We start from the raw sequence: 72089 nt of genomic DNA on the forward strand, positions 1-72089 counted from the left end.
CTAACAGAAGATGAAAAGGAAACAAGAATGAAAGGGAGACTTTCTATTTGAAGTTACGAGAAACAAAGGATAGCAGATATGAAGCAGAGGGCAAAACTCAAATGGGCAAAACTGGGAGATGAAAACTCGGGTTTCTTCCATAAGATCGTAAACTGTCGTAAAGCAAGGAATCGGATAAACAAAATCTCTATAAATGGTAAAGTGTTTTGTGAGCCGAAAGAAGTAAAGATGGGCATTAAAGAGGTTTTTAGGAAGTTGTATGAAGAACCAATGAAGAAAAGACCTGAGATGGACAGAAGGGGTTTTAGCAAATTAACAAAGGATCAAGCTAATCAATTGGTGAGGGTTTTCACGAATAAAGAAGTAAGAGATGCAGTATGGGCATGTGGAGAAGAAAAGGCCCCGGGGCCGGACGGAATGACGTTTGAATTTTTGAAGAAATACTGGGAGCACATACCGTTGATTATGAAGGTGATGAAACAATTTCATGACAGGCCGAATATCCCGGTAGGTTATAATGCATCTTTCATTGCGTTAATCCCAAAGGTACGTGATCCAACTTTAATAAAGCAGTTTAGACCCATTTCACTTATTGGCATAATTTATAAAATTATCGCCAAAGTATTGACACAAAGAATAAAGCCGGTAATACCAAAGCTAGTGAGTAACATCCAAACTGGGTTTATTGAGGGTAGATCTATTTTGGAGGGGCCACTAATAGTGAATGAAATTATATCATGGGCAAAAGGCAATAAAAACAAATCTTCATTTTGAAAATCGATTTTGAAAAGGCATATGACTCGATAAATTGGAAGTTCTTGCTAGCAAATCTAAATGAAATGAACTTTCCACTTTTATGGAGGAAATGGGTAGGGGCGAGCCTTAAATCCAGTAGGGCGTCGGTTTTGGTGAATGGATCACCAACGAAGGAATTTGGTATGACTCGTGGGTTAAGACAGGGAGACCCGTTATCACCATTCCTTTTTATTTTAGCAATGGAAGCCTTAGATGTTATAATGAAACAGGCAATTAAGGAAGGCCTCTTTAAGGGGGTAAGTCTACCAGGGGGGGACCTATGATTTCACACTTGTTTTATGCGGATGATGCAGTTTTTATAGGAGAATGGTCGGATGAAAACATCAAGATTTTGAATAGAATTCTTCGATGTTTTTATATCTGTTCGGGGCTAAAAATAAATTTAGGAAAATGCAATCTTTTCGGGGTAGGGATAAAAGAAGAAGAAGTTGTAAATATGGCAAAAAGTTTAAATTGCAAAATAGGAAGAATGCCATTCATATTTTTGGGTATACCGATTGGGGCGAATATGAAAAAAACAAAAAACTGGAAACCAATTGTTGATAAGTTTAATTCCAAACTATCATCATGAAGGCGAGATGTCTATCGATGGCCGGAAGGATTGTCTTAACAAAAGCGGTATTAGGTGCACTTCCAAATTTTTTCTTTTCAATATTCATAGCACCAAAAAAAGTGACAAAAGAATTAGAAGCAATTAGGAGAGACTTTGTTTGGGGAAAAAAGAATGGTAAAAGAAAAATGAGATGGGTGGCGTGGGATAAAATTGTCAAGGCAAAAGGGTTTGGGGGGTTAGGGGTTGGGGACATAAGAATCACAAATTTAGCATTGTTAACAGAATGGTGGTGGAAGTATAAAGAAAACTCTCAAGCATTATGGGTGAGAGTAATCAATAGTATTCATTATAACAGTCATTCGACTTCACTAATCCCTACAAAAAACAACCTAAGTGGCATGTGGAAAGATATCGGCGGTATAGAGAAGGAATTTCGAGAAATGAATTTGTCTTTGAATAAAAATCTGGTAGCAATAGTTGGGAACGTGGGTAAAACAAAATTCTGGAAAGACATTTGGGAGGGTGACTTAGCGTTAAAGGATCGATACCCGGAAGTATACAAACTAGCAAGGAACAAAAACAGCTTGATAAGTGAATGTGTTAAAAGAGCAGGGGACTCCGTTTTGTGGGAATGGGCTGGGTTGGGTTGGGTTGCGGGTAGCAAGGAACGAGCAAGAGAAAGAACAGTATGCGGATTTAATGAAAGTTCTGAATGAATTTAGCTTAAGTGAAAAGGAGGATAGCTGGAAATGGAAAACAAAGTTGAATGAGGACCTATCTGTGGCCCTGGTAAGAAATGAAATTACAAAGGCATCCTCAACAGGTAACGATACAGCATGGAAATATTGGAATACGTGGGTACCACCAAAAGTGAATTTATTTGTATGGAGAGCAGTAAATAAACAGATAGCAGCAAAAGTGGAACTAAAACGGAGAGGGATAATGATCGATGACTTGACATGTTCAAGGTGCGGGAATGAAGACGAAACCACGGACCACTTACTGGTGGATTGCTTGATGGCGAGGGCTACTTGGTGGAACATTATGTTGTGGCTAAAACTACCGTTTTGCGAAGCTATTACGTCATGCGAAGGAATGTTACAAAAAATACAAGATTTTAATGGATCAAAAGAATGGAAGAAGCTAATCATGGCAATCGTGATGACAACTTTATGGCAAATTTGGAAATCAAGGAACGATTGGATCTTTAACGGACATAAAGGGTCGACGAGAAAAACAGTGGATGAAGTCAAAGAAATATCGTTTATGTGGATAAAAGAAAGATCGAAGACAAAAAATCTGGTTTGGGAACGGTGGAAATACTTTAATATAAGAGACGTTATCAAGTAAAGCTTTGTACTTTAATTTTCTGTTTTATTTTTTCTGTTTGTAAATGTACTTTTGGGTTTTACAGCTTGCTGGCCCGTGTTCTATAATCATAGAATTTCCGCCGTTTCAAAAAAAAAAAAAAAACAATACTATACTAAACTTAGTTTTTTAAAACTCGAGCATTCAATATCTTTCAAAAATCATTAAAAGTTTTGGGGCCACCTCTTGACAAGAGCGTTGTTACATCAAATTCTTCATCGATTATCATTATTGTTTTAACCAAATCAGAGACAGTTTATAAAAGATATTTCATCTTTTAGTATAGATTTTCTTTTATTCAAAACTAGGTTAGTTCCCCGTGTGTTACACGGGTTGAACAATCTAAACTATATCATAAATATTTCTTGTAAATGCAAACAAAAAATGTAGACGTTTATACACCAAATTGACATAAATGAGTTAATATAAAGATGATGCATGTTACTATTATAAAATTCATCAAATAAACATGTAATCATTGAAAATGATACAAAAATAAATATATTATATTATATAATATAACATTATATTTAATGAGAAATAAAAGGTTACAATTATAATTCGCACATTACCGAAAATAATTTGAATCCAAAAAAATATTTAAATAATTATTAGATTTTTTAGCTTGATTTTAGCGACGTATTGCAACATTTTGATTTATACATATATATTTAAAGTTAGATAATAATAAATTATGAAAATAATATGTTGAGTAAAGTATATGGATGATCCATGTGATTTATCAAAATTTTGAATTTAATCTCTAATTTTGCAAAAATAAAGAACACGTGGTTAGTAATAACAATCAAGTTATATATTTAGTTATAATAATATGACAAACAAATTAAGGATCTAAGTACGAACAATCAAGTAATATATTTAATTTATTTAATAATAATAATATGACAAAACAAATATTGAACCTAACTATGTATAAATTTCTTGGAATAAACTAATAGACAATTGTAACAACTGTCACTAAAATCAATAATTAGGACGATAATTAGTCAATAAGAAAACCCTAATTGAGACACCCAAGTAATTCTGCATTAGCCCTAAAATTTTCAGAACAATCGGAATCAGGATCAGGGCCCCTAAAACTCAAGGGGGGCAAACCCTAGTTGAATAATTATCTAAATTTAAACGTTGCTATGTTCTGATTGGCCAATTTATTGAATCACCAAAGCTAGTCCCGAGCCTAGGCAGCCTATGAATTAGACTGCTTAGCTTACGGACCGCACGGGAAAGGGCTTACGGTCCGTAAGCAGGTCCCAAAAATTACTATAAATAGCAGACATTGGGACATGAACAGAGAAGTTGAAACGACGCACAAATCTTCTGTGTACGTCGAGATAAGGCTGTTATATCACAATTAAACACACACGATCACGAGGTGCTGCTGCAATCAGGGTAATAACTCAATCGCTATTACGATTCAACGTCCGATCGATTATAACTATCCAACGATTGTCTGAGTGCTGCTCAAATTGAGCTGATACTTTGATTATTCATTGTGATTTCGACTTGAATGTTTGAGTGTTGTTCGAATTCGGACTATGCTCTGTCATTCGTTGTGAATCCATTGAATTATTAAGTATTGCACTTATTAATTGTTGTGAGGGTTTAATCTCGTGAATTGACGTAACTGCTGAATTAGTTACTAACCCGTTTGTGTGTGCATTGTTAATTAAATTAGGTTAATCACAGGCAAATCAGTAAGGCTTAAACTTTGCTCGTAAAATCTTCAATGTCAGTCATTCTCTTTTTATCAGCTGTTTTACAAAACTTCAAGTTATTTTCAAAGTTATAATTACAGGGATTAAGTCTTTGTAATCACCAAGTTACAGCCGGTATGTGGGGTTTTGTATACATTACTTGATAATCTTCAACATTGGGGCAGCCAATGGGTGATATGACCATAATCACAAACACCACTGGACAGGTGGGCCAGTGGGTCGAGTGGTAAAGTACCGTGGGTAGTTGGTTTGATAATCAGAAACATTGAAATCTCTCTTAATTCTGTGAATTATAACTAATGTGTCGTTTTAGTAAAATGAATGATTCACTCAGTATTTCCCCGCTGACAAAACCTTTTTCAAACATGTTTCAGGTGATATGTTGTGAGCAAAGAAAGAGAAGTGCCGTGACGCACTCCCAGCTTAGAAAAGTGGCTCAGTGTAAATAAACAAAAGAAACATGTTTTGAAAAATAAAGATTTCCCTGGGAAATCACATTATTGTAAATTACGGGAATTTATCCCTAAAGTTATAAAACGGGCAGTTTAAATTATTGAAAGATCTTGTTTTACAAGACTTCCGCTGTCGCCTAAAATTTAAATACCGCAGGATTTCTGTCCCGCGGCTCCTGAAACGGGTCAAACCGGGTCGGGGGCCGTGACAGAAATAAGGTGGTATCAGAGCCACTGTTTTAAGCTTACTGATTAAGCTCACTGTTCTAATTAATTTAAGCCTATTGAAAAACAATTAGGAAAATTTTATTTGTCATTCTGTGACTATATGTGCATTAACTTATTAAATGTTGAAATTACAGTATGGGTAAACAAAAGATTTCTGCTATCTACCGCAAATTAGATAGTACACCTAAAGAAAATGGAACTTCTTCTTCCAAATATTCCTCAGATATAGAAGAAGGAATCTTTGTCCGTAAGGCAAATTATGAAAACCCACTTACCCCGGAGAAAAGGAATTTGATTATTAGGAAGGGTCAAGAGAAAAAGAAACCCCAAACCAAGAGAGTGAGGTTTAACCCAGAGATTCAGGAAATTAGCAATAATCCACCAGGGGAAAATAACCTAGATGAAAAATGGGCAAATCTGTATCTGCTCGCTACCGTAGCAGAAAATGCAAATCTTTAAACTCTAAATCTAGAAATAAGTACTTCCCAGTAGATAAATAAGTAAATCTGAGTGTGTTCTGTTTGCTGTTATGTTGTACAAATTGGTGTGCAATAAAAATGTTTATTTGTTAAACTTTGTTCCAAAGTTTTAACTTAACATTTTGTGCATTTTTGCATATATATGCTACACAGCATGAGTGACTATCCGAGGCGTTTCAGAACCTCAACCTCTATCCTGTGCCAATTGAAGTCTCCCACAACTTCACTGGTTACATTGCTGACATAGAGGAACCTCTGGAATTCCAAGCTCCCCCGCTGGAAAAAGCAAAACCTAAAAAGAGGAGAAGATACGTAGGGTGGAGAAAAGTGCGTAGAAGGAAACCCGCAACTAGGAGACTCCCTAAAATAGAAAATCCTGTAAGTATGAGCAAGGGAAAGGAAATAGAAACCGGAGAAAGTTCCAAAACAGCTGGAACAGAATTAGGGATAGACCTAAAGCAAAAGGGAATAGAGATCGGAGAAAGCTCTAAACAGCCGGAGGAGATCACATTCCAGGACGAAATAGACTGTCTACTGGCCAATTGTGATGTCATAGAGCCTGTCAACAATAATCTCTTCTCTTATCCTGCCACAGCCCAATTCCCAATAAACCTAGAACCCGTGATTCCAGACCCACTAGTCCACACACGACCCTTCGGCCAAATGGAAGAATGGTGGACCAATGACTGGCAATTTCAGAATATAGTCAATAGTCCCTATAGTTTTCTCCCACAGTTTGATCCAGAACCTGTCCCCAATCCGCCAATGAGCTATGAAAACCTGGCCGAGATTCATCAGTTTGGTGAAGAACTGATAGGCATTGGGAATAGGATCAGGGAAATTGGGGAGCAGATTTCCTGGAAGTATGACGAAAGGGAACGTCACTACTGAACTGTCAGTTGATCCAAGAATAGTGGGAAGGGTTTGGAAAAGTTTGTTTGTATTATAACTAATACAGTAAAACTAACGCTGTAAAATGGGCAATAAAACAATGTAAGATAAACAGTGTGTATTGAAGCAGGTATAATATATAAAACAAAACAGAAGTCGAGGCATCGACAATTTTGGTTATATTTGTATGTTATAATAATTTATGTGTTTATCTGTGCTGATTTTGTTACCAATAATTAGATATTAATAATTCCTATCAATATAAATTAGCAGATGGAAAACGCTAGTAATGAACCAGTTAATGAAGAGAATCAATCTGAGCAAAATCAGGAAAACCAATACATGACTAGACAAGATATTGAAAATATTATTACACAAGGGATAGCCAATGCTATTCCAGAAATTATGGCTGCTGCTAGGAAACCTGTTGAATCACAACAAATCATTCCTAGTAAACGCATTCCGGAAGATAACGGCAGTAATAGCATAAATGGAGGCGGCAATCATGACACTCATGATCCGAAACAGGCCCCACTCCCTAAGAAAAGGAAAGCTGCAACGCCTGGTTGCACTTACAAAGAATTTCTTGCCTGTAAACCAGCAGATTTTGCAGGTAATGAAGGGGCAACTGCAACACTGCGTTGGATAGAGAAAACCGAAGCAGTAATTGCAATAAGTAAATGTGCTGAAGAAGATCAAGTGATGTATGCGTCAAATTTATTCAAAGAAGGGGCGCTAGAATGGTAGAACACAGTGCTACAAGCAAAAGGAAGAAGAATGGCCTATGCGATGAATTGGGACGAATTTAAGAGTCTTGTCGAAAGAAAATTCTGTCCCGAATACGAAAAGGAACAAATGGCAAACAAGTTCCTGAGTCATCGTATGATAGGCATCGATTGTCGAGGATATACTTCGACATTCTTCGAATATGCGAGAGTGGTACCTAACCTGGCTTCGCCAAAACCAGTACTCATTTCCCGATATATTTGGGGATTAATCGGAGAAATCCGTAACATCGTTAAAGCTGCAAGACCACACACTATTGACGATGCTGTAGAATTAGCTAATACCTTAACCGATGAACTGGTACGCACAAGAGAAGAAGATCGAAAGAAGGAATTGGCTCAGAAGATTACCCAGGGATTTCGTACGGGTAATAATAACCGTTTTAAAAGAAGAGGAACAGGGCAATCCTCAACCCCGCCATTCTGCAGAAATTGCAAGAGAAAGCATTTTGGAAGATGCAATATAACCTGCAATTTTTGCAAATCAGTAGAACATAGTGAAGATAACTGCAGAAAGAAAGCCATAGTCTGCTATAACTGTGGAGAAACTGGACATTACAAAACAGAATGCCCTAAATTGATTAAAGCCACAGATAATAAAGGCAAGCAAGCTGAAGGGGCAACTAAGAAGAATGCTCGTGCATTCCAACTGACCACTCAAGAAGCCGAACTCATTCTAGACGTGATAGCGGGTACGTTCTTAGTACATAACGTCTATGCAAAAGTATTATTTGACTCTGGTGCAAACCAAAGTTTCATCAATACTTCATTCTGCCAAGCTCTTAACTTACCCTTAACTACCCTTAGGCAAATTTTTACAGTCGAAACGGCAGATGGAAATTCTGTCAACATAGACAAAGTATTGCAAGAAGGAAAGATAGAACTATTAGGCCATAAGTTTTCTGCAAACCTATTACCTATGAATCTAGCCGAATTTGATGTAGTATTAGGAATGGATTGGTTAGTCGCCAACCATGCTCGAATCCTGTGTGATAAGAATTCCGTAGAAATCCGTACCCCCACAGGAGAAGTAATCTTAATTACAGGAGATAGACCTCGAAAGCCACTGAAGTTCATTTCAGTAATGAAATTGGCTAGTTATTCAAGGAAACAAGAAATGGTGTATATGATTTCTGTAATCATTAACACTAAAAGTAAGGAAATTCATGACATCCCTATAGTTTCAGAATACCCAGATGTCTTTCTAGAAGAATTACCTGGGTTACCACCGGATAGGGAAGTAGAATTTAGAATTCATCTAATTCCAGGTACTACACCAATAGCTAAGGCACCTTATCGATTAGCACCTACTGAAATGCTAGAATTGAAAAAGCAGCTAGATGAATTACTAAGCAAAGGATTTATACAACCTAGTTCATCCCCTTGGGGTGCACCAGTGTTGTTTGTGAAAAAGAAAGATGGGTCGATGAGAATGTGTATCGATTATAGGGAATTGAATAAGGTTACAATTAAGAATAGATACCCACTACCTAGGATTGATGATCTTTTTGATCAATTACAAGGAGCTAGGTATTTCTCTAAGATAGACTTAAGATCCGGATACCACCAGTTAAAAGTACAAGAGGAGGACATACCTAAAACTGCTTTCAGAACTAGGTATGGGCATTATGAGTTTACAGTCATGCCCTTTGGATTAACAAATGCTCCAGCAGCATTTATGGACATGATGAATAGGATCTATAAACCATACTTGGATAAATTCGTAATCGTGTTCATTGACGATATACTCATTTATTCCAAAAGTCAGGAAGAACATTGTGAGCACCTGCATGCACTCTTAACCTTGTTAAGAAAAGAAAGCTTTATGCCAAATTCTCGAAGTGTGAATTCTGGCTGCAGGAAGTACAATTTTTAGGTCATATGGTGAATCACGAAGGAATTCACGTAGATCCTGCTAAAATAGAAGCAATCACCAATTGGAAGGTTCCACGAACGGCTATCGAAGTTAGAAGTTTTCTAGGATTAGCTGGATACTATAGACGATTTATTAAAGATTTCTCTAAAATAGCTATACCTTTGACCAAGCTAACCTGTAAGGCAGTTAAGTTCGAATGGGGACCTAGACAAGAGGAAGCTTTTAAGATTCTAAAGCACAAATTGACGAATGCTCCAATCTTAGCATTACCCGAAGGAACAGAAGACTTTGAAGTATACTGTGATGCTTCAAAATTAGGATACGGGTGTGTATTGATGCAACGCAAAAAGGTAATTGCGTATGCCTCTAGGCAATTGAAAAAGCACGAAGAAAATTATACAACTCATGACCTAGAGTTAGGAGCCATAATTTTTGCTCTTAAAATTTGGAGACATTATCTGTACGGAAGTAAGTTTACTATCTATACAGATCATAAAAGTTTAAGGTATATATTTGGGCAAAAAGAGTTAAATATGAGGCAAAGAAGGTGGATGGAAATCCTAAGCGATTACGAATGTGATATTCAATATCACGAAGGAAAGGCAAACGTAGTCGCAGATGCCTTAAGTCGTAAGTATCATGAAAAGCAAAAGCGAGTCCGTGCTCTTAGGTTAAATCTACAATTAGATTTAATGGAACAATTGAAGAACATTCAGGAAACAGCAATCAAGGAGGATGCCGAAGGAATGAAAGGTTACCTAAAGGAACTAGAACAAGGAAAGGATGGAATATGGAGATTCCACAAGAAACGAATTTGGGTACCTAAACAGGGAGAATTAAGAAATAAAATTTTAGAAGAAGCTCATAAATCTAGATATACTGTACATCCAGGAAACAATAAGATATACCAAGATTTAAGAAATAATTTCTGGTGGATAGGAATGAAAAAGGACATAGCTGAATATGTAACCAAGTGTCTTACTTGTTCACAAGTTAAGGCAGAACACCAGAAACCTTCAGGACTACTACAACAATTAGAAATGCCTGTATGGAAATGGGAACTCATAACAATGGACTTTGTTACTAAGTTACCCAAAACCAGAAAAGGTAATGATGCTATTTGGGTAATTGTGGATCGATTAACCAAATCAGCTCATTTCTACCAATGAAGGAAACCTTTAGCATGGAAAGGTTAGCCAAGTTGTATGTAGATGAAGTAGTATCCTTACATGGAGTCCCACTCTCCATTTTATCGGATAGAGATAGTCGTTTCACTTCCCGTTTCTGGACAAGTTTCCAGGAGGCAATGGGAACTCGACTCAATTTAAGTACTGCATATCATCCTCAAACGGACGGACAAAGTAAAAGGACGATACAAACAATGGAAGACATGCTCCGAGCATGTGTAATTGATTTTGGTGGTAATTGGGATAGCCATTTACCATTAATTGAATTCTCCTATAACAATAGTTATCATTCGAGCATCGAAGCTGCTCCATTCGAAGCACTATATGGACGCAAGTGCAGAACTCCCGTTTGTTGGGCAGAAATAGGAGAAAGTCAATTATCAGGTCCCGAAATCGTACAAGAAACCACTGACAAAATAACATAAACTAAGGAAAGATTGAAGACAGCTAGAGATCGTCAGAAGAGCTATGCAGACAATCGGCGCAAGCCACTAGAATTTCAGGTAGGAGACAAAGTACTTTTGAAAGTTTCTCCTTGGAAAGGAGTAGTACGATTTGGTAAGAAAGGAAAACTGAGTCCAAGATATGTTGGACCATTCCCAGTGATCCAACGAATAGGACCAGTAGCTTATCGTTTACAACTACCAGAAGAATTAGCAGGAGTACATGATGTGTTTCATGTATCCAATCTCAAGAAATGTCTATCAGACGAATCCCTGGTAGTACCTCTTCAAGATATAGAGGTAAATGAAAAACTGAAATTCGTAGAGAAACCCCTACAAATAGAAGACCGGAAGATCATGTTTCTCAAACACAAGCGACTCGTACTAGTGAAAGTCAAATGGGAATCCAGGAGAGGACCAGAATATACTTGGGAACTGGAATCAGAAATGAAGAGAAAATACCCTCATCTATTTCAGTAAATCTCGAGGACGAGATTTTTCTCAAGGTGGGGAGGATGTAACAACTGTCACTAAAATCAATAATTAGGACGATAATTAGTCAATAAGAAAACCCTAATTGAGACACCCAAGTAATTCTGCATTAGCCCTAAAATTTTCAGAACAATCGGAATCAGGATCAGGGCCCCTAAAACTCAAGGGGGGCAAACCCTAGTTGAATAATTATCTAAATTTAAACGTTGCTATGTTCTGATTGGCCAATTTATTGAATCACCAAAGCTAGTCCCGAGCCTAGGCAGCCTATGAATTAGACTGCTTAGCTTACGGACCGCAAGGGAAAGGGCTTACGGTCCGTAAGCAGGTCCCAAAAATTACTATAAATAGCAGACATTGGGACATGAACAGAGAAGTTGAAACGACGCACAAATCTTCTGTGTACGTCGAGATAAGGCTGTTATATCACAATTAAACACACACGATCACGAGGTGCTGCTGCAATCAGGGTAATAACTCAATCGCTATTACGATTCAACGTCCGATCGATTATAACTATCCAACGATTGTCTGAGTGTTGCTCAAATTGAGCTGATACTTTGATTATTCATTGTGATTTCGACTTGAATGTTTGAGTGCTGTTCGAATTCGGACTATGCTCTGTCATTCGTTGTGAATCCATTGAATTATTAAGTATTGCACTTATTAATTGCTGTGAGGGTTTAATCTCGTGAATTGACGTAACTGCTGAATTAGTTACTAACTCGTTTGTGTGTGCATTGTTAATTAAATTAGGTTAATCACAGGCAAATCAGTAAGGCTTAAACTCTGCTCGTAAAATCTTCAATGTGAGTCATTCTCTTTTTATCAGCTGTTTTACAAAACTTCAAGTTATTTTCAAAGTTATAATTACAGGGATTAAGTCTTTGTAATCACCAAGTTACAGCCGGTATGTGGGGTTTTGTATACATTACTTGATAATCTTCAACATTGGGGCAGCCAATGGGTGATATGACCATAATCACAAACACCACTGGACAGGTGGGCCAGTGGGTCGAGTGGTAAAGTACCGTGGGTAGTTGGTTTGATAATCAGAAACATTGAAATCTCTCTTAATTCTGTGAATTATAACTAATGTGTCGTTTTAGTAAAATGAATGATTCACTCAGTATTTCCCCGCTGACAAAACCTTTTTCAAACATGTTTCAGGTGATATGTTGTGAGCGAAGAAAGAGAAGTGCCGTGACGCACTCCCAGCTTAGAAAAGTGGCTCAGTGTAAATAAACAAAAGAAACATGTTTTGAAAAATAAAGATTTCCCTGGGAAATCACATTATTGTAAATTACGGGAATTTATCCCTAAAGTTATAAAACGGGCAGTTTAAATTATTGAAAGATCCTGTTTTACAAGACTTCCGTTGTCGCCTAAAATTTAAATACCGCAGGATTTCTGTCCCGCGGCTCCTGAAACGGGTCAAACCGGGTCGGGGGCCGTGACAACAATAATTAAAATCCCCATAATAAATAAATAAAATATTTGAGTCTGTTCCCTTTTTATCAAACGAATTTTAAAATTTATGGTTAGATATTTTATTAAAAAAATATGTTTCGTTAATAAATAATTATGAATTTTTTCTAGAAGAGATTAAATTAAAATTAAACTAAATAATAATTATCTATAAGAGATTAAGCTAAATAATATTTAATAAGAGAATTATCTATAATTAATTAGAAGAGATTAAATTAAATAATAATTATCCATAAGATACATGGCCTAATATGATGACAAGTGTGTCAAAAATGGTTTCTTTTATTATATAGTATAGATAAGAAAGTACATTATTTGCCCTGATGGCGGACAAAACTGATATAATTTCTATTCTTCTACCATGATGAATGTAATTAGAAAAAGCAAGGAAGCCTAATATCTCAACCTTAATTGACAATATTGAGCTTATATATCGATGACGTGGGTGCCCGAAAGCTCCCACTCAGCGGAGCTGGAAGCAGTCACATAGATGACCAGCAGCTGAAAACTTGGTTACTTGGTTACTGTACACTCAACAAGTTCTCATATTACAAAGTCAAACAGATGGGACTTTATCCAAAAGTGTGCAAAAGCAACCTAAAGACTCACAATTCAGACTTCCACCAAAAAGGCAAGGCAAACCACGCCAGCAACATCTTAGAAGATAAGACTTGTCCCGTATTGAAGATGAGGTGTTGAGGATGCTTCCCTAAAGGCTGAGAACTTTGCCTATATAAAGGAGTCCACCTCCTGCGTTAAGACTAATGGTGCTTCTTCATCGGTAGATATTACCCGAGGAGCTCTCCGACGAAGTGGATCCAAGACCTTCCCCTACCATACTAGTGTTGTTTTAACATGTATAAAGAAAACAAATCATGTAAGGTCTAATTAAAAAAAAAAACAAAAGATCATTTAAAGTAGTAAGGATTAAATCTTTTGAAGAAAAAAATCTATGCTAAAAGATGAAATATTCTATTGTAAAACTGTCTAAGATGATTTGGTTAAAACTCTAATGGCAACCAAAGAAGACTTGGATGTCAAGAAGGCTCTTTCCAAGAGGTGGCCCAAATCTTTTGATGATTTTAAGATGTTAAATGCTCGAGTCCAAAGTCAAAAATATAAATTTTTTCAAAAGCGTTTTAATTTATCCTTACTAATTTACTCTTTCTTTACGTTATATGATTTGTTTTCTTTGATTCATGATAGTAAGAAAATATAAATGACCTGAGTTTCACTTACCACGAGGACAAATGATGCACCTTCTTTATTCATGAAACTCCAATTATAAGACTCTAGTAAAGTTCTTGTGTTATGGTGCTTCCTAAGTAGGAGTGAAATAATGTGGATACATAATTTTACATCTCTACACTCACTCTGATGGAAAGTGTCTTAGACCACGTGTAGTGGGAGGGGGAAGACCCTTGGGTGTTTTGCGTCATGTGACGGTTCAGTCAGCAAGGGGGCTTTATGGGGCATTATCTTAAAATGGATGTAGTGGTAAATGTGGTTTAAGGTAAGTATATATTTAAAAGTGAAATAAAAAAAAAATCTATCCAACCATTTTTAAGGTTGCTGATGTTGACAACAACTATTGGCCAAAGAAGCCTAACCCAATTTTTTTTCAAAAAGAACACCCCTGAGGGTGATTGTGTGGCGTGAATGGGCGTTTACGGGTGGTCTTAAACTTTGACAATTATGGCCTTAATGTTTTTAAAAGGCCCATCCTATTTTGAATTCTCCTTGTGAACTTCCTAATCATTAATTTGGAGACAAAGACCATTTGAATAATAATTTATGTTTCTTCTACATCATTATCAAATTAAAAAATGAGACCATAATCTAACACAAGTTTCTCTTCAACACTTCAATTAAATGTGAGATTCATTGAGGGTTGCTTTATTGGGGCTCAAGGGAAAAAAGAACTGTTGTTATATAGGCGTCACGTAAGACACAGAGCCTTTTTATATTTCCTATCTTTAAACCCCGTGATACTGAACACGCCCCATGGCGCCCACTCCCCCTTACAACATTGTTCAACCATCAATCAACGTCCTTCTTTTATGCCACCCTCTCTCCCCGTGGCTGTGTGAGCGCCTAGCACCCCGCTGAGGTGGCATGGTTGGCGCCCCAATACATCCCACAACATATAGATGGTTGAGATGTTGAAGAAGTAACTAGTTTAGCAACATGCAGTATTGTAGTTTGCATCTCTAGATAAGTTTTTGAAGATGTCAGTTTGGTTAAGGCTTAGAAAATTTTCTCACCGGAAGTAGTAGAGACTAGTTTAGGAATTAACCGCTACATACACGAAAAATGCCATAGAGAACCAATTAATCCCATTGGCATTTGAGAAATGTGCATTACTTGATATAAACACCTCACATTTTTCTCAAGCAACATTGTGAACAGATGTTTGGTGACAAAACCATTAAACACTCTTAGCGACTTAATCGTCACTCACAAACTTATTCTACTTCAGATGACATATACCTCAGCAGTCACAATATATATGCACTTCTTTGAAACTGTTTATATAGAGATTAAGTCTCATGTGTTTCTTTCTTCATCTATTAATATTCTTTTATCAACCAATTAGTTAATGATTTTTTTCGCAGATATTTGAAGAAGTGGGATTCCTTGGAATCATCAGATGAACGATATGCTGGAAGCCTGAGAATTAACTTGCAGCTTTTTTGTTCGCATTCATGTGATGAGATAGATAATATTGAACCGTATCACACATGCTGCAAACTTAACTAGAGACATGGGATCCTCCGGAAACTGTTAACTCGCATAGTTTTAGGAATTTTAGAAGCTGAAGTATCTAACAATATCGAAAAGTCAATGTGTTTTAGTAAAAACCAAATATCTTACGCGCAGATGATGCTGAGTCGTCCTAGTGGACAAGTTAGGCACCCACACTAATAAAGGGGATATGATTGATTCCGATCATGGTGCTATCACTATGTTAGGTGATGACTTCTCTTTTCTGCACCCATAAATATTACCATCTAATGGGTCAAAAGTCAAAACTACCTGAAACACTTTTCGTCCAAAACTATATTTTTTTAAATAGTTTACATGTCACATTTGGTTAAAATAGAATCCAGCTACTTAGACCATGTGTAATGTGCATTATAGAGGCGTGAAGAGGCTTGATAACATTCCGAACACTGCCTTTTTTGAGCGTTAGGCCATGCATAGTGGGGTATTATAGGGGTGTGAAGGTGTTTGATAACACACCCAACACCGCCCCTGGGCGTTATAAGGGTATGAAGAGGGATGGACGTTTCTAGTATAATGCCCAATTGAGAGAAAACAAAACGGAAAAAAATGATTCAAAGGGCGTTAACCATTTCCGGAGTGATGAGACTGATCAAACTCTGAAGGTAGACTGTAATTACTCAACATTAGATGAAAGACATACAAAATAAAAAAAAATAATGTTGTATTTAATTTGTTATTGGTTGTGCATGCTGTGTGATATAATATCCAAACAAAATATTACTTGTAACCTTTATCATTTTTTTGTTCATAACTGTTGTTACACTTTATGCGTCGCGCATCTACAATCGTATTATCTCCCTTTACCGTTTCGCAGATTACGCAAGGCCATTACCAGTTCTTGTCTTTCACCTTCCACCTCAGCAAATCTTAGACTGACTTCTGAATATTTTTCTTGCATCTCTTTCAACTCGTTTTCCATGTGTTTGTTCTTTTCATTCAACGCTGATATTTCGCTTAATAATTTGTTGAGTTTCTGCTCCGAACATCGTCCCTCATTGCTAGAAAACACAAAAGAAAAAGAGTCGTTAAGTGTGTATCCATGCGTCAATGGATGCTAGTAAAGACGACAAACTGCGTATTTTTTAAATTTAAATTTATTCATCAAAATGGGTTCGGATCAATTCATGAAATATTGGTACTCGTTGAGTTGGGTTGACCCGAAACACTTTTTGTCCAAAACTAATCAGCGTATCAAATATGATTTGCAATTATATATTATAATGCATATTTTTTGATAAAACGATAGAAAGTTTTATTCATTAGAGTAAAGTACACGGATAGTCGCTGTGGTTTTCCAAAATTCTCGATTTGGTCCCTAGCTTTCCAAAAGTACATGGATGGTCCTGGTGATTGCACTTTGTAACAAATTTAGTCCCAAACTTCTGCCAAAAATTATATGGATGGTCCTTGTAGTTTGCACTTTGTAACGCATTTAGTCCCTAACTTGGACCTCTTGAAACCTTTAGATTTGTTGGCTGGGGACTAAATTCGTTACAAAGTGCAAACCGCAGGGACCATCCATGTACTTTTGAAAAGCTAGGAACTAAAATCAAAATTTTGTAAAACCATAACTCCTATCTATGTACTTTACACTTTGAGCTACTTTCTACCTGTTTGACCTTTAGAGATACAGCGTAACACAGATCGACCCGTTCATAAGGAAATGGATCTAACTGTCGAAATGCTGCCGGATGCTAAACAAATATAACTGATATGATGAAATAGATTTAAGTTAATTGTGCATACCTTTTTCCTGATTCCAGTTTAGATCTGCTTTCATCATGCTTGCTAGTCGAGGCATTAAAAGCTGCTTTACTTTCCTGCATATCGAAGATTAATCACGCGGTAAGTTAACTTTTTTCCTGACCCATTTACGCTCTAAAGGTATTGTTTTTTTTTTTTTTTTTTTTTTTTTTTTTTTTTTTTTTTTTTTTTTTTTACAGAAATCTAAAGACTTATACATTAAACCTGTATGTATATATTTACCTTGGCCAATTTCCGATTTTCTTGATCCAATCTCGAAACTTCTTTCTGTAAGTTATCTTTCTCCGACTCGATAACCAACAATCTTTGTTGCAGTTGATTGTGATCACCTCTCAACACTTTTAATTCCGACTTCAACGTTCTAATCACAACGTTCTTTTCACTCATCAAACTCGTCCAACTCGTCGATTCCTTCTTCAACGACTCAACTTCCGCCACCAATGTCTCTCTCTCTCTAACCCATTCTTCCAAATCACCGTTATTTTCTCCCGTCTTTCTACACGCTTCAAGCTCCATTGACATTCGCTCAATCTGTTCTTCTTGCAGATCAATTTGGTCATAGAGCTTCTGCACTTCTTGCTTGTGTGCATCTTTCAACAATAACAGTTCTTGATTTGCTTTCTCGAGAACCGCAGCGTTGGTCAACGTTGACTTTCTCAATGCCTCTTCCGCTTGTACAACGCGTTCCTCTTGCTCTATTTTCGCTTTCATTAAATCTTGCACATCGTCTTCAAAATCATGCCCTTGTTTCTCTAACTCTTTCTCTAATCTATCGATATGAGTTTCGAGTTCAGCGTTCGTATCCAACGATTGCGAGATTTCTAAAGCTTGGTTCATTATCTTTTCCTCTAATCTCTTCACTTGGAGTTCGTATTCTTTAATTGTTGTTAAAGATTTCAAAGACATATCATCGTTTTCCTGCAGTAAATATTTATAATCGACTGTAATATCTTCGATATGAATCTTTAACTCTTCTTTCTCTTTCTTCTCGCGCTCTAATTCGACATACATGGTCTCAATATCTTCCGAAAGTTGAGATATTTCTTTATCTTTTTCCTCCAATTTTCTTTCGAAATCTTTAACCGCAACAGCCAGTTCATTGTTCGATTTCCTATAACTTTTTTCCTGCTTTAAATCTTTCCTTAATTCATCGCATTCCATCTCTAGATCTTCTTTTTCTTCCTTAATTTCCTCAAACTTATTTGACAAATCTTGTGATCGTTTTTTCTCTTTCGATATTTGCTTACGAAGAGATTCTAATTCCATCTCAGCCAACTCTGCCTGTCGTTCCAGCCTGGCAACTTCGCTTTTCAACGTCTGTACGTCATCTTTTGATCCTTCCGTGTGGTTTTCCTCCGGACTGTTTAACAAATCAGCAATACTTTTGTCCGAAAGCGAACCCAGTGACCAATCAGTGATCGATCTTTGCTTCACAATATTTTCTCCCCCGTTTTTACTCGTAGCGTTCGAGTTCCCGTTCTCACTGTAGTCACTTGCTTGATTCCTTGATTTGACCGATTCCGACTGTAGAGATTCATTCTCTTCCAACTCTCTGAAACTCGAATATAATAATTAATCAACAATCAACACTAAACCCTTGAAAATGATAACAAACACTCCAATATTATAATTAACCAACCGCATTTCTTATACCTCGATTCGTCGGTTCGTTGCATCTTTTGTATAAAAACCTGTCACATGACATATAAACTATTAGTAAAAACTAAAAACACATCACATTTACTTTCTTTTTATGTTATAAATATAAATTGAGATTATATTCTAAAATCTAATATCATCAGTAGGATTGGTTTTGCTATTCAAAAGGGGTTGCGGTTGCGGCACAACTTGTTGCACGTTTACCTGCCACTCTATTCTAATTTTTTTAATTAAATATATAGAACTTACATGTAGAATTGCACCAGTGCTTTCAGCTGTGAGGGGAAGAGAAAGCTGAAATGGTTCAGTTGACTCTGCAAAATTAGCAAAATCAACTCCTACTTCTCCCACAAACCCTGATTTTGAAGATCCCTGTGACAATCCACACACATTTCCAACATTATACCGAAATTATTATTAAAACTAAAATTAAAATTAAAATTAAAATTAAAATTAAAATCAAAATTAAAAAACATTCTTACTGTTTGCACATTGAAGTAATAAATTTTCTCTTTATATGTTTCTGTCTTTTGATTTCTAACCAATTTAACCAATTCATAAATAGGTTCAGCCCATGTAACTGTTCCATCAACAATGGGTGTTCTTGCTAGTTTGGCTATTGGTTTCCCTGTTTCTGCTGGAATCAAAGCTATCATCAAACCCTTTCCTTTCATCTTTGGCACCTGCAATTTTTTTATTTTAGTTTTTTGCATCAAACCCAGAAATAAAGTTCAAATTTTGCATCAAACCCAGAAATAAATTTTAATTTTTGCATCAAACCCAGAAATAAATTTTAATTTTTGAACTAAACCCAGAAATAAATTTTAATTTTTGCACTAAACCCAGAAATAAATTTTAAATTTTGCACTAAACCCAGAAATAAATTTTGATTTTGAATCAAACCCAGAAAAAAGGTTCATTTTTTTATTTAAATTCATATAATTTAAAAAAAATTGAAAAATTCAAGAACTTTATACCTGGGTTGCTTGAAACTGGAGCTGAAACATGACATTGATCTTGCTGTTTTGCCCCTTCCATCTTCCAGATTTGAACATTTTTCAGGTGTGTAATCTTTTATCTGTTTTCTTGTATTATGTTCTTGTTGTTGTTGTTACATTAGGATCAACATTTGCAGGAAGGTGTTGTTTTGTACCCTTAGGGATAGCTGTCATAGATGCAGCACCATAAATGATGCAAGGTAAGAAGCCTTTTTCTTTATTAGCTTTTAATAAATAATAATAATGAAAAATAATAAACAAATAGAACCAAAATAATTTAAAAGATTTTTTTTACTTTAATTAGACAACAAGGTAGGTACCAAATAATTTAAAAGATATTACTTAATTTTATTCGCCTACATGTCAGAGTAACGTTCACATATTACAAAAACCAATGATTTTGTTAGTAAAAAAAAACTGGAAATTTGGATCAAATTTGTGGGTTAATTATAAAAATTAGAAAGTTGTAATTGAAATATAGAATGTAAATTTAAGAACATTATTTTGGGACCAAAAACCAGAGAAGATATAGATGAGATGGACCCATCCTCCATTATTGAAGTTGATGGATGTACAGTTATATATGCATGATTACAGCCTTGTTAATCCATGAATGTGTGCACCCATGTGAGGCATGTGCCTCTCTCTTACACACAATGGTTATCAACTATCAAAGGACTTGATTATTAATTAGCATATAAACTATTGTGAGGAATATTAAGAATTTATGAGTGATCATGTTAAGATAATATGTGTGTAACGGTTAAATATCACAACAACCAAGATTGAATAAGATACCATATTAAGAATTTATGAGTGATCATCTTAAGATAATATATGTGTAACGGTTAAATATCACAACAATCAAGATTGAATAAGATACCATAGAATTAATGGTGTGTTTGGTTATATATGTTAAGGTGTAGTAACTTAAATCTTTATAAAAAAGGGAAGAGTATTATTTATGATATGAAGTTAAGCATATACATCATGTTTAGTGTGACAATTTCAAAATCAATATCTTTTAATAATTTACATCGAGATAGTTGGTAAACAGGCAACAAGCTGCGCCGCCACCCTTTAGTGTGACAATAAAGAGAATTGAAATTGCAATTAAAGTTTCTTAAAACTTTTTCAAGTAAGTGAATGTATAATATCATGGATCAATATCGCTAGCATCATATTCTTATTTTCTTTTGCAAATTTATAAACCGCGTACGTTAATCTTTTACCGAAGGATCATTGTTCTAGCGGTACCCTTGTGACTTTCTTTAGGGAAGGTCGCTGATTGGAGTCTTGTTTGTGACAAAATGTCATGCGCAAGCCAGAAATTTACCATGGTAGGCCTTCGAACGGTGGGTTTTCTTTAAAATTGGTGACGGACCGCATCATCAGCATTGTCTACGATCACAGACATGGATAACCTTTTGCTAAATGGGTTTAATCTACGTTCACATATATGTTCTCAACAAGATCATTATTTATTACCATTCTTCTTATTAAACAAGTTCTATTAAATTTCAATTCTTTTTACAAACTGTAATTTTTCAAAGTTTCAATTCATATGATATATACCAATTTTTTATAAGAGTAAACTTCCGATTTGCTCCCTGTGGTTTGGTCACTTTAACGGTTTTGCTCCAAACCTTTAAAAATAGTCATTTTGCTCCCTGATGTTTCGGTTTTTTTGCCAGTTTGCTCCCTGCCTCTAACTTCATCCAAATTGTTTGTGTTTCCATTTTGCTCCCCGCAGGGAGCAAACTGGCAACAAAACCAAAACATCAGGGAGTAAAATGGCTATTTTTAAAGGTTTGGAGTAAAATCGTTAAAGTGATCAAACCACAGGGAGTAAAACGGAAGTTTACTCTTTTTATAATAATTTGTGACACACACGTTCCTAACAGTTAGTACTTGTTTAATTTTAATTGTTGTATCTAGAAAGATGAAATTGTAGTTTAATAAACGCATCTAGTTATTGATAAAATAATTAAAATATATTTGGGAAATTCAAGTGTGCTGTTAGCCAAAAAGAGTAGATAAAGATTTAGAATTTCCCAAAAAAAAAAAAAAAAAAAAAGACATTTTTATGGGATTTTGTAAATTAAAAGTGTTGTATTTTTATCTAGGAAATACTATTTTGTTTTTGGGAATATTTGGGAAACTAGTTACAAGAAATGTTGTAAACAATATTCTTAAATTAAATATTTTAAAAGTTAAAGTAAGTCGATATAAAGTAAAGTATTATTTTCTTAGGGATTATAATCCAACAAGTTAATGGAAGAAGAACGTGATTCTCAAAACTTTTATTCAAGGCCCCACTACTATAAAGTTATTAATTGCCCCTTTCTAAACGTTTTACATTTAGTCAATCTAATTACCACCTAACCATACTATCATTATCAACAATTTCTACAAATATGTTCCTTTCAACTTGCTTTTCTACAAATTAATGTATCCGTGATTGATGTTTTCAAGTATCCCAGTCAGATCCTTTTTTCGCTACGAGAATATTAAGGAATACACGTCGTTGAATATAAAATAAATTTTAAGGGCATGTTTGGGTAAGACTGCGGGGTATGGTGGGGCTTGGGTTGGGCGTGGGTTGGGGCAATTGCTGACACGTGGATGTTAACCCAAACCCAAGTTTTAATGGGGTATGGTGGGGCTTGGGTTGGGCCGGCGTGGCCTAGCCACATCACCATTTTTTTTAATATATATTTAAATTAATTAAAAACATAAAAAAACATATTTTTTTAAATACATAAACAAACATAATAATTATTAAAATAAAAAACAATCATTCTTCGTCGTCTTCGTCGTCTTCGTCGGTTTCGAACCCAGGAATCGTTGAAACATGTTCCACCAAATCAGATTGAAGGTTGTGATGTATATCCCTTGACTTGATCCAAAATTCATTAACCGCTTTATCTTGGTCTGTTACGTTATCTGGTTGGGAATCATCGTCATCATAGTGGGTAACGACCGCTCTACCTTCGTCCTCCAAAATCATGTTGTGAAGAATGATACATGTGTACATCACATTTCCAATCTGATCCTTGTCCAATAGTCGACAAGGCATTTGTAATATTCGCCACCTTTTCTTCAAAACACCGAATGCTCGCTCGACGTCTTTACGTGCAGCCATCTGTACCCTGTTAAACTTTAATCTCTTTGGATCTGTCGTACCGTGTTTTGTGAATGATTTTACAAAAACCCCCCACTCTGGGTAAATCCCATCAACTAGGTAGTACCCATACACATACTCAACCCCGTTTACAAAGAAAGTTCCTTTGGGTCCTATACCATTTATTCGATCATTGAAAAGGGGCGAGTGGTTTATGATGGTAATATCATTATGTGAACCTGGCATACCGAAGAACGCATGCCATAACCAAAGATCTTGGGACGCAACCGTTTCAAGCATGATGGCTGGACTCCCGTGAAATCCACTCGTGTGAGCGCCTTGCCATTGGGTAGGACAAAGTTCCCAAGCCCATTTCATACAATCTAAACTACCTAGCATCCCGGTAGCCCATGATAATCTGCGTGATGTTCCAATAATTGTTGCATGTCACTGAACGAGGGCTTTCTCAAATATCTTTTCCTATAGAGTTCTAGAATACACGAACAAAAGTTGTGAAGACTTTCTCTAGCTACACGTGCAGACATTTTTAAATAGTCATCCATAATGTCCGAACTATTGCCGTACGCTAACTGCCTAAGTGCGGCCGTGACCTTTTGCCACGTAGTAAATCCTAATTGCCCGGTTACATCGGGTTTTTGTTGAAAATAAACATACTTCTCCTCAAGATCTCTAGATATCCTTAAAAATAAGTTTCTACTCATACGAAAACGACGCCTAAACATTTTTTCATCATACTTAGGTTCAGCTGAGAAGTAATCGCTTACCAACAAATCGTTAGCGGTAACCCGTTCACGAGCGATGTACCTTCTTCTGCGTTTGGGTTGTTGACTCTCTTCCTCCTCCTCTTCATTTTCAACGATAACTTTCACCACCGTCGCGATCGTTTGTAGAAATATTTCCGCCTCATCGTCAGATGATGATAAGGATTCAGTATAACTTGAAGAACTCATGACGAGATTGTGTTTTATGTGTTTGATTTTGTGTGAGAAAAATGATAAATATTGTAAAGTATTTATAAAGGAAGGATTTTTTTTTTTAAATAGACCAACGGCTAGCCCAACGGCTAGCCTGGTTTGGCCATTCACAATCCGCCATGTCAACTTGGCCAGACCGCCCCACGCCCGGCTTGAAACCCATGCCCCAAGGGCCACGCCGAAACCCATGCCCACCCGGGGTGGTGGCTTGGGCGTTTTCCCCTACCCACGCCCAAACTCCTGCCCCATACCCCGCAGTCTAAGAACATGGGGTATGATGGTGTTTGGGTTGGGGCATTTGTTGACACGTGGAATGGGAGCTCCCCCACCACTTAAACCCACGCCCATGGGGTATGGTGGGCTTGGGTTGGGGGGCATGAGTTTGGTTTGGCCATTGAGAGCCTGCCATGTCACTTACTAGCCCGCCCCACGCCCGGCTTCAAACCCACGCCAATGGGGCCACGCCCTAACCCAAGCCCCCGGGGTGGTGGCTTAGGCGTTTTCAGCCAACCCACACCCCAACCCAAGCCCCATACCCCATGGCCTAAACTTTTTGAAACAACTTATTGACTTATTAGCTTTTTGAAAAGTCATAAGCTCAAAAATGATGTTTGACAATAGGGGTGTATGTGAGAGAAAAAAACCAATAAGTCAATAAATTGTTTCAAAAAGCTTAGCCAAACATACCCTAAATAAAGAGTCTTGATATTGTATAAACACATACATTTATTGTTTTAAGTAGGATTTAGAAGACGATTTTACAACCACATATATCACCTCTTTTTCTCTTTACCATTGTATTTTTGACCAACATCATATACAAGTGACTATGTCGTTATCACAGTTCTCTACTTAGGCTGGAGGGTGTGGGATAAATTCTTTAGGGGCTTTATCACGCCAAGTCAGGGCCACGTCAGATCCACGTCAACCCAGTGGCTTTATCACGTCATTCCTTAACTTGCAGGATGTGAGATAAAGCTTCCTATTAAACAAAATTAAAAAAAAAAATTTATTGGATGAAATGATGTGGGCCCCACCTGCCCCCTCCCTCCTTCCTCGTTACCATGGCGAAGCCTCATCAATGGCGCCCCTCCGTAAATCCGACGGTGTGGGGTGGTGGCGCCATCAGGTGCTATAGACGGTGAGATGACATGAGTGACACCTCCATACCCTCCGGCCTTATATTGATTCTGGATTGAAGGTGCCACATGATTAATAACCATTTTCTGTAATCAACTGAAGGCGCTTAGTTACTAGCACAACCACTTTGATAATTTTAGGGTTTGAGTTTTAGAGATTATGAACTAAGCTCGATTTGTTATATTTTAAGTGTTATATGACTACGCGTTATAGAATATTTAATAATAAGGGCATGTTTGGGTAAGCTTATTGAAACAACTTATTGACTTATTATCTTCTTGGAAAAGTCAGGATTTTGTGACTTATTGACTTATTGGCTTTTCCCTCTCACATACACCCGCTTTGCCAAACATCATTTTAGAGCTTATGACTTTTCAAAAAGCCAATAAGTCAATAAGTTATTTCAAAAAGCTTACCCAAACATGCCCTAAATCTTACTTTTATAAAATAAAGGCCAAACACTAAAAACAAACTTTTTTACCTTTAAAAAAAGAATGATCACTCATAAAAGAGGTGGATAGTGTATTCACTTTTCATCAATTCATCCTCAACATCAGCTCTGGGTTTTGGTAGGTGTGGATGGTAGTTGGGAATACTTAAATCTACCAAACCTTTCTGGCTTCCTGCTAGCGCTTCATTCCTTTAATGTTTCTTTTTTTTTTAAATAAAACTTCATTAAAACCAACCCCCGACCTAAACGGGCAAAAGGCAGGGCCGGCCCAAGGGTAAGCCAAATAAGGCTTGGGCCTTGGGCCACCAAAACTATAGGGCCTCCACAATTTGTTGAGACCGTAGTCCATTTATAAAAGATTTAGGGTGTGGGTTATCAACAGATTGTTGGTTGGTAGTGTAGTGATTTTGTGTATGTATGGATGTTGGTGAGACCTGGGTTCGAATCCCTGGTTCACCATTTTCTTTTCTTGTTTTTAAATTTTAACACAATCTTTCAAATAATTACACTTGGGCCCTTCAAGTTTAACTTTCAATCATATACTTTTTTTTGGGAAAAATGCCACAAAATTTTACTTCGCCTTAGGCCACCAAAATGGTTGAGCCGGCCTTGGCAAAAGGCAAAACAGAACAAATGCCCCCGACCCAAACGGGCAAAGGACTAAATTACAACATATACATGGGATATTTACACCATTCCTTCCAACTTATATAATTGAAAGATGTTCTATTTTTTAGCCACCCAAAGCTTCTCGTTTTGATTTCTATCATAATCTCTTGAGAATTTCTCCTAATCTAGTTGAACACCAAATCGTTTCTGGCCTTCCATATGCACCAACACGATATAATAACCAATCCCCGGAGAATCTTTTTCATTTTTTTATCTCCTTGAATAGAGTTATGAATTTCCATCAGATCTTTAAAATCGAAAGCAAATATTGGTGGAATGTTGCACCAATTACTGAATTCCGCCCAAACTCTAATCGCCACCGAACATGCCGAAAATAAATGATCCACCGATTCGTCATACTCAATAAGTTAAAACCCTAAATCATTTGTAGTGGTACACATGAATAATGCCCCATTTTTGGGCACACCGTCACCCCTCTTCTCCGTCGTGACCATCTCTTTTGAGACATTAGGGACGATCCAAAACAGGACAAAAAATTGCCCCTTTTCCACTCCTTTTTGACCGTTACAAATTAAAAAAAAATTAATTTCCTTTATTTATAAAAAACCGGCTATTAATTCAAACCCACTCCAAAACCTTCAAATTTTTTATATAAACTCAATCTTTTTTTCTCATTTTTTACCCACTACCACCCCATCTCTCTCTCAACTTTCATACCTTTTATAAAAAATTAATCATGTCTTCATCTTCTTCGTCAACGTGGTATTCGTCGTCTTCGGGTGAGAATGAAGCATTTTTCGAAAACATGATTATGTACGTGGCTCAGATGTTCATGGAGGAGGATGAAAACTCTGAAGCGTCGTCCCAATGGCAAAGTAGGAGAGCCAAATTAAACCGAGACAAAGAAGGTAATTTAATTTTTTTTAGAGTCTGTTTTTTAAATTTAATAATGAATTTTATAATGAATTTAATTTATTTTTCGTTTTAAATATATAGCCGCCCACGATAAATTAGTTGCCGATTATTTTGCCGACGAACCTGTGTACACGGACGAGATGTTTCAACGTCGGTTCCGAATGAGTCGTCGACTTTTTTTACGTATCGCAGACGACTTGGCCCAGTCTGATCCGTTTTTCACACTGCGATACGACGCTAGGGGGTAAAGGGGATCCACTACTTTACAAAAATGTACGTCGGCTATTCGCCAACTGGCATATTATATACCAAGAGATACATGCGAAAACCAAACGCAAACGACGTTCAAAAATTATATCAAGCACACGAACAAAGACATGGTTTTCAAGGAATGCTCGAGAGCATTGATTGCATGCACTGGCCGTGGCAGAACTGCCCTACTGCTTGGCAAGGTCAGTATACTCGGGGAGATAATGGCCATCCCCCTATTATTCTAGAGGTTGTTGCGTCATAGGATCTCTGGATCTGGCATGCTTTTTTTGGTCTACCTGGTTCGCTTAATGACCTTAACATCATATACCAGTCACAGATATTTGACGATGTAGTGGCGGGAACAGGTCTAGACACAAGTTTTATGGTTTCGGGGGTGGAATACAGGCGGGGTTACTACCTTGCAGATGGAATATACCCAACGTACTCGACAATCATTAAAACTATTGCACACCCGACAGACGATAAAAGAAATAAATTTGCGAAGTATCAAGAGGGTGCGAGAAAAGATATTGAACGGTGTTTTGGGGTTCTACAAAAAAATGGCATATCATTGAACATCCAACACGTTCTACTACACCAAAGAGATTATGACACATTATGTACGCTTGTATCATTCTTCATAACATGATCATTGAAGACGAAGGTAGAGCGATATGTGAGTACGACAAAAACGCGTCTAACGGGAATTCTGTTCTAGTTAGTTTGGAACAACAAGGTTTAAACATGTTCTCTCTACGTAACGAGTACACACATCATAACCTACAAGCGGACTTGGTGGAGTACATTTGGAACAACGCACAAAACGAACCTGACGACCACATGCCGGATGAAGACTAGTAGTTTTTTTAATATTTTTTAAGTTCTCAGGATTTTTTTTAAGTTTATGTTTTTTTTTTAAGTTTATGTAATGTTTTTTAATATTAATGAAATTATTTTTCTATTTTATTTGTTACATGTTAAAAAAAAGTGGATGATTTAAAAAAAAAAAAGCTAAACAAGTGGGGTAGGATCATCCTTCCATTTCCATTGTTTTTGTGTGATGGACCATCCTCAAAAGGACTATGATGTGGCGCCTAGGTGGTGGATCATCTTCAAAGGGAGGATGGACACCATACCATGTAGCCTAATGCCCTATAATGCCCAAAACAATCATTACCCAATTATTTTTTTTAATTTAAAAATAATAATATTTTATTAATTAAATAAAAATTACATAAATAATAAAACACAAACACATAATACTACTAGTCTTAATTTTCGTCTTCACTTTCGCCATTCTCGTCTTCTTCGTCTTCCTTGTCATCCGATTCTTGCTCTCCCTCGTTTGGAATATGCCGAACCGACCACGCGTGTTCAACCAAATCAACCGCTGACGCATTGTGTGTGGCTTCAAACCGTATTCATGTGCATTCTTCACTCTGTCTTCCATGGTTGCTTGGGGATACTCCTGAATGTCTTCCGGTACATAGCTTTGGCATATTGCTCTTCCTTCGTCTTCCAAAATCATATTATGCATGATTATACAAGCGTACATAACATCTCTCATTTTTTCTTCGCTTCATGCACGACAAGGATTTCTCAAATAATGTCACCGTTGTTGAAGAACCCCAAAGCATCTCTCAATATCCTTCTGCGAAAACTCTTGAACTTTTTCAAAGTAAGCTCGTTTTTCATCGTACGGGTCCCTAAACGTCTTCACGACAATCGAATATTTAGGATAAATTCCATCACACAAATAGTATCCGTGCGGGTAGTAGCTCCCGTTTGCATAAAAAGATGCCTTCACAGCTCTACCAGAAATATAGTCCTCTACGAATGGAGATTGCTCGAAAACGTTTATATCATTACATGACCTTGCCACGCCAAAGTAAGCTGACCAAACCCAAAGGCCCTGTGAGGCAACCGCTTGAAGAATAATAGTTGGTCCGTCTTGGTCAGCTCGTGTGTGTTGACCTCGCCATGCGGTCGAACAATTATACCACTGCCAATGACGACAACCCAAGCTCCCGATCATGCCCGGTAAACCATGGAGATTAGAATGGACCTCGTAAATTTGTTGAATGTCGTACCATGTGGGCTTTCTCAAATAACGCGCACCGTACAAATCTACAATACCTTTAAAAAATATAACTTTAAGCTAACTAAAAAAATATGAATGCATGTAATGTTTATAGAATAGTAATGTACCTTGACAAAAATGTTCAAAGGTATCTCGCGTTGTTTTCTCATCCATTTTTAAATATTCGTCGTTGATGTCCGTCGTGTTTCCGTATGCAAGGACTCGTAGAGCTGAAGTACACTTTTGAATACCGGTGAATCCAAGTGCCACAATAACCCCTACTCAAAAGCACTGGAACTTGAAGCCATCAAAAATGAGATGAGGCAGTTTTATACAGAAGCAGATCCCTCAAAAAGAAAATTCTCCTCACTCATAGGCTATATGGGTCCAGGAGATATAAATGATTATCTCAAGATAAAAGCAAGGCAAGCTAAAGTCAAAGCTAAGATTGACAGTGAAAAAGAGAGTCTAAGCGAAGAGGGCATTGCACATAGACTGGAGTTCTACCTTACAAAGGTAAAGCAGATAGAAGAATTTGCCCAAGAGTTAAACAAAGAAAAGGCTGATCATAAGAAGAAATTAAGAGAACAACTTCTCTACTTCATTATGACAGAGAAGTTCTATTCTGCTGAAGAACAACAGTTCAAGGAATGGCCTTTAGTCGCTTTAAAGCATGAGGCAGAGAGGATTCAAAAGATAAAGAATGATCCTACAAAGAAGAAAACTGCTCCAAACTGGAGTAAGTACAAAAACCTCATTGCTGACCTCACTGCTGAATGCAAGGGAAAGAAAAAGGAGCTGGTAGATGCTAAGATGGACACTGCTGAAGCCATATCAAAATGGTCTAGGCAGCAAACTGATGAAGCCTATGAGAGGCTAAAGAAAAGGAAGATCACTGTTTCAGAAGGTTCAAAGAAACAAGAACAAATGATGAAGCTGGAACAGCAAATTGAAAGCCTCAAAACACTGTTAAAATCAGCAGACAACCTTACTCTTGAGACAAACCAAGAAGAAGGCAAACAGCTGTCTGATAAGGAGGTCAAAGAAAAAGAAGCAGAGTATCTCAAGGACACCATCATGAAAATGGGTCTAAAAGAAGATAGCTCAGCAAGAATTCAAAACCTTTTTAAGAAGGTATTAAATTGTCATGCATCACCAAACACTGCAACAGACATGACAGAACATGAAAAACAAGAGCTTATTGGACAAGAAACTGCAGAAGACATAGCTGCAGCAAACAAAGTCATTGAAGAAGCTTTTAAAAGAATGTCTGATAGTTTGCATGTGTTTTCAAGGCCATCATCTCTCAACTCATCATCAAATAAATCTCTCCCAAGAAACCCATTAGGCTTAAAAATACTAAAGTGGATGTCTGATCAAAAGACCCACGTATTGACCCTGGTCAGAGCCAATGGTGAGGTGAAGTATATATCAAGGAAAGAAGCACTAGGCCTAAGTGTTGAAGATATGCAGGATCTCCTTGAACTTTCACTGTGCAGGGATGAGGATGACCAAAGTGCCAAGGAATTTGAAGTTGAATTTAAGAGTCATGCAAAGGCACTCTTGATGAGTAATAAAGGTTCTGAATAAGGAAGGGTTTTGGCATTATTTGTTCCAGGGGGAGATTGTTGGGATTGAACCCTAACAGAGGAACAGATAATGTAAAGCCAAAACCGGATCCCATCAGTGGACTCTTAATAAGCAGTAGTTTACACTAAACTCTCCCCTTGACAGTGGTTATCTAACAGCTGATGGATCTTAAGTGTTGCTCAACTACAACAACTGATGAACCAAACTCTGATGATTATCTAAAGACTGCTGAAGATAAACTCTGTTGCTCTATCTACTGCTGGTTCCTAAGTACTGCTGAAGACTCAAGCACTGCCCTCTCAAAGACTGATCACCTTTGAAGAAAGCACTGAAGATTCAACATCTGTGCTCAGGTTACAACAGTGGAACGTGAAGCAGTAGTTTTCCTTAGTTTTGCATTTTACTGCTTATCAGATGTTGCATGTCAGTAGTTTGTATAGAACAGTATTTATAGTTTGTTAGGTCGTTAGATGTCACTATCATGGTGACGTCAGCTGAGGTACATCAGTAGTTTGGTTTGTCTATAAATATGACAGTACTCTGTACTGTTATATTTGATCGTTTTGAGTGAGTTCTTCTCCTCAATTCATCCTTTCATCTTGTGCAACCAACTCTGGTGTATCAGGCTGAGGGGGAGTTTAGATTGTAAGCTTGCATTGTAATCTTTTGCTTTTATGTAAATCTTTTGACTCAATGAAAAGCAATTGTTTATCAATCTATACTTTCCTTTGATTATATTTACAAAGTTTGCTATTCATTTCCGCTGCACTTATCTCATTTCATATGTTCTGATTATACGATTTATGCAAACAAACACAATCAAGACGGCCTCAGATCCTAACAAAGGTTGTTGGTAAGTAGCTGTTATACTGACCGTTAGCAACGGTCATTGGCCAATTCATTTGATCTCCGGCATGGAATAAAGGACACCATGTGCTTTTTTTTAAAAAAACGTCCCGGGGTGGTTGATGGGCGTTGTGGGGTGTTTTTTAGGGGAAAAACGTTCAAAACCCCCCACTACGAGTGGTCTTATTACTTATATTTTAAGAACATATACTATATACTTTTTCATTCAAGTATTTAAAAAATTATTTTAAGTTCACCTAATATCAAAACTAACATTAACAAATAGTTCGAATTTCAATTTAATTTCGTTTGTATAAATTCTAATAAGAAAACAGTTGTTTCCAAAGCTACATCCTTGTAAATACACCTCACAATCAGAAGACTGTAAGTTAAAATCAATATGTAGTGATGTAATTATCTTAGAAAATAGAGAAGTTGCTTATACTTAGAAAATAGAGAAGTTGCTTTTAAAATAAATTAGCAACAAAACATAAATTGTCTCCTAATTCCTTTGTATATTTTGTGTCAATTTGAGAAGATATGTCTTAAGAGGCGAACGTAAGGATGTTATGTACTATATATATAGTTTTTCAGATACTTTTTAATTTTCTTGTTGAAACATGATTGTTTTTGTATAAGAGTTTTACATCATCTAGGAATGACAAAAATACCTAAGTCCGACGGGTATACTCGAAACCCGAAGTATTTGAGATAGATATATCCAATACCCGGCAGGTATTGGGCCGGGGCATGGGAAAAAAAAATCGCCGGTATGAGACGGATTAGATCATACCTGACCCAATTACCCGAAACTAGATGCCTGTTTACCTAAAATATATACCCGAAAATTTTTAAATATTCATATATGTTAGTAATGTTTAATTCTTGTAACTTTATTATTTAAAAAATAAAATTTTCATTTGAAATATATATTTTGATGATATTATTGATATTTATATGTTTTGAAATGCAAATAATTTTTAGAGATTGATATTATATAATATATATACATTTTTAACTATATCAAATATTATTACGATGATAATGATATATATGCTATTTGTCATAATTTAATATATTATATAGATTTTAAAGCATAAAATTATAAAGGAAAGTAAAAAATATATAGACATGAAAATCTCAACGGGTATACCCAATACCCACGAGTATGCCCGATACCCGACATGTAATGGACCGGAAATTGGTATGAGATTAGCCATACCCGACCCATTGTCATCCATACATCATCATATTATTATTAAGACATTAATGATACATTATTGATGACAAGAAAATGTGTTTACTTGTCGAATAAATAACACCTTTTGCCATCTTATATCCAGCTCGTACGTAAAAACAAAACTCTTAACATAAATTATACACATTACTTAATTAATACACATTACTTAATAAATATAAAGAAAGCACAATGCTAACTAGATTTAAACTGAATTAACCACTTTTTAGGTTCTAAACACGAGCCTATTTAAAGTCTTTTTATGTTTGGTAGAAATGAAAAGAGGTGAAATGTCACAAGTGACAAACTAATGAAGCAAATGTAATATACTTAAAACAAATATATATTTCCAAACCATCAAATGAAAAAAATGACGAAATATTATTTCTTTTAGATAGTTAAATCATTTTTGTATTTAGATTTTCTTTGATGAATCAATACTGGCATAATAAACGAAGAGGAAAACAACTCAACTAAAACAAGTTTAACCTTTTAATTGTAATCTCGTATGAGTTACGTAGCTCACTACGTTATCCATGTGATCTTGTAATTGAACGAATTAATAATGGCATAGATAGTCTATCCCAATCGTTAAACACCGAACTATTTCATCTAGAGCTTCAAATCTAAGTTTTCAAGATTCTTATTTTTGTATTTATATATTTTTTAACTCTTGGTTTTATTTGTTTCATTTACCAAAAAAAAAAAATTACAAAATCGATAATAGTTTTTAGTTTTAGGAGTGATGACGGGGGTAGCTCAAACCTTAATTACATGATTAGAGACACAACAACTTAAAAGGTTGAAAGGTTAAAAGGTTCGGAAATAGTCCAACGGTCATGAACAGTAAAAAGACAAGTCAGAGCCTTGTCACATCACCCTCTGCGTATCCAACACTCTCAGCCGTAAAAGAGAGTATGTACAGAGAGAACAACCTTTTACCCGCTGGTCTAAACCCTTCAACCCCCAAATGGGCAAGTCCCTCACTGTAGCCAAGGATCACTGGTCAAAGACTTCCTCTTATAGGAGATTCTTTCCCTATAAATAACAGTCTCTTGCCATTCATTCCAGCCATTCCAGATCAACTCAGATCACCCTTGATCTCTGATCTTACTTCTCCTCTCTGGAACTTGCTCCATACTTGTTCTATTCTCGGCTCACTACAATATTATCTCACTTAACATAGACATTCTGGGTTGAACCCTTCAATCCAGAATTCAAGGTGAATAATAACAAAGTGATCCGCCTCCACGTGCTACAAACGTGGGGGGACCCCACGACCTGCGTTAGGCTAATCGAAACCTTGAACCCTTTTACCCCTGAGATATCGCTACAGGCCTTGGTCTTGTATTTGTTGCATCAACAAGTTGGCGCCCACCGTGGGGCTACGCCGCTTACGTTATCTTAAAGACCAGTTGTGTAGCTCCATTTTCTCTTTACATCATGTCTGAAAGCGAGTCTCTCGGTCAGGTAAATCAGGTGCCTAACAACACCAATTTAACAGCAAGTTCGGGTCGGATCTCACCGGTCTTATCTACACCTCTTTCTACTCCCGGAAGTACTCCACCAGGATATGTTCCCGGAGTTCACTTCTTTTCAAACACAAACCCATCTCGGTCAGGGGTTTCACCTACTCAAATCGATGTAATGCATACACCGGAACACATAGATCTAACACCCGAGTGACTAGCTAGAAATTTCTTACAACTGAGATTTCTTCTCAACTAGCATATGAGCTTAGAAAGGGAAAAAAGGGTGAGAATAAGACTAAATTATGAGGAGTCTGAACCCTCATTATCACATGGACCTCCATCTCTTCCTTTTAGCAGCTCACGTTTAGCCACATCTTGCCTTAAAGCTGGTCCTAGTGTGACAGACCAACCACTCAAGCCTTTAAGGTTTTGGGAGGCCAAGTCCAACCGTTTTTCCCTTATTTACCTACCAACCCGTTACAACCGGTGCACATATGGGGCATAAAACCACTCTTGATCAATTATGGTAAGTCACCAACTTCAAGTGTTCCCCCTCCCATTGCTACTTCGTGAAAAAAAGTCATGGCCACCCTGCCTTCGGCTCGTGGTATGGTCATGAACACATCCATGGGAATGCCTTATGCAGTAAGCCTTTAAGGCTTTAACCTTATGACACAGATGATGACATCTTTTATGATTACCATCAGAAAGCCTTTAAGGCTTTAACCTTATGCCCTAGCTGATGACACGGATGACGGAAAAAATTTCCTTTACAGCACGTGAAAAGTGGATGATGACACAGAAAGCCTTCAAGGCTTTAACCTTAATTTCATCAACCAAGTGCCAACCACTCACCAGGGTACCTCAAGCGGTAACCCAGCTTCAAGGGTAGTAAAATACCACTCAAAACCTTACAAGCCCAACAACTTGTCTTGCTTCTCCAAAACAAATTGTTGAGTACGAGTTTCAAACCCAGATAAAGATACTATTACGGTGCTGAAAACCAGCTCCAAATCTTCGTCGGGGCAACAAGAATTGAAAAATGGCCCAACCCCGGATGTTGTCTCATGTTCATACGAACCCTTGAAGGTTCTCCAAGCATATGGTTTAATGATCTTCCTGAACAAAGCATTCAGACCCTTGACGATTTTAGCAAAGGTTTCCCATAACAACATGACAATGAAAGTCTCAGAGACTTCACCGAAAGGTACCAGAAGGAAGGTTTAACTTACGCCGATGAAAAGATTAAGGTCGCAGGGTTCATGAATGCTAAATTCCAAATATCTCACGAGAGACTTCAATAAATGCCTGCCCAAAACCCTTGAAGAAGCACTTAAAAGGGCTAAAGCCCACATTCGAGGAGAATAAGCTATATATATAAAAAAAATAAAAAAATAAAAAAACCTCTTAACTAGAGCTTCCAGTATGGCTCTTATGACAAACGATTCAAAGGTTCGGATTCCAGAAGGCCGGAACCCTCCAAGCCGAGAAAAAACCATAAACTTTACAGCCTTAACCAAGACTCCGCACGAGATCTTGGCAACCGAAGAGGTTAAACACAGCTTCCGCCCTCCTCAACCTTTGTCAAAAAAACAAAAGATTAGAAAAATCAAGCTAGTATTGTGAGTTTCACGAATAGAAAGGTCACCATAGCAATGATTGCTTCTAATCCAAAAAGAGGATCGAAGAAGCCGTCAAGTCCGAACTGGCTCACTTGGTTGAAGGGGTCAAGGGCAAGATGGTTGAAAAATAAAAAGTAGGAAGCGAACATGGTCGACCTTGAAAACAAAGCTTCCCACAAACGCCATCATTTTAAGGCATGGGAACGTCAATATGTTTGCTTCCCACCATCAGAAGGAGAGTTGCTTTCAAACCCTCTGGTGATGAAATCCAACATAGGAACCATCAAGACACAAAAGGCTTACATTGACACCGGTGCAACCACCAAAATCATGTTTGAGAAAGGATTTAACCCTCTCAGCGACGATGAACGTTCAAAGCTTCAACAGTCTGAATCCTTTATCGAAGGTATCGCAGACATACCTATCAAGCCTTTAGGCCAAATAACCCATTATGTTTGTTCAACGAGAGAACAAAGGGACGAACCAAACAACTCACTTCTGCGGTGATCAATATCCCTTCCAACTATGATATCATCATAGGAAGGCCAGGGCAATGTGTGTTCAGAATGACAGTTTTAGTTGGTCAAGGCACTGTGAAGTTTTCCACTGAAAAAGGGATAGCAACCCTTCAACCTACCCAAGAAGCTTTTGTGGTTGAAGGGGAAAGCTCAACAAAGGACGAAGACGATGAACAAGGGTTGAACATACACCCAAAATATCCTCAACAGGGGATAAGGGTAAACACTAACCTTTACAATGAAACTGTCACACCCCTAATTTCTACGTGTCACCAGTGGGCCTAGTGGGGGAGTATCGTGACGTATTTGATATCATCATAGTCAAACAACACAGATTAAAATGCACAGCGGAAGCATAAAGATAGATTTATTTCAACCAAACAAAGTGTAATATTCAAGTATCACAATGTAGCTGAAATAGATCCACAGGCGGATCAAAAATAAAAAGGAGAAATTGTTCAACAGATAATGGCATCCAAGCTTGCGAGACTCTAACGATGCTAAGGAGTGGCCAGCCTATTACGTGTAGAACCTGCACTTAATCTTTTTGGGGGAAAATACGTCAGTTTACACTGGTAAATACAATTTAACTGACTCATTTTGAAAACATTTTAAAAATTGATTTGAATGCAAATGGAACAAGCTCTTTATAACTTGGGATAATTAATAAACTTTAAACTTGTAAAAGAATTACATGTTCGTTATGCGTTCAGTCGCCCGGTTCGTGCCGGGTTTAAGATTAATAGACACACCACATTGTATAAATCCGCGACAGGAAGCCAACAGTTATACCTTAATAAATATGGACACATTGTCGGGTGTACGCCTACACCCGCGTGTCAAGGTCGTGGCCATTTCATGAATGATGCCAAGGATATCCGGGACATGGTCATTAAGCTCCCAAAGGAGTAAAACAAACAAAACCAGTTTTTAAACGGGTCACATTGATAATACCCAACTACTAATGAGTTAGAGTCAATTGCCCGACCAAGCGGTATTTTATATACCGTACCCAAGCCCGTATAAGGAAAAAATAAGTTAAAAGTATTTACCTGAGCAAGTAATAACCACAACAAGCAAGTGCAAATATCTTTTACTGGGTCTCCTATTCTGGAACGAAGGTTTATAATAACCTATTAGAATCCTAACGGGTCTTTTACTTAGCCTAAGCTTAGACCGGTTAGTTATAAAAATAAATGTTGTTTAATCGCATGAAAGGCGAAAACCGTGAAGGAATGTGATTTAGACCCAACAAGTTTGGAGACTTGTATAATATGGGTAAACTAAACACATTCAGGATTTTGAGACAAAGATGATATGGTTTGACCCGTTTTGGCTAATACGCGTAAACTAGTTACATAAGCCGATCCGAACGCGAAAGCGCGTAACGGGTAACCATATAAATCATATACAAGTTTCCTGAGATTATATGCACTAAATATGTTGTGATATCAGTAAGATATATGTCCAATTATGCCCCAAATGATTTTAAACTCAAATTACGCCTCATAAGGGCATTTTGGTCATTTTAAAGGGTATAAAGGAGTTGAATTAGCCATCTGAGTTATATATCTGAATAAATCAGTAAATATGCTTAGTTTACTATGTTATAATAGTATCAAACATATGTGAATTTTATTAATTAAAACCATCTTATGCACCGAAAGGGCATTTTGGTAATTTCACATAAGCCTAAAGGTCAAAATTGGAAACCTGAGTTTGAAACTTTAGTTTACTGTTATTACATAAAAATTTACTGAAAATATCAGTAGGTATTGACCCTTATATATATAAACTAGTTTTGACACATACTATATCGTAAAAATGCCTAAAAAGGCGATTTGGAGCCATTTTCGGGTTTTGAAAGAAAAGCTGATATTTTTATAATTCCAGCAGGCTCAAAATAATATATTTAACATAATAAATCAGTAGAAAAAGGTTTGGGGTCAAAAGGATCTATAAAACTCATTTTATGGCCCAAAGGGGCAAAACCGGCAATTACCGAAATAAGCTTAAAACTCTAAGTTATGCTCAGCCTAAAAATAAATAAAAACCTTTAAAAATCCCAAAATATTATTATATATCAATGGGTATAAATTTTGATATAAAAATTTGTGTTTAGATAGGCTATACGCAAATTATGCTAATTAATTATTAAGAAAGCTTCTAATTACGCTAATGAGCATAACTCTTAATCTAGACCTCAAACTGATGTCAAATTTCGGTTACAAGTTTATAATTCAGTAACTAAGATGTCTACCCTTTTATATTTTTAAAAATCATATTTTATGGACATTTGGGCATAATGGTCAACATATGGCATTTAACGGAAACTTGCATAATAATTAGACAACTAGTGAACCAAGCCGTATAATAATAGAGGGTTATACTAACATGTAACTAGGTCCAAAAGAAGCTCTAAGGCAATCCTAACCTTGACTAAAACGGGTCAGAACTGAAAGTCAAAGTGAAAGTCAAACTATGCGACTTTCGGTTCCAAACCGGGTCTAAACAGAAAATTGTCGAGTTGAACATGTTGGGACATGTATTTACATTAGTTACCAAGTTATATTAGTGATCAAACAGATTGCATGTATCCTACATTGCTAATTATGACCTTGACAATAGGCACATACTTCCTTGTGGACTCTAACTCCCACGTATAATCGGGACCTCTGCGGGCATCCCATTTGACCTTGACAATAGGCACATACTTCCTTCGAAGTTTCTTTACCTGTCGATCCTCAATCGACACAGGTTTTTCCACAAATTTCAAGCTCTCGTCTATATGTACATCTGTGTGTGGTATGACTAGTGATTCGTCAGCTAGACATTTCTTCAGATTGCAGATGTGGAACACATTATGAATACCACTGAGCTCTTCAGGTAAATTTAACTTATAAGCCACTGATCCTACACATTCGATAACCTCGAACGGTCCTATATACCTCAGGCTTAACTTACCTTTCTTACCAAATCGCATTACCCCCTTCTAGGGTGATACTTTGAGCAAAACTTTATCACCAACCTCAAACTTGAGGGGTTTTCGCCTTTTATCAGCATAGCTCTTCTGCCTATCCCGTGCAGCTTTCAGGCGGTCATGAATTTGGACAATCTTGTCCGTCGTCTCAAAGACTAAATCAGGACCTGATAATTGAGTGTCTTCTACTTCTGCCCAACAAATGGGCGTTCTGCACTTTGTACCATATAATGCCTCAAAAGGCGCAGCCTGGATGCTGGTATGATAGCTATTATTACAGGAGAACTCGACCAAAGGTAGGTGCCTATCCCAGCTACCTCCTAAATCAATCACACATGCACGCAACATGTCTTCCAGGGTTTGAATGGTACGCTCACTTTGCCCATCCGTCTGAGGATGGTAAGCAGTACTAAAATTTAATTGCGTGCCCAGAGACTGTTGGAAACTTTTCCAAAAATGAGATGTGTATCTAGTATCCCTATCAGAGATAATAGATACCGATACCCCATGCAGGGATACGATTTTATCAACATACAGTTGGGCCAACATGTCCGAACTGTAAGTCTCCTTAATGGGTAGGAAATGTGCTGACTTAGTCAGTCTATCAACTATCACCCAAATAGTGTCATTTCCCTTCTGTGTCTTAGGCAACTTGGTGATGAAATCCATCGTCACCATTTCCCATTTCCAGGTGGGAATTTCAGGCTGTTGTAGCAAACCTGACGGCTTTTGATGCTCAGCCTTAACTTGAGCACACGTCAGACATTTGGCTACATGGGTAGCTATAGACTTCTTCAAGCCTATCCACCAATAATTCGCCTTCACATCCTGGTACATCTTATCCGCTCCAGGATGAACGGAATATCTGGAACTGTGGGCTTCTTGAAGGATAACGTCTCGAAGTCCTCCATAAACAGGAACCCATATCCTTCCATTTAATCTCAGGATTCCGTCCTTGCCATAGGATAACTGTTCTTCAGTCACCCCTAGCTTTTCATTGGGATAGTTAGCTTCTGACACAGCTTCCTTCTGTGCAGCTAACAACCTTTCATTCAGGCTGTTCTTGATTTCAATGCTCTTGGCATTGATCCTTATTGGTTTCACTCTTTCTTTTCTGCTCAAGGCATCCGCGACTACGTTGGCCTTGCCTGGATGGTATCTTATTTCACAGTCATAATCGTTTAGAGTTTCCATCCAACGTCGCTGCCTCATATTCAAATCCTTTTGATTGAACAGATGCTGAAGGCTTTTGTGATCAGAATAGATCACACACTTAGTTCCATTTAAATAATGCCTCCATAGCTTTAGTGAAAATACAACGGCACCCAATTCCAAATCATGAGTGGTGTAATTCTTCTCGTGCACTTTTAGCTGTCTTGACGCATAGGCAATGACCTTGCCTTTTTGCATTAACACACAACCCATTCCGGTGTGTGATGCATCACAATAGACTACGAACTCATCAATTCCTTCAGGTAACGTCAACACTGGTGCGTTACTCAACTTTTGTTTCAAAATGTCGAATGATTCTTGTTGCTTAGGTCCCCAATTGAACTTGCTATTCTTGCGAGTCAGCAGAGTCAGGGGTGCTGCAATTCTTGAAAAGTTCTCGATAAAACGTCTATAATATCCTGCCAGTCCTAAGAAACTGCGAATCTCCGTAGGCGTCTTTGGCTCCTGCCAATTCATGACGGCCTCAACCTTAGCGGGATCTACTTGGATACCACGCTCACTCACAACATGCCCAAGAAATTGGACTTCTCGAAGCCAAAATTCACACTTCGAAAATTTGGCATAGAGCTTTTCTTGATAAAGCAACTTGAGAATACATCGAAGATGCTTTTCGTGGTCAGCTTGGCTTTTCAAGTAGATGAGGATGTCATCGATGAAGATAATGACAAATTTATCCAAATAAGGCTTGCAGACGCGATTCATGAGATCCATGAATGCGGCAGGTGCATTAGTGAGACCAAAAGACATCACTAGGAACTCGCAGTGACCATAACGAGTCCTAAATGCAGTCTTGTGCACATCTTCATCCTTGACCTTCAATTGATGGTAGCCTGACCTTAGATCAATCTTGGAAAAGTAGCTCGCTCCTTGCAACTGATCGAACAGATCGTCGATCCTGGGCAAAGGATACCTATTCTTTATAGTGACCTTATTAAGCTCACGGTAATCGATGCACAAACTCATCGAACCATCTTTCTTCTTGACGAACAAGATTGGCGCTCCCCATGGAGACGAACTAGGTCTAATAAAATCTTTGGCTAGCAGATCATCTAGCTGCGTTCTCAATTCCCTCATTTCTGTTGGTGCTAGCCTATAAGGCGCTCTTGCAATAGGTGCGGCTCCAGGAATGATGTCGATTCTGAATTCTACTTGTCTATCTAGTGGCAAACCAGGTAGTTCCTCCGGGAAAACTTCAGGGTAGTCAGAGATGACTGGAATGTCTTCAATCTTGGGTCTTTCTTCACCAATGGTTACCTGTGCCATATAAATGACACAACCCTTTTTCAAACATCTGGATGCTTTGAGCATAGCCACCTGCTCAGGCAATCTGAGTATCTCCCTGAATGGTAAGTGGTTCACCAGACGGAGTCTTGATCACCACTTGCTTCTTGTTGCACACTATCTGAGCTTGGTTATGCGATAACCAATCCATGCCTATTACTATGTCGAATCCGGCTAGCTTAAAGGGTAATAAGGACAGAGGAAAAGAGTGGTTCCTAATGGATATGACACATCCATCTAACACAGTCGAAACTGTTTCCATGGTTCCATCAGCTAATTCCACCTCATATTTCACACTTAAGGCTTTAACAGGTAATCTTAACAACTCACAAAATTTATTATCTACAAAAGATTTATCTGCTCCAGAATCAAACAATACTCTTGCGAAAACATCATTAATGAGAAACGTACCGGTTATGACGTTGTCGTTCTGGATGGCCTCCTGAACATTCATTTGAAAGACTCTGGCGTTGGTCTTCTTCCCATCTTCAGCCTTCTTTGCCAGTTTTGGGCAGTTGGTCTTGATATGCCCTTTTTAATTGCAACTATAACAAGTTGCATCCTTCAACTTCTTGCATTCAAGAGTCCTATGCTCAGAGGACTTGCAAATCCCACACGCCTTCGGCTGGGATTTCTGTTCATACCTGCACCTCCCGAATGGTGTTTCTTGCAAACCTTGCACTTGGGCCTATCGCCCGACTGCTGATCACCTTTTTTGGTCTCAGACCCCTTCTTGTGGTCACGGTTCCCCCTATGCTTCTTGCTTGACCGACGTGAATTATCATCTTCACGTTTCCTTTTCTCAGAGTCAGCATTTCTCAATGATCTCTGCCTCACTGCATCCAGTGTGAGGGATAGAGATATATCTGCTACGGATCTGAAAGTAGCGGGCCGAGAGGCTTTTACGCTAGCTTTGATTTCTGGGCCAAACCCCCAATGAAACGCGCGATCCTCTTGGGTTCTGGGGTCACCAGGTATGGAATCAATCTGGACAGGGTGTTGAAACTTGTGAGATATGCCTGGCAATCCAGGTTCTTCATGACCAGTGATAGGAAATGAGATTCTATCTTCTCAACCTCATGCTGAGGGCAGTAGTTTTCTTTGATGAGAGCAACAAATTGCTCCCATGACATGTTGTACAAAGCAACTTTTCCAGAGGCTTGAATCAAGGACCTCCACCACTAGGGTTCACCCTTAAATGACTGGGATGCAAACTTTACCATATCCCTTTCAGCACAACCACTAATGTCCACAACAGTGTCCATTTCATCCAACCAAGTCATGCAGTCTACTGCCCCTTTCTCCCCAGTAAAATCCCGGGGTTTACAAGACACAAAATATTTATACGTGCAACACTTAGCACGTGGGGCATCATCAAACACAATCTTCTTGGGGTGAACACTGTTCTCATTTGATGAGTGTCGATCATCATCTTTCTTAGACACATCCTTCTTGGACTTAGGCTGGACAGAGGGTGGTTTGCTATGAGCCTCAGAATGGGTTTTTGGTTTAGAGTGTGGTGTAGACAGGGTTCTACTTTGGGTCCCAGAGGACTCACTATACTGTCTATCCAAAGCTTTTGTAACCGCGTTGTCCACTAGTGCTTGCAGCTCCGCACCAGTCAACTATATTCTGGCGTTATCGTGGTTTTCCACCGGATGGCTATTTACTTCATCCGACCCCGCCATGTAGCTTCAATTTGCTACATATGGAATTAATGGGCAAGGTTATAATAAGAGGCTTTTACAGTATTTTATATTTTATTAACCATGGTTTTAAATTGCCATTTTAGGTTAATTTGTTAAAATTTTAGGATCTTTATTATTACCCTAAAATATATTGATAATAGCACATAAGGCCTAGTCACAAGGACAATTTATTTTAATTATAAACCAGGATTTTTACAGTACCCATGTATTTAGGTTTGAACCACAGTTCATCCGTTTATTACAGGGAGTCATAAGCTACCACTGTTTCTAGTCTCAGAGGACATTTAATTATTGCCCACAGGCACTTCGCCCTTAAGAGGTGGTTATATAAATAAGGGAATTTTAATTAACCCTTTTTAAAGGATGGCCTGTGTGACTTTACTGATTCACAGTTTGCCAAAAATGTTAACATACTAGCAGATCTTAACAATAATTGGAATCTATTATGTGGGTTCTACCATCTTGGCCTTGTCCGCATCAACATATAGGCTAGGTTTTACCTCTAAGATTCCTTTAATAATTAACGCAGAATAGTCCTAAATTGAGATGTTAATATGGATCTTAATCTAATTATGGAACTACCATCTTGGCCTTGTTTTATGATAACATATGGCTAGGTCTCTGTTCCTTTTTTTTTTTTTTTTAGATTTTACCATTTTAATATAATGGCAGATCTTTTATTATTTTCATTTATTTCATGTTTTAAACACATAATTAATAATAAAATAAAATGAAAATTTAAACTAGAACATCCCATAAATTGTTTTAACAAGTACATCATTTGCTCTAAACGGGACTTCTACAAAAATAAATGCTCATGCAGGGGCGGAAAACAAAACAAACCCACGCAGGGGTCAACTAAAAGACATGCCCACGCAGGGGCAGAATACAAAATGACAAGCCCACGCAGGGGCCGAGTACTGAAGCAAAAGTCCACGCAGGGACTTGATTACATAAAAATAAAATAAACAAAGGTCTTCAATGACCCCTTCTCTTAGACTTCCCTTTGAGTAGGTCCGACAGACCCTTGAAGAAGCCTCGGTTGCTCTCCCGTACTGTTCGGATTTCCTCTTCACAGTGGTCCAATCTATCGAGGACCTCTTGCTGGCGCTCCGGCGGGATCAGCTGCGGCTGCGGCGGCTGATACAGAGGTTGAGGAGGTGGCGGACGCTGGTACCCATAAGTTGGGTAACCAGTGGTCCAAAGGCCTCCATAAGGTCCCTCTGGATGATGGGCATTGTAGTCCCATGCCTCCTGGTATGGGTCCACATTGGCGCAGTCATAATGGGTATGAGCCGGCTGCTCAAAAGGGTTGTACGCTGCTGAACCGGCGTAGGCAGGGATTGGGTTGTCAAAACCCACTGGTGGCGCCATAGGCGCATAGTTGATCTCTTGAATGGGGTTTGATGGACCCCCTATCTGTGGTTCTTATTCTTCCTGGAGTGGCGGATAGTGACTGCCACTCGATGGTTGGGGTGTGCTGATGCGGACACCCCCTCGCACGGACATCTGTGCGTTTGACCTCTTCCGCCTCGGTGGCTCCGGAGGCGGCTGTTGTTCCACTGGTGGTGGTGGTGGCGGAGTGACTGCCGCAAATCGGTGATCCTCAGAAGGATCCTGCTGCTATTGCTGCTGCTGCTGGTATGGGGACGAGTGTTCGGAGGGCGTGAAATACCAGTTCCACTGGTTAAACCTCGCCTGGTAACTGTCAGGACCGCGGTAAGGCGATCCGTGGAAAGATGACCCATCGGAGATTTCGATGGGTGGTTCGGTGTTCCGGACGCAGGCTCCACGGGATCTGTGTCTTCGTCCATGTCGTCCGCGTGATCCCCTGAGAAGTGATCCTCAGGTCCTAGTGGGTTAAAACCCACGAGTTCTTGAATGATATTAGCCGGGTTGAACCGGCTCTGGAAGACAGGTGAAGGGTCACCAAAGGAATGGTGTGAGTTCGATCTTTGCAAGGGTATAAAAGAAGGTGGTTGGTTGTTGGGCTCATTCTCCTAGTGGGGCCCAAAAGAATGCAAGTATGAAGGTGAGGAACTGAGGGAGACCGACCGCCTCCCGGGTTCGACGTAGAGCCTCCATGGCTCCTACGGGCTAGTACTCATGGTAATGGACGGCGTTCGCCGGTGCGATGGTCCGGCCTCGTGATCATGACCCGTAACTGGGCCTTTGCCTCGGCCTCTTAAAAATCTCGGCGGCATATTTGACCTGCAAACATGGCTAAGATAACGACCAATATATATATATATATATATATATATATATATATATATATATATATGTATATATATATATATATAAAAGACCGAACAAATAAAAAACAAAACAGAGTTTGTCCTATGTTCGTTGTCTAGACTCGAAACTCGAGGAATGTGCAATTTGTGCACTGAGATTAAACACAAAAGGCTAGTGTTTAATTCACTCAGTGTTGGCTCTGATACCAACCTGTCACACCCCTAATTTCCACGTGTCACCGGTGGGCCCGGTGGGGGAGTATCGTGACGTAGTTGATATCATCATAGTCAAACAACACAAATTAAAATGCACAGCGGAAGCATAAAGATAGATTTATTTCAACCAAACAAAGTGTAATATTCAAGTATCACAATGTAGCTGAAATAGATCCACAGGCGGATCAAAAATAAAAAGGAGAAATTGTTCAACAGATAATGGCATCCAATCTTGCGAGACTCTAACGATGCTAAGGAGTGGCCAACCTATTACGTGTAGAACCTGCACTTAATCTTTTTGGGGAAAATACGTCAGTTTACACTGGTAAATACAATTTAACTGACTCATTTTGAAAACATTTTAAAAATTGATTTGAATGCACATGGCACAAACTCTTTATAACTTGGGATAATTAATAAACTTTAAACTTGTAAAAGAATTACATGTTCGTTATGCGTTCAGTCGCCCGGTTCGTGCCGGGTTTAAGATTAATAGACACACCACATTGTATAAATCCGCGGCGGGAAGCCAACGGTTATACCTTAATAAATATGGACACATTGTCGGGTGTACGCCTACACCCGCGTGTCTAGGTCGTGGCCATTTCATGAATGATGCCAAGGATATCCGGGACATGGTCATTAAGCTCACAAAGGCATAAAACAAACAAAACCAATTTTTAAACGGGTCACATTGATAATACCCAACTACTAATGAGTTAGGGTCAATTGCCCGACCAAGCGGTATTTTATATACCGTACCCCAAGCCCGTATAAGGAAAAATAAGTTAAAAGTATTTACCTGAGCAAGTAATAACCACAACAAGCAAGTGCAAGTATCTTTTACTGGGTCTCCTATTCTGGAACGAAGGTTTATAATAACCTATTAGAATCCTAACGGGTCTTTTACTTAGCCTTGGCTTAGACCGGTTAGTTTCAAAAATAAATGTGGTTTAATCGCATGAAAGGCGAAAACCGGGAAGGAATGTGATTTAGACCCAACAAGTTTGGAGACTTGTATAATATGGGTAAACTAAACACATTCAGGATTTTGAGACAAAGATGATATGGTTTGACCCGTTTTGGCTAATACGCGTAATCTAGTTACATAAGCCGATCCGAACGCGAAAGCGCGTAACGGGTAACCATATAAATCATATACAAGTTTCCTGGGATTATATGCACTAAATATGTTGTGATATCAGTAAGATATATGTCCAATTATGCCCCAAATGATTTTAAACTCAAATTACGCCTCATAAGGGCATTTTGGTCATTTTAAAGGGTATAAAGGAGTTGAATTAGCCATCTGAGTTATATATCTGAATAAATCAGTAAATATACTTAGTTTACTGTGTTATAACAGTATAGTATCAAACATATATGAATTTTATTAATTAAAACCATCTTATGCACCGAAAGGGCATTTTGGTAATTTCACATAAGCCTAAAGGTCAAAATTGGAAACCTGAGTTTGAAACTTTAGTTTACTGTTATTACATAAAAAGTTACTGAAAATATCAGTAGGTATTGACCCTTATATATATAAACTAGTTTTGACACATACTATGTCGTAAAAATGCCTAAAAAGGCGATTTGGAGCCATTTTCGGGTTTTGAAAGAAAAGCTGATATTTTTATAATTCCAGCTGGCTCAAAATAATATATTTAACATAATAAATCAGTAGAAAAAGGTTTGGGGTCAAAAGGATCTATAAAACTCATTTTATGGCCCAAAGGGGCAAAACCGGCAATTACCGAAATAAGCTTAAAACTCTAAGTTATGCTCAGCCTAAAAATAAATAAAAACCTTTAAAAATCCCAAAATATTATTATATATCAATGGGTATAAAGTTTGATATAAAAATTTGGGTTTAGATAGGCTATACGCAAATTATGCTAATTAATTATTAAGAAAGCTTCTAATTATGCTAAGGAGCATAACTCTTAATCTAGACCTCAAACTGATGTCAAATTTCGGTTACAAGTTTATAATTCAGTAACTAAGATGTCTACCCTTTTATATTTTTAAAAATCATATTTTATGGACATTTGGGCATAATGGTCAACATATGGCATTTAACGGAAACTTGCATAATAATTAGACAACTAGTGAACCAAGCCGTATAATCACAGAGGGTTATACTAACATGTAACTAGGTCCAAAAGAAGCTCTAAGGCAATCCTAACCTTGACTAAAACGGCTCAGAACTGAAAGTCAAAGTGAAAGTCAAACTATGCGACTTTCGGTTCCAAACCGGTTCTAAACAGAAAATTGTCGAGTTGAACATGTTGAGACATGTATTTACATTAGTTACCAAGTTATATTAGTGATCAAACAGATTGCATGTATCCTACATTGCTAATTATGAGTTAATTTGGATTTAAACATTCTGTTGACTTTTTAAAGTATGCTTTGACTCGACAATAATCATAGTTAGAGTGGGAATCTTTAACTACCCTTTTAAGGGTTTGTTACCCACATAATTACCTACTTATAGGTATTTTTAATTCGAGATTTGACTGAGTAATTATAGACTAATCTCGAAGTCAAACCTTAATTACGATAGTTTGACTTTTAGCTAATTAACTAAGCTAAAATGGATTAAGGATGATTAGGATCACTTACAATGGTCCTAAATAGGATTAGAGACTTAAGGGAGTCTTGGTTGCTGTCCAGAGAAGCTCCAAGGTGCTTGAACAAAAATGCAAGTGAGCAAGTCCAAATGATCACAACTCAAGTCCTTTTATAGTGAACCATATGGTCCAAGATCATGACATGCAACTACACAATTGATGTGAGATGGTTCCAGGTGCCCCTATGTGGCCCTGGTTTCGAAAACCATCCATTTAAGTCGGTGTAACAGCCTGAACAGGCAGCTGTCCAAAACCTGCTGCCAGCGACAGCCTTACGGACCGTAAGCCTAAGCTCTTGCGGTCCGTATGCTCCTCTTGCGAACCGTATGCTGAAACAGTTATGGTTCGTAACCGACCGTTGTTGAAATCACCCAGGTATGCACCTTACGGACCGTAAGTCATGACCCTTACGGTCCATAACCGATGGTCAGAGGAAAAAAATTTGCAAACTTTCAAGCCTCGACCATGCAATCATACAAGTCCGAATCCATGCCATCTTTTTCAGTTGTGGGACCTTCTTGCTCAGCCATTGCATGCTTGTATAACCCTTACATTTTTCACTTCACTTGGATTCTTGTGGGAAGATGGAATTGACGGAAATACCAAGAACAAGTCTTGGATTCTCATAATTTATGATCTTGCTTAATTAGATTATTTCCAACTCCTTTTACAAGGATTTAATTCAGGGTTCTTCTTGTAGTAACATTCTTAATAATCTAATTTCCATATAAAGGATGGAATTTTATTTATTTATAAACAATGGGTTAATATATCAGATGTTTATCAAACGATTTAAGGATCTTGGGATTTATAAATTTGGGTCGTTTAGAGGTGTTTTAATAACATGTCGCCCTTGGGTCATTCAAAGGTATTTTTAATAACATGACGCCCTCTTAAAAATCCTACCATACATCTTTATATTTGATCCGGGTTCCTGACACGTTTGTCCCACATGACATGTGTCTTTATTTTATTGGACAGGAATTTTCGAGGTGTTACAGAAACCCTCTCATAACTTGAAAAGCTGCTCTTGCACTATGTATTTGCTTGATGCCCCGAAGATATGACCGGCATCCCTCGTAGCATTGTTGAAACATGATTTATGGATCCCACCTGATGTTAAGCCCATTATACAAAAGAAACGGAGTCAAGCCCCTAAAAGAAGCCTTGCAGAATGCCAAAAGATGGAAAAGCTTGTTCTAGCTGGAACCCTTCGAGAGGTCAAGTATCAATCATGGGTGGCCGATCCGGTATTGGTTTAAAAACCCGACAAGTCTTGGAGAATGTATATCGATTTTAAAGACTTGAACAAAGCACGCCCAAAGGATTGCTACCTGCTGCCCTGGATAGACCTCAAGGTTAACTCACTCACGGGCTTCTCGTGTTTTCTTGACACCTAAAAGGGTTACCATCAGATCCTAATGAAAGAAGAAGACGAATAAAAAAACCACATTACACACTGATAAAGGTATATTTTGCTACCAAAAAATGCCTTTTGTTTTAAGAAACGCAGGTGCCACTTATCAACGCCTGGTTGACAAAGCGTATACAGAACAAACTGGCAAGAATATAGAAGCTTATGTTGAAGATTTGATGATCAAGAGCAAAACGGAATACCAAATGCTCAATGACATACAAGAAACCTTCCAAACCTCGAGAAAGATAAACATGAAAGCATAATCCACTTAAGTGCTCGTTCTAGGGCACATCATGGGGAAACAAAGCATAAAAGCCAACCCTCAAAGGATGTGCTAACAAGAAAGACTTCCAATGGAAAGCTTACAGCTTTGAAGCGTTTTACCTCAAAAGGAAGCCTTCAACCAAATGAAGCAACACTTGGCTTCACTCCCAGCCATTTCGGCTCCAGAAACAGGAGGAACGACCTCTATCTACCTTTCGATTGCTGAAAATACCATAAGTACGGCTCTAATCATTGAACGAAACAAAGTTCAGATACCCGTTTACTTTTTCAAAACTTCAAAATTAGCAGAAATCAAATATTCTTCTTTGAAAAAAAAAACTTGCTCTAGCCCTAGTCCAAACGGCTAGAAGGCTTCGACGGTACTTTCAGTCACACCCGATACAAGTGATCATTGACTAACCAATTAAGAATGTGCTTGAAAAACAAGAAAATTCCGGACGATTAGCCAAATGAGTTGTGAAACTAGGTGAACACAAAATCACCCATGTCCTGAGAAAAGTTGTCAAAGCTCAAATCTTGGCTGACTTCATCTTGTAAGTCCCTAAAGAAGCCATAACAGAAGTTAATACAACTGCAGCTGAACCCTCCAACCCTGATACCTGGAAGCTCTTTACCGACGAAGCTTCCAGCATTGAAGGGTCAGGAGCAGGGCTAGTTCTAATTGATCCTAATGAATTGTAATTCACGTATGCCCTTTGTCTTGAATTTCAGACTACAAAAAACAAAGCTGAGTATGAAGCATTGATTGTTGGGCTCAAGCTTGCAAAATATGGGTGTCAAAAGGCTTCAAGTCTTCAAAGACTCGTTGCTTGTTTCAAACCAAATAAGTGACAACTACATAGCCAAAGAAATGGGGGTTCAAAAGCTTCAAGTCCTTACAGACTCTCTCAAGCTAAGACAATAACAGCTACAAAGCAAAAGAACCCAACATGTATTAGTACCGAGAGAAATCAAAGGAATTGATGAACACATTTCAAACATTTTCCATCAAAAAAGTTCCAAGATCTCAAAACAAGAGAACTAATGCACTAAGCAAACTTGTATCTCCTACGTTTGCCCACCTCACCAAGAAGGTACTAATTGAGGTGTTAAAAACCTCATCCATCCAAAGACTTGAGGTTCAAGATGTGATCACTAAAAAAGGGCCAAATTGGATGACTCCCATTGAAAGGTTCCTCAAAATGGTGAATTACCTAATGACCAGACTGAGGCTAAAAGGGTTCGTATCAAGTCAAGGCAATATGTGTTACAAGGAGATATCCTTTACAAAAAGGATACCTTGCACCACTACTTCGATGCGTTGGCCCAGAACAAAGCCAATATCTGATCAAAGAGGTTCACGAAGGGATATGTGGAGCTCATTGTGGCCCGAAATCGGTAGTGTCAAAGTTGATGAACCTCGAACACTTTTGGCCTTCCATGCATCGAGATACCTCTGAACAATTGCGAAAGTATGAAGCTTGTCAGTTACATGCTCCGGTACCCAAAAGCCTCAAACATGACCCCGTTCCCATCTCCTCGGCTTGGCTATTTCACAAGTAGGGAATCAACATCGTTGGTCCATCCCCACTAGCCAAATGAGGAGTCAAGCTCTTATTGGTAGCCGTGAACTACTTCACCAAGTGGCCAAAAGTAAAACTATTGGCAAAAATCTCAGGGAAACAGGTCATTGATTTTGTTTACGAAAACATAATCTGTCGTTTTGGGCTCCAGGGGTACTAGTCACGGATAACGGGAAGTAGTTTGCCGAGAAGCCTTCTAGCTCCTGGTGTAAGGAGTTCAGAATAACCCAGGTATTCAGCTCGGTAGCTCACCCACAATCCAACGGCCAAGTTAATAGGACAAACAACAACATTGTTGAAAGGATTAAATCTCGATTGGAAAGATACGACAACAACTGGCTCGAATAGCTTCCCAATGTGCTATTGGAAATTCGAACAACCAAGAAAACGAGCCACAAGAAAACACCCTACAGCCTAATGTTTGGATCAGAGGTTGTAATCCTAGCTGAAATCGGAGTAACAACACAAAGAACATTTAACATCGACCTCGAGCCAAATAAGAAAGAGACGATGTTGAATTTGGAACAACTCGAATAGGCTCGTGATTAAGCAGCCATACAAAAAGCAAGGTACAAGCAAAACATGGAATTGCATTAAAATACACGGGTGAAACATGAACAGTTCAAGCCTGGGGACCTCGTGCTTTGAAATAATGAGGCCTACAAGAAAGAAAGCCAAGGAAAGCTCGGCCCTAAGTAGGAAGGGCCATACACTATCCTTAAAGCCCACAAAGGGGGATCATACAAGCTGGCAGGTCCGCAAGGCAAAAAGCTTCCCCGCCATTGGAATGGCAAAAACCTTAAAAGGTTCCATGTTTAACCAAAACGTATTACAAATAGTTCCCAAAAGTTGTTCTATTCCCCTAGTAATCAAAGTACTTTGAAATGAATGAACGATAAATCAAAATTTGTCTTTCTATCCTATAATCAGGTTGAGAACCTAGCAAGAAACTCCATGGCAAAGGCCATGTAAGGGGATGAGCTCCCAGGCCACATCGCTCAATAGGTTCAAGGGTTGAATGGACCTATATAAGGGGTGAGTTCCTAAAACAATACAACTCCATGAGACTCAGAGAAATCTTAAAAATCATGTCTCATAGACGGGTTTGAACAGCCTACACCAAATGTTCCTTAAGCCCCAACATTCGCTTACGAACCAAAAAGACTCTAAGTGAATGTCATACATAGGATAGAGGTTGTATCTTCTTGTTAAAAATATCCTAAGGCTAAGTGACTGCAGCACCGAACCCTTTAAGGTATAAATAACATAAGATGCACCACCCAAAACAAAGACAACATGCAAAATCAATGAAAACGCAAGGGAATAAATAGAACAACATAGCAAGATAAGTTAAAGATAGCAAGGGCCATACTGGCCATCAAACATAAAACATTGTCCACAAGCCTTCAAGGCTTTAACCACCAAGGGATCTAGACGGTTCCTTTAAAATAAAAAGATGTTCAAAGAAACAACCCATAACATGGTTCGACATGCTAAGAAAGCTATGAATTAAGGCCTCTTCTTCACTTAGCAACGTCAGGGATGGTAGACTTTGCTGCATCATCCTTCTTCGAACCTCCATAATCTTGGGTCTTTTTAAGCCTTCCTCTTTTTCCTCCCTGCTGCACCCGCTACCTCAGAGGCTTCAAGGCTTGAACCCCTTGAGCCCTCACCACCTTCAGAACACGTTTCCTCGCTCTCCAAAGCAAGGACGTTTCTTCGAGAGGGACTTCAACACTTCATTACAAACAACCTCATTAAGGCCCTTGGGTTTTAGCTCTTGCAAGACAGGCAAAGATTTACCAAAACACTTGGAGACTTCACCCACATATGGGTAAACCATATCCTCAATCTTAAAATTTGTTCCCTTGAAGACTTTGAAGGCTTTGGGTCGAAAAAGAGAAGACTTTTCCTAAGGCTCCCCAGGTTCACAAAGCTTTGTAACCAGCAAACAAACCTTGGTGTCTCACATGAGCAAGAAGCTTGGTGTACACATCACCCAAGACTTTGTCGAACTCCGACGAATGGAGAAGATATGTAACCACTTGCTGGAATCCATGCTCAATGAGCCGTTTATTATCACCAGTTGCCTGGGAAAGTGAAGCCTTTAACCCTTCTTTCTCCTCCAAGGAGGCTACTTCTGAACCTCAAAAGCAGCCCTATCAACCCTGACTTGAACCCTGTCAGCTTCCAAGCGTTTTTCCAACTCAACCATCTTAGTCTTGTGCTGGGAAGAAAGCTTATCAATCCTCAACATCAGCTTTTCTCCCTCCCAGCATAACCCTCTGCCTCCTTCTTTAGAGTAGCTAGTGAAGCCTTCATCTCATCCCTCTTCTTCGAGAAGACATCATATTCTCGCATCCTCTTGCGAAATCGGGATACACCCTCTGGAAGCAAGGCAACAAGGTTACAAGCACCCATTACCATTTTTCGAAATCATCAAGTCATCATCCATAGATGAGCAAGAACCTCGAACAACAGGAGAATCAAAGTGGGTAAGAACATCCTCACAAACGGATGAAGGCTTGAAGCTGTCACCAACTGTGACCTTCCAATCCGGCACATAAACCTCCCCTGGATTAACATTGGTGGAACCTTCACCACCCTTCCCGGAACCCTTCAAGCTCACAACCTTTTTACCCGCCAAACCACCAAGGGCCGTCCCTTGTCCTTTTTGATTTTCCCCAACCCCAACTTCTAAATCATCTGAAGCTTCTATGTCATTACTTAGTTCCACTGGCTCAGAAGCCGATGGTTGGTCAGCAGTCTTTATCAAACAGCAGCTCGAACGACGAGTAGAGACTTTGGAAGCAACAAATTTGGTGAAACCCTTGACATTGGGAACGTTCACATAGCCTGAACCCTCGAACCTATGTTTAGTGCCCCTAACAACAACATCTTCGCCGGATGTAGCCTCGACATCTCCAAACACAACATCAGATGTGTCATTGCTCTTGATAAAGTCTAAGGCAAATATAACTGCAACAAATAAAATATAACATAAGCAGAAAATACAAAATATCATACCTTGATCATCTCTCACGAGCACAGGGTCACGATCCAGCTTGTCCCACAACTTGCTAACATCCATCAGCACTAAAAGTTGTTCGGGAAAAGGACAAAGCCTGGAAGGACACCCCCTAATAAACTTCAACAACCATCTATCTCGTGTTTGAAAGGTTCAAGTTCATTCAAAATAGCATAAGGATGCCTCCAAACAAGCCTGAAAGGAACAATGGACTCAGAAATCCAGGAAAATCGGTCCTTCCAAGAACCAAGGGTAGTAACCATAGACGAAATTAAACACACATCAACCTGAGATGTTTCAAAGGTAAAACAATCGCCGTTCTTGGCTAACTGAAAGAAACGGCGGAACAACAACAACGATAGGTCATACCCTATCGCTAGACACAAAACATCAAAGTGTAAAACCCTAGCAAGACCTTAAGGGTGTAACTGAACAAACGACAGCCGATAATACTCTAATATTCATAACAAAGACTGAAAACGGATGACACAAGTTGGAAAACTCGAAATGACAACAATAAAGAGCAATCGAACCAGCGGGACACTGATCGATCGATTTATCTAAACCCGGAGCCACCGGATTAAACTTTGGATCGATCCCCCATTATTTACAAAAAGCCCCAACTTCCTCTAGTGAGACAAGAATAACTCACATAAATATCTTTGCTAGCACCCAGGAGAGACGATCGAAAGAAAAAATAAAGTGAAGTCTAGGCAATTATTATTACGCAAAAGGCAAAAAACTGCCATCCATCACATTAACTGTCATTTCAAAATTCAAATCCAAAAAACTTAGACGCCTGATAACCTTTCAAGCCTTGAAGCCTTTAAGCAATAAAAATCGTGTACAAAAGTCAGAAGCATTTGAGCTTACACCCCAAATACCTCTGACTTGGGGGGCTGATGACGAGGGTAGCTCAAACCTTAATAACCTGATTAGAGACACAACAACTTAAAAGGTTCGGAAATAGTCTAACGGTTATGAACAGTAAAAAGACAAGTCAGAGCCTTGTCACATCACCCTCTGCGTGTCCAACACTCTCAGCCGTAAAAGAGAGTATGTACAGAGAGAACAACCTTTTATCCGCAGGTCTAAACCCTTCAACCCCCAAATGGGCAAGTCCCTCACTGTAGCCAAGGATCATTGGTCAAAGGCTTCCTCTTATAAAAGATTCTTTCCCTATAAATAACAGCCTCTTGCCATTCATTCCAGCCATTCCAGATCAATTCAGATCACCCTTGATCTCTGATCTTACTTCTCCTCTCTAGAACTTGCTCCATGCTTGTTCTATTCTCGGCTCACTACAATATTATCTCACATAACATAGACATTCTGGGTTGAACCCTTCAATCCAGAATTCAAGGTGAATAATAACAAAGTGATCCGCCTCCACGTGCTACAAATGTGGGGGGACCCCACGACCTGCGTTAGGCTAATCGAAACCTTGAACCCTTTTACCCCTGAGATATCGCTACAGGCCTTGGTCTTGTATTTGTTGCATCAACAAGGAGCTAATGTGAGGCTAACTCACTTGGTAGAGGGATATGTTTTTTTAGGGGAGGTCCTAGATTCGAACCTAATCAAGAGGAAATAATTTAGAATTCTTAGTGTATAGGAGTAACATTTGTTGTTAAAAAAATCTAGTTTTATGTGTTAATAAAGGAAATAACTTTTGGTTTGTTACATTTTATAACATTATAAGTATCTATTAGAAAGGAAGGGACACTCTAGGGTAAGTAGCATAGCCTCGACCAACTACCACTCCCCAACTCAAAAGTACACCAAGTACTCATTAATTATTAAGTGGTGGCACTTACCCATGCCATAAACTTAATATTTTAATTAAATGTGGTCAAATGGGTTTAAAGGTCAAAAAGGCATCAAAGAAGACAAATGTGAAGCGGGTACTTATGCTGGCTAAGAGAACCCGCCCAGGCAACCCTTGGGGGTGGCGGCAGTGTGTTGGCATGGGTACTTACCCTCAATGCCCTACCCGTTTAGTGCCCGTTTAGTGCCCCGTCCCCCTTTGCTTGTTACAATTTTGTGACTTGTAAGCATGGACCACTTGACCTTAATCTTTGATTATATGATTAAAAGATCTTGACCCATCTTATTGTATGACTCAAATCAGTAATATTAAATGTTTGTTAAAATTAAAGTAAAAAGGTGAATAGACTAACTTCGTTTCTAAATTTGTTTTTTTTTGTTAAATGGCTTCATCCAATGGTCGGGGACTCCCATGCACCCAACAACTACTTCCCCATGCCTCGTGTCCGTGACTCCAGTCGAGTCCCCACCCCTTGCCTTGATCGTGCCCCTCTGTGGCAATGTGCGTGTCTAACGCCCTGCTGAGGTGGTACAGTTGGCACCCCCAACTAAACCCATAACACATAGCCTAATAGATACTATTCATATTCAAGTCTTCCGCTCCATCTTCATCTTTAATTTTTAGAACTTTCACCTATTTTCCTCTTCCATCTAAATCTCTGTGTTTGTCTCCAAAATTAGAATTATTGCTAAAGTGAAATAGTGAATCTCCATTCACTATCAACATCTCCAAAGTTTAAAGAGTATACTTTAAGCATTTCGATTTATAGTTCAAGCACTAAAGAAAGAGAAAGAAATAACAACACAGAGATACAAATGGAAAATGGGATGAAATTTAGAAGAGTTAATCGTGTTTTTCATTTTTGTAGTTTGTAAAAAATCACTATTTCAGTCCATTAGTTTAAAAATTGTCAAAACAAGACATTGTGGTTTCACTTTCATAACTAATACAGTCCCCCCTCACTAACGCTATTCAGTTATTCTGTTAGTTTATTTGAAATGACCATATTGCCTTTTTATTAAATTAAAAAAAAATAAAGAGTTAGTTACGTTTTTCGTCCCTGTGGTTTGTTGAAAATAACCGTTACAGTCCATTAGTTTTAAAAATTGCCAAAATAGTACCAATGTTTTCATAACTTCCAACTTCAACTCACCAACAATGGCGGTTAACAACTTCATTTATCTAGTATCCTTTGCTCTACTATTCACTCTTTCTTTTTCCTCAAATCCAGCTAGAAGATCACCTGCTCCGATTCCACACCCTCTCCACTTCATCCATCTTCAACACCTCTCACCACTACACACACATACCTGAACAATGACCACCTCCACCACCTATCATGCCCATCACCATCATCAAACTACCACCTACCCCTACCCAACACCCCATGGCCATTCTCTTCAACCAAATCATCAGCCAACTCCTTTTCTACTGATGAATTCTACCAATTCTGACCACTACACAGAGCATCGCCCATACATCATCTCCACCCCTCAAGTTTTCAGGTAGGCCTCAAGTTTTCCTACTGATGTCGATTATGATAGGGAAAATTAGGTGGTCGGATCTGAATAAACATGGAGAGTGAAAAGTAAAGTTAAGGATACTGTACTGTTTTGGCAATTTTTAGAACTAATGGACTGTAATGGTAACCATAGGGGCGAAAAACATAACTAACTCTTAATTTATTTTAATTTTAATAACATGAGCATTATGGTCATTTCAAATAAAGTAACAGAATAACTGGATGACGTTAGTGTGGGTGGACTGTAATAGCTACGAAAGTGAAACCAGATGGACTGTTTTGGCAATATTTAAACTAATGTACTGCTCAAAAATGATTTTTGACGAACCACAGTAACGAAAAACATAATTAACTCAATTTCGAAAAAGGTGATTTTATAAAGATGGGATTAAATTACAAGTTTTGTCCTTTATGTTTATATCAAATTTCAGGTTGTGTCATTTGGGGTAAAAGTTGACAAGTTTTGTACTTAATATGTCAAAATCCTGCACATTATGTCCTTTAGCCCTAACCAAGTTAGATTTTTGGTTAAATCTGGTCATGGGCCTTGCGCATGAGGGTATTCTTGTCATTTCACCTCCCGAAGGACTATTGAGTAAATAACTTATATCTAGGGACTAATTCTTCCAATAAATAAAAGAATAAAGTATAAATAAAAAATCTCGCACTCTCTCTCTAATTCTCTCTTTTTCTAAAAATACCTCACTCCTCTTTCTCATCCTCTTACACTACCAATTTCGTCAACAACTTCCGGCATCACCGTCGTACCTCTTCTGGCCACCACCACCACAATCCACCACCTATTATTCTCCATCACATCCTCAATACTCCAAGAACCAGCCGCAAGAAGAGAAAGATGAAGTTTATGCTACGACAACAGGGGGCAAAAGGGTTCTGGTTCCTTTATTATGTGCAGTGTCGAGCCCTCCGGTCACTGATGACGGTCAAATAGTCTCGTTGACGTTGTAAGAGTCCTGCCTTTCTGTCCTACAAGAAAGAAAACCGTTAGACTCGTCATGGAGGGCCCTGGAAGGGGAATCCGTGACCTAGCTCCGGCGCGAGAGTAAGTAAAGTTGCCGGAGATAATGAGAAGTCTATTCCGACGGGTGTTGTCGTCGGAATATTCTCCTTGGTGTGAATTCTAGTGTATATAAGTAAATATGGGAGAGTAAATGCTATCCGAGGTTGTCGGAATAAATGAGGTAGCAGCGTATTCAATGAGATAGGATTTTTTGTGTCCCTTTATTGAGTTAGTTTACCTTCCTTATATAACAAGGGCAACTTATCTTCATTGGATACACCATCGTGACCATCTAACGGACTCTTGGAGACTCAGACATGTGTCTGAGCCCAAATGGTTGGATTCTGGCTTCATTTAATGAAGCCAGCTGCGAGTACCTGTTCCGGCGGTGACCTTTTCTCTCTCTCTCCGTCATGCATTAAATACGTTGCAGAGCTTTGGATTCTCTTTAGTTTTCCCGCTCTTTCTATCGTTGTATCCTTTGAGAGGGAATATCAGGATTGGTCTTGCTTATGGGCCCAGACGACAGAAGCCCAAGACGGGCTTTGTTGGGCCACCAACGAGGCCCGTTGTCAAGTCATCTCTAGTCCCTGGTTCTGAGACTCGAGTCTCATGGTCCGGGGCTGAGTCCAAACGGTTCTGTCTTTACGGGGTTGTTTAATTGGGTTGTGAGAGTGGGCCCCTCTTTTCTAATGATGACACGCCTCTGGCGGTTCTCGAAGATCTAAAAGATCTCAATGATCAATGGCCAGGGATGGCTCTCGTATTGCACGTGTCCCAAATCAGTTTTTAATTTTGAATAAGTTGATTTGACGGTTACCGCTTCTTGTCAGTCGCTTCCATTAAAAACCCTTATTATCCTTTCATTTCCTCTTAACTTCCCTTACACTTTTTCAAAACTTTCCGATCATCTCCCAAAATGAGTTGCACCAAACGTTCTTCAATACGCTCATTGTTAACGGCGAAAGACCTTGAGATCTTTGTGGATACCTATCAAATTCCAGAACGGTTTTCTCTGACCCTTCCTGGACCAGATGATCCGGCGGAATGTACTTCATAAAGGATCGTCATTTACACTCTGTCGTTTTCCTCTTGTGGTGTCCTTTATCCTCCGTCGGCTTTCAAGGTAGATCTTCTGAAACACTTTGGCATTCATTTTTCTCAACTGGATCCTTTGGCGTTTATGAGGGCCGTGCATTTCGAGTTGCCGTGTGTGGCGGTCGTAAATGAACCATCGGTGCCTCTCTTTTATATGTTTTATAAGCTTGTGTTCGATGGGGACTGGTTTACCTTTGCTAAGAGAAAAGACAGTGTCTCTCCTCCCTGCTATTCTTTTATGCCCACATCTACCTATCCGTAGGAATGGAAGAATAGATTCATCTTTGCTTCAGCCACGATGTTGCTGGAGTCGCCTCCCTTGAGGGACCCGAAGGCACCCATTGAGGACAGCGTTCCGGTCTTGTCTACTATAACGCCCTGCTTCTTCGTACTTTCCATAAATAGAAAGTCTTGTTTGTATTTCTATTTTTGGAAGTCCTGTGTTCTTGTAATAGTTCTTTCTTTGTAATCGTTGTAAAATCCGAGAGTTGGATCATAAATAAAACTTGTATTTCTTTAATTTTATGTTGTACATACCTTATACATGCTCATACATTCAATTTCGTGAAACAATTGATACATATTCAAAGTTCTTGGAAAATATGTGCCAAACTTGCAAATACGTGAAACATGCTATTAATACGTCTTCTGTATGCGTACGATACTTAAAATTAATTACGCTTTTGAAAAAACACAAAAATGCGATCACTTGGAAGCTTGTAGATATTAAAGGAATAAGTCCTTCCATGTGCACGCACAAAATTTTAGTGAATGATGACTATAAATCGGTAATACAACCATAACGTAGAGTAAATCCCAATGTCCAAGAAGTGGTTAAAAACGAAGTCATCAAATTACTTGACGCCGGACTTATTTACCCAATTTCCGATAGTCCTTGGGTAAGTCCCGTCCAAGTAGTTCCAAAGAAAGGAGGTATGACGGTAATAACTAATGAGAAAAATGAATTAATACCAACTTGAACCGTCACAGGATTGAGGGTATGTATAGATTATCGGCGATTAAATGAAGCAACAAGAAAAGATCACTTTCCTTTACCCTTTATTGATCAAATGTTAGAAAGATAATCCGGTCACAAATTTTATTGTTTTTTAGATGGTTTTTCAGGTTACTTTCAAACCCTGATAGCACCCGGAGACCAAGAAAAGACAACATTTACATGTCCCTATGGAACTTTTACTTATCGACGCATGCCTTTTGGTCTATGTAATGCCCCCGCAACCTTTCAACGTTGCATGGTGGCCATCTTCCATGATATGATAGAAAAGACAATGGAAGTCTTTATGGACGACTTTTCTATCTTTGGAGATTCATACGACCAATGCATCGATAACCTTGAACGAATGCTATCCCGATGTGAGGAATCTAACCTCGCCCTTAATTGGGAAAAATGCCATTTCATGGTAACGGAGGGAATAGTACTCGGCCACAAAATCTCAAGCGAGGGAATGGAGGTTGATCGAGCAAAAATAGACACTATTTCTCGGTTAGCACCCCCATCCTCCGTTAGAGCTATCAGAAGTTTCCTAGGGCATGCCAGATTTTATAGACGAATTATCAAGGACTTTTCTAAAATCTCAAGGCCTCTAACAAAATTACTTGAAAAAGATGCCCCTTTCATCTTTGACAAGGATTGCAATCAAGCATTTCTAACACTAAAAGAAATGCTAGTCAATGCACCTATCATGATAGCGCCTGATTGGAAATTACCTTTCGAAATCATGTGCGATGCAAGTGATGTGTGTAAAATGCAACATATAAAACACATCAATTAAGGCATAAAACTAACCCTTTTTAAGTACTAATGTTGGAAAAAGAGTGTTTTTGTCTTCCTTTTGTATTTTCAGGATGAAATGAGCTCAAAATCACAAAAGAAGCAAAAAGACCCCTAATTCTATCATAATTACAAGAAAAGGAACAAAAGCAAACTGCCCGGACCCTCAACGGCACCTCCCAAGACAAAGAGAAGAGGACAGATGTCTGAACACGCCCCGTGTCCAGTGAACACGGGGGCGTGCCCAGGAAGCAGCAGAAAAGACAAACCAGTAGAAGCTTCCATTGCTCACCACGGGGCCGTGCCCAGCGGACACGGGGGCGTGTTGAAAGTACAGCAGGCGCATTAATTGTAATTCGCAATTACAATTAATGAAGAGAGAGAATGTCAGACGGGCACGGGGCCGTGTTCAGCGAACACGGGGCCGTGTCCGGCGTTCTGTTCAGCCTATAAATAGAGGAGCTTGGCTTCATTCTCTCTCATCCCTTGGCACACCACCTCTCTCACACTTCATCCACCACCCACCACCACCATAATACCATCATCCACCACCATCATCCATTGTCCATCATAGAGTGTGTGAGTCGTCTCGGGATCCAAGATTGATCGTAAGAGTTCTTGACAATCAAGGCCATGTTTGCCTAAGTCTCTTACATCACTTGGTGAAGACAAGTGTTTAGTATAATACTTTTTATTTTTAATCTTTTGCACTTTTTATTTGGTTTTGTATTAATGACTTTAATAACTAGTTACTTATGTTGAAGGTGATCTTTCCTTATCGTTTGTCCGTGGTGTCTTGGCATTATTTTACTGTCTATATAAAATAAAAGATTTTCACCATTCATATCTCCACGGTCTATATGGAGGTATGTTGGCTACCTGGTCGGGGGTTAAGGGAACGGTTTGGTAAAGGTCTTGCCCTTGTTCAGCGTTTAGAGGTCCTGCTTGGGACCTGGGTCAAATTTAGTAGGATCTCCTTCAATGCCCATAGGTATTGGATGGCGGGGATCCAAACTCTTTGACCCCCTCATAAGCTAACTACTATTAATACTATAACCCGGCTATTTAGGACTGTATCCCTGCTGACTCAGACTACTTAGCCGAGGGTAACGTCACCGCCAAAAGCGGGGCCTACCATAATTTGCATTAATAACTTAATTCATTATCTTTCAATAATCCAACCCTTTAGGATTGTATCCTTGCTGACTCAAACTACTGGGTTGAGGGTAACGTCACCTCCGAAAAAGGGGCCTACTACAATAACTAAGATAATCTCTTAAATAAGTGCAAAAGTGCGAAAATAATCAAAGGTTATACTAATACACGTGTCGGATCCAAGTGATTCATCTTGTCTATCAGTTTTTATTTTATTTTATTTTTCAGCATTTAGTTAGTTTTTATTTTTCTTAGTTTAAAACATTTTTCTAACCTTTTGATTTGATTAGACGTTGAGGATAAACCGGTATTAAAAGCTCTTGTGTCCTTGGACGACCTCGGTATCTTACCAACACTATACTACGTCCACGATGGGTGCACTTGCCCATATGTGTGTTTAGTGTTAGTAAATATCGTGTTTTATAAATTTAAAACTTGGCTAAAAGTGTAAAAAGGGCTTAAATATATATCTAAAATTATATTACACTACACGCACATCAAGTTTTTGGCGCCGTTGCCGGGGACACAAGGATTTTAAGAAAGTTAGGAATCAACGGCCTAATCATCTTTTTATTTTTCTTTAATTTTTAGGATTTTTTTTAGATTTTTCAGCTTCTGCAGAGCTCAGCACGGGGCCGTGCCCGCTGAACACGCCCCCGTGCCCAATCATTGGAACTGGCAATCCTGTTTTATATCAGACAGTAGGCTGAACACGGGGCCGTGTCCACTCAACACGCCCCCGTGCCCAAGATTCAGTTGCTGAAAACAGAACCGTTTGATCCCGGCGGTTGGTAACTTCTGATACAAACATGAGTAATAGTGATTCTTTTTACTTTCGGCACTCTTATGGTTTGTGGTGTCAAATATGTGGAGGCGAACATGAGGAATTAAAATGTTTCTTCCTCACTTATAGGCCACACTATATAGACCCACCAATTCCTTGTAGCCTTAAGAGGGGCGAAAGTAAAAATAAACACTATTTCTCCCTCGAATGCGCCCAACCGGATATTCTAGGAGATATGCTCCTTGACGAGCTATTTCAACTAGAAGAACTACTTCTAAATTGGTCAAAAGAACTTAGGAAGGATTTCTTAGATCCATCCCAAGACGATGACCATGAGGAAATGTTGGAACCGCATTCTGACAACCTCGTTGCTCCCGAAAATACCTTTCTTCCTAGACAAGACGTGGACGATAGTCGTCCCTGTGCCGATTGTGCCGTGAAGGACTCCCCATCGACCTCGTTCGGTGCATACATAGACCTGAGCGATTCGGCATACACCTTCTTTAACGAGAGCCCGGGAAAGGGTTGGACTTGTCCACCTAGAATGAAAATAGGAATTACCCTCACCGACAACCTCTTGCGTTCTCGCCTTAGTATAGAACAATTAAGGTATCTTAGGCACTATGGGGTTGTTCCAACAAGTCAGGAGCCACCCGATATAAGTAAGCGCCTTAGAAAAGACAAAACTCCACGAGACAGTCCTCCGACACGGGGCCGTGTCCGGTCACCACGACCCCGTGTTCGCTCAGAAGATTTTCTGCTGATTCTGTCAGAATACGGACAAAATGTGTCAGGATTTTCTCTGCACACGGGGCCGTGTCCGGCGGACACGGGGCCGTGTTCAGTGTGCTGTCGTTTTCTTTAAATGCAGCCTGAATCCTGCTCATTTTTTGACCACTCCACCAAGCAGAGATCCTTGGAATCTTCACATATACCATCCTAGGTAAGTACCAAAAGAAGGTTCCTAAGGACCATCTTATCTTCTCCACTTTTGTGCATTTCCTCTTCTTCCAAAAATTTTTCAAACCCTACCTCCATGGAAGCTTGGAAACCCATGATTCCAACCTTCTATGCAAGGTTTGTAGGAATTTTCGCTAGGGATTCTTGTCTAAAGTTAGTTCCATAACTGTGTTTTTAAATTATCTAAGCTCATAACACGACAAAAGTATATAGAAATAATTTAAAAACCTAGAACCATTAGACAAAAATTCCTGCAGACAGTGAACACGGGGCCGTGCTCACCGAGCACGGGGCCGTGTTCGAGGTACTGTTTTGTAAAAATTTAGTTCCTCGGCTTGTTTCGCAGAAAATGGCCAGCCGGAACAGCGGAGCATCTTCAAGGAATAACCGAAATGGAAGGAGATCGTCCACCGCAGAGGATTCCCTAGTAAACTACGTTTACGCTTTAAGGGAAGCCGTGGACGAATTGACAAGTGTAGAAGAAGCTTTAGTGGATCGCGTTAATCATCTGACGATAAGTTTGGAGGGCTGCCTGCAAGAAGTAAACCTTCTGCACCAAAGGATAAACCTTCTTGCTTCCCCGCCCTTGGTTCCGGTGATTACACACAGGGCGTGGAATGTGGTACCCGAGGTTATCATTCCAGCAGAATGGCACGCCTTGCACCAAGTATCGCAACCAAGGGTAGTGCAAGGAGTCCCGGTAAGCGCTCCTCCTCAAGATACCGACGAGAATGAAGCTACCTTCTACCTCCCAAGGGAGATAGAAGAATGGCTTTGAGTGAGAACCTAGGAGCCATGGGCTGAGGAATGTTTCTACATCGGGAAGTTATTCCCGAAATTTTCCTAAATAAGTAGAACCTTTATGATAACCTTATGTATCCCTTAGCTAATTAACTATATTTATGTAAACTCTCTATTAGCAATGTTATGATGGTTTTTTATGATTTATGGACTCATGGTGGTAATGGATGAAAAAGGGAACGAGAAAAAATGGAACCATGCAGAAGAACAGAACAAACCGACAAAAATCTCAATAACAGAAGGCTCCACACGGGCCGTGCCCAACCAACACGGCCCCGTGCTAAGCCCCCTGCAGGAAATCACCCAGTTCAGGTAACTGGACACGGGCCGTGTTCAGCGAACACGCCCCCGTGTCCAGGCTTCTGTTTCAATTCTATAATTTTCGTTACTGGCACTTGACCACGGGGCCGTGCCCGGTCAACACGGGGCCGTGTCCAGAGTGCCAGTAACACAAATCTTTGTTTTTAAACACACTTTTACATATTCTAATCAACCAAAAACTCTATTTTTGGACACATTGAGGACAATGTGTAATTTAAGTGTGGGGGGGATGCTAAAACCTTGGAATTTTGCAAAATCCTAAAACAAGCCTTACACAAAACTCTATTGGAACCGCTAAACACCCCAAATTTTTTCAAAAACTTTTTCAATTTTTTTTTATTTTATTTACTTGTCTTAGTTTAAGTTGGGAATAACAAGTTATAAAAGGGTTATATTTTTACAAACTTACAACCGATAGCGTCGTGATAAAAAGAACTAACATAAGAAAATTATGAAATGGTATAACAAGTCTAGCTAAAATTCGATTATATATGCTTGGTCACATTAAAAACCCATTCCCACAAAAAGTGAGTTTTGAGCCTTTATTGAGCATAAAAATACACATATTTAGATTAAATGCTCATTTTTCGTTTCTTGTGTGAATAGCCGCTCGGTTTTTACAAATCTAGAACTTGCCACGACGATACATTCCCGGTCCTTACCAACTTAAACCCAAGTAAGTAAATGATGGAGGCATTAGGACTAACTATTTTTCTTTCAAAACCTTTATTTTTCATTTTTTTTTACCTACCCAAAATCCCCCTAGAAAACCCCTTTGAGCCTAAACCTTTCATTTCATTACCCCCAAAACAATTTTCTACCCATCAAAAACTTTTTCATTTTTTCACCTTTATTTTAGTGACAAACTCGGTTTTTCATAAACATACCTTTACGTGATCTATCAAAAAAAAAAAAAAAAAAAAAAAAAATGTTGAAGTCAAAAACAAACATAAGCTACAAAAAGCTTGTTTGGAGAAATACTTCAAAAATAAATATCACCAAAAATAAGGTATTTTACGAAAACCGACACTTGTTACGATTTTCGCCCTTTTTACTAACCACTAACCAACCACCCACCTTTAAACCCAAGCCTTCACCCCAAAAGACCTCTTGATATTTACAAAGGTAAAAAGTTAAAAAGGAGGAGGATTGATCGCTTGGCAAGCATATGGAAAATGTAAATCCGTGCCGCTCTCGAGCGATTCACTTAAATATACACCTTCGGCCGAGTGATTGAGTGATCTCCCGTGAGGTATGTGAACTTGTATATAAATGGAATTTTAATAAGGCAGGCTATGCCAAATTAAGTAGTTTATCTTATGAAAAGTTCAAAATAAACCATGACGAATAAGATTGTAAATAAAATAAAAATAGAACCTATACAAACCTTGGATTCCCGACACTCTAGGACAAGTTAAAAAAAAAAAAAAAAAAAAAAAAAAAAAAAAACTTCTCTTCTACCTATTCCATTTGGGAGTGTAAGCCACATTAAAAGAGTTTTGCTTGAGGACAAGCAAAAGTTCAAGTGTGGGGGTATTTGATGTGTGTAAAATGCAACATATAAAACACATCAATTAAGGCATAAAACTAACCCTTTTTAAGTACTAATGTTGGAAAAAGAGTGTTTTTGTCTTCCTTTTGTATTTTCAGGATGAAATGAGCTCAAAATCACAAAAGAAGCAAAAAGACCCCTAATTCTATCATAATTACAAGAAAAGGAACAAAAGCAAACTGCCCGGACCCTCAACGGCACCTCCCAAGACAAAGAGAAGAGGACAGATGTCTGAACACGCCCCGTGTCCAGTGAACACGGGGGCGTGCCCAGGAAGCAGCAGAAAAGACAAACCAGTAGAAGCTTCCATTGCTCACCACGGGGCCGTGCCCAGCGGACACGGGGGCGTGTTGAAAGTACAGCAGGCGCATTAATTGTAATTCGCAATTACAATTAATGAAGAGAGAGAATGTCAGACGGGCACGGGGCCGTGTTCAGCGAACACGGGGCCGTGTCCGGCGTTCTGTTCAGCCTATAAATAGAGGAGCTTGGCTTCATTCTCTCTCATCCCTTGGCACACCACCTCTCTCACACTTCATCCACCACCCACCACCACCATAATACCATCATCCACCACCATCATCCATTGTCCATCATAGAGTGTGTGAGTCGTCTCGGGATCCAAGATTGATCGTAAGAGTTCTTGACAATCAAGGCCATGTTTGCCTAAGTCTCTTACATCACTTGGTGAAGACAAGTGTTTAGTATAATACTTTTTATTTTTAATCTTTTGCACTTTTTATTTGGTTTTGTATTAATGACTTTAATAACTAGTTACTTATGTTGAAGGTGATCTTTCCTTATCGTTTGTCCGTGGTGTCTTGGCATTATTTTACTGTCTATATAAAATAAAAGATTTTCACCATTCATATCTCCACGGTCTATATGGAGGTATGTTGGCTACCTGGTCGGGGGTTAAGGGAACGGTTTGGTAAAGGTCTTGCCCTTGTTCAGCGTTTAGAGGTCCTGCTTGGGACCTGGGTCAAATTTAGTAGGATCTCCTTCAATGCCCATAGGTATTGGATGGCGGGGATCCAAACTCTTTGACCCCCTCATAAGCTAACTACTATTAATACTATAACCCGGCTATTTAGGACTGTATCCCTGCTGACTCAGACTACTTAGCCGAGGGTAACGTCACCGCCAAAAGCGGGGCCTACCATAATTTGCATTAATAACTTAATTCATTATCTTTCAATAATCCAACCCTTTAGGATTGTATCCTTGCTGACTCAAACTACTGGGTTGAGGGTAACGTCACCTCCGAAAAAGGGGCCTACTACAATAACTAAGATAATCTCTTAAATAAGTGCAAAAGTGCGAAAATAATCAAAGGTTATACTAATACACGTGTCGGATCCAAGTGATTCATCTTGTCTATCAGTTTTTATTTTATTTTATTTTTCAGCATTTAGTTAGTTTTTATTTTTCTTAGTTTAAAACATTTTTCTAACCTTTTGATTTGATTAGACGTTGAGGATAAACCGGTATTAAAAGCTCTTGTGTCCTTGGACGACCTCGGTATCTTACCAACACTATACTACGTCCACGATGGGTGCACTTGCCCATATGTGTGTTTAGTGTTAGTAAATATCGTGTTTTATAAATTTAAAACTTGGCTAAAAGTGTAAAAAGGGCTTAAATATATATCTAAAATTATATTACACTACACGCACATCACAAGTGACTTTGCAGTTGGAGCTGTCTTGGGATAAAGAAAAGATAAGCATTTTCACCCAATTTATTATGCTAGTAAAACACTTAACGATGCACAAGAAAATTACACAACAACAGAAAAAGAGTTACTAGCCGTGGTATTTGCTTTTGATAAATTTCGTTCTTATCTTGTTCTTTCTAAAACGATAGTCTATACAGATCATGCAGCCATTCGATATCTCTTCAAGAAGCAGGATGCTAAACCACGTTTGATTCAATGGATTCTACTCCTCCAAGAATTTGATATTGAAATCAAAGACAAAAGAGGAGCAGAAAACACCGCAGCAGATCATCTTTCGCGCTTGGAAGACCCAGCTTTGGAGGCAACTAGGGACGAGCAAATCAACGAAAAATTTCCAACAGAGTCCCTGGAAATGGTGGAATACTGAGAAGAGCCACGGTACGTCGACTATGCTAACTACCTAGCTAGCGGCATAGTCGCAAAAGGATGGCCACATCATCAAAGAAAGAAATTCTTTGCCGATGTAATGCATTATTTTTGGGAAGATCCTTATCTTTTCAAAATGTGTGCCGATCAACTCATCCGCCGATGCGTACATGGTAATGAAGCAAGAAGAATTCTCCGCCATTGTCATGAAGGTCCATACGGAGGACATCATGGTGCCGCTACTACCGCATGAAAGGTATTTGATTCAGGATTCTATTGCCCAACCATTTACAAAGACGCCCAAAGTCTTGTCAAGACATGTAACGCTTGCCAAAGATTAGGTAATATTTCTTCCAAAAACGAAATGCCACAAAATGGCATTCTTGTTTGTGAAATTTTTGATGTGTGGGGACTCGACTTTATGGGACCCTTCCCACCTTCAAAAGGAAACAAATATATACTTGTGGTGGTATATAACTTGTCTAAATGGGCCGAGGCTGAGGCACTTCCAACAAATGATGGAAGAGTCGTGGTAAGATTTCTGAAAAGACTATTCTCTCGTTTTGGAACACCAAAAGCATTAATAAGTGATAGAGGTACCCATTTTTGTAACCATCAACTTGAAATTTTTTTAACAAGATATGGGGTCTATCACCGGGTCTCAACGGCATATCACCCTCAGACAAACGGACAAGCCGAAGTGACTAATAGAGGTTTAAAAAGCATACTCGAAAAAACCGTAGGGTTAAATAAAAAAGAATGAGCCGATAAGTTAGACGATGCTTTATGGGCTTTTCGAACTGCTTATAAAACAACAATAGGTACAACCCCATATAAGCTAGTCTACGGAAAAAGTTGTCATTTGCCAGTAGAAATTGCACACAAGGCCTACTGGGCAATTAAAAATGTAAACTTAGACTTAGAAATGGCCGGTAAAAATCGATTTTGCCAATTAAATGAATTAGACGAATTAAGGAATTATGTATACTCTAACTCCGAAATTTATAAGGAAAGAATGAAAAATTTGCATGATAAACACATTAAACCTAATGAATTTCGGGTAAGAGATCAAGTTCTATTGTTTAATTCACGACTTCGATTATTTCCTGGTATATTAAAGTCTAGGTGGTCAGGACCTTTTTCCATCACCCATATTTTCCCTCACGGTGCAGTCAAAATTAAATCTCGGAATGGAATTCCATTCAAAGTCAATGGTCAACGACTGAAACTCTATCAAGGATTCATTGAGGATGAGGAGAAAGAGATCTCGCTTCAAACGGTCGAAGAATGAAACAAAGGTTCAAGCATCAACATCATACCTGGTAAGTTACGAACAATCGGGAAAACATCTAAATCAGTAAGATTTCCAAGACCAAAGTTTTGGGAAACAAGACACTCACATGAGCACTTAAAAAAATTTAATTTTGCCTGCCCACGGGGCCGTGCTCAGTGAGCACCGGGCCGTGTCCGCGCAACTGTCGGGATAAAACCCCTTTTTCAAACAGTTTCTTCATTCCACACGCCCCGTTTCCCCAAAAACTCTCTGGTTCCGACGAATTTTTCTTCAGATTTTGACGTTTCTCCTACTTCTAACAACATCAAGGTATGATTCTATCCTCATAAGTAGTTAGATTAAGCGCTTGCATGTAGTTTAACATCAAAAATTTGGGGAAAAATCTAGGGTTCTTGAACT

General features: G+C 38.7%; 2 protein-coding genes across 2 annotated transcripts; both read right to left on the bottom strand.

Annotated features, from left to right (window-relative positions):
• Positions 1-16225: 16225 nt before the first annotated feature.
• LOC110878209 (myosin-3) lies at positions 16226-20198 on the bottom strand. Its single transcript, XM_022126479.2, has 7 exons — positions 19982-20198; positions 19487-19687; positions 19254-19376; positions 18999-19036; positions 17568-18897; positions 17328-17401; positions 16226-16579 (listed from the first exon to the last, which is right to left on the bottom strand). The coding sequence occupies exons 1-7, from the start codon at positions 20057-20059 to the stop codon at positions 16372-16374; spliced, it is 2052 nt and encodes a 683-aa protein (XP_021982171.1). The 5' UTR covers positions 20060-20198; the 3' UTR covers positions 16226-16371.
• Positions 20199-29118: 8920 nt separating this feature from the next.
• On the bottom strand, positions 29119-54645 carry LOC110876125. The gene is made up of 3 exons (XM_022124302.1): positions 54577-54645; positions 54388-54478; positions 29119-29645 (listed from the first exon to the last, which is right to left on the bottom strand). The coding sequence occupies exons 1-3, from the start codon at positions 54643-54645 to the stop codon at positions 29119-29121; spliced, it is 687 nt and encodes a 228-aa protein (XP_021979994.1).
• Positions 54646-72089: the final 17444 nt, after the last annotated feature.

This window comes from Helianthus annuus, chromosome 9, assembly GCF_002127325.2.
Source record: "Helianthus annuus cultivar XRQ/B chromosome 9, HanXRQr2.0-SUNRISE, whole genome shotgun sequence".
Lineage (NCBI taxonomy): Eukaryota > Viridiplantae > Streptophyta > Magnoliopsida > Asterales > Asteraceae > Helianthus > Helianthus annuus.

Bases quoted from the DNA above. Each gene is read 5' to 3' on its own strand.
- LOC110878209 (XM_022126479.2), bottom strand. From the start codon at position 20,059: ATGTTCAAATCTGGAAGATGGAAGGGGCAAAACAGCAAGATCAATGTC. The intron at 19,377-19,486 runs GTAAGAATGTTT...GGATTGTCACAG, and splicing joins ATTACTTCAATGTGCAAACA to GGATCTTCAAAATCAGGGTT. The intron at 18,898-18,998 runs GTATAAGAAATG...TTCGAGTTTCAG, and splicing joins CAACGAACCGACGAATCGAG to AGAGTTGGAAGAGAATGAAT.
- LOC110876125 (XM_022124302.1), bottom strand. From the start codon at position 54,645: ATGGTTGAGTTGGAAAAACGCTTGGAAGCTGACAGGGTTCAAGTCAGG. The intron at 54,479-54,576 runs GTTCAGAAGTAG...CATGGATTCCAG, and splicing joins TTGATAGGGCTGCTTTTGAG to CAAGTGGTTACATATCTTCT. The intron at 29,646-54,387 runs GTTTGTTTGCTG...TATTTTTTAAAG, and splicing joins TGCTCATGTGAGACACCAAG to GTATTGTAGATTTGTACGGT.